At 48.3% G+C, this 72,089-nt stretch overlaps 1 long non-coding RNA gene across 1 annotated transcript; it reads left to right on the forward strand.

Moving 5' to 3' along the window:
- Nucleotides 1–29,631: 29,631 nt before the first annotated feature.
- On the forward strand, nt 29,632–56,686 carry LOC148107204 (uncharacterized). The gene is made up of 6 exons (XR_015722688.1): nt 29,632–29,728; nt 35,942–36,007; nt 37,536–37,585; nt 42,708–42,788; nt 48,195–48,297; nt 52,723–56,686. It is a non-coding gene; the product is annotated as an uncharacterized LOC148107204 (long non-coding RNA).
- Nucleotides 56,687–72,089: the final 15,403 nt, after the last annotated feature.

Here is a 72,089-nt window from a genome sequence, read left to right on the forward strand (position 1 = left end):
CAATGGGGAAACTGAGGCCCTGAAAGCGTCCTTTGTTAAACATGGCTCTGGGATTCAAATGTGGGGGACTTCTGGGCTCCAAAGCCCCTCCTCTTCCCCACAGCACACCCTGCCTTTCTGCTCCCTGATCACAGGTCTTTGAAATACAAACTGGATGGTGCTGGGAGGTTGGAGGGAGGACAGGGTAACAGTGAGGGCTGGGGTCTGGGAGGGACGAGAACACAGGCCCTCAAGTTGCACAAGGGCATATATAGATAAGAAATAAGATTGTTCTAAAAAAGGAACAAATGAATAAATGCAGGTTAAACAGCATCTGCCTGACCCACGTCCCATTTCTTTTCCGGTCAAGCTGATTTCACCCTCCCCGCCCCCACCCTTGGCCTGCCTGCCCGCCCAATGGCCTAGAAAGAGGGAGGAAGGGCAGGAGGCTGGCTAATCTCAGGATCCACCCGGTCTAGGTGACCGGGAGTCTCCTCTTTTCTGAAGACAGAAGCAGTTCCCTCGTGTTCTATGTAAATGAGCTGTTTGTAAATGTGCATCCATAATGGGGGAGCTGTCAGGTCGGGGCTGGGGATTGGCTGGGATGGAGGAGGACAATAGATTCCATGCTCTGGGGTCAGGCCTGGGGGGAGGGGACTGTGGCGCTCCGGAGGCAACGGGGAGAAGGAGCCAGGCACTGGGTGCGCCTGAGCTGGGTACGGAGAGGGGGTGAGGCTGTTCAAGCCAGAGCCTTGCTGAGACCTGGAGCCTCAGGCACAGAGGTGACAGGGAGCAGGGAGCCTGTGGTGACAGCTTGGGGGTGGGGGGGCATGTGTCAGGGTGAGGAGGAGAGAGGCCTGGGGCTCTGGGGCAGCTGGGGTACCCCCTGGGTGCCAGGAAAAGACCTCAGGGCAGCCTGAGAGCAGCTGCATTGGAAATTGGCAGGGAAGACTCTCCCCCATCGAGGGCCGTATGCTACCCGAGGTCCTGCGCCTGGCCCAGGGGCCCTGCGTGGCTGCACGGGCAGGAAGTGGCCTGCTTGGGTCCCACAGGGCATGATAAGGTTCAGCACAGCTCCTGAGTAGAAATGCTTGATAAATGGCAACACTGATAGTTAAGACTTACATTGCAAATAAAAATAAAACCACTCCAGTTAGGCAGAAAGGAGGGATTTAGTATAAGGTCCTGGGGATATCTCTGGACCCCAAGGCCGGAGAGCACAAGCCTCTCTCTATTCTCTGCAGGGCACCTTAAATCCCCTCTCTGCACACCAGCTCCTCCTGCTTGTTTGGCACGTGGTGACAGGTGCCACTCCCCAGCCCTTGCTTTTCTGCCCCTTGCAGAACCCCGCCAACTCTCAAGCCCGATTTCAAATTATCTGGAGAGAAAATCTGGTTCTTTCTGGTCTATCAGTCCTGGTTGGGGAATGGAGATCACACAGCTGTCATTGGCTTACTTATTCATTCATTCAACAAAAGATTTATGGTGTCCCTACCCTGTGCCAAGCTCTGTTACGTGTGCCCGGCCCTCGTGGAGCGGCCTTCTAGTTCAGGGAAGACAGAGGAGAAACAGTCCACCAAATGTATAAGACGTCAGGATGACCCAGGTTGAAGGGTAGGAGCACTGGGGTGAGGTCAGGGAATAAAGTACTCTTTCATGGAAGGTGGCCAGACGCCTCCCAGTCCAAGGGACATGGTTGAGGGGAATGAGGAGACAGGAAGTCAGGTAGGTGAGGGAAGAGCTCTTCAAGCAGAGGAAAGCAGGTACCAAGGAGGGAGGCCGTGGTGGGTTTGAGGACAAGCAGGGAGCTCAGTGCTATTACAGCAAATAAGGCACGTGGGGAGTAGGAGAGGTCAGGTTGGTAGGTTCTGGAGCCACTGGGAGATGAGAAGCTGTGCTGGTTCTGAGCTGAGGAATGGCATCACCTGACTGTGTTTCTCTGGATGTCTCAGACCTCCTGTGTGTGACTCCAGTCCTCTTGGCCCGGCCATCTCTAGTGTCCTTGACTTCTCGTTTTGCCCCTATTGCCACCCCGTGGCCCCCCTTCCAGGTGGGCTGCGCTCCAGCACATCCTCAGGGACCTGGCCGTTCTGCAGCCAGAGACCTCCTCCAGGGCCGCTGGTCCCTCAGAGCATGAAGAGGCCTGGCACAGCTCCCCATATATATGGCGGTGCTCGGGAGACGGTAGGGTGCCAGGAATCCTCTTGGTCCTCCTGACACTTCTGTGTCCTGAGAAAAACCACACCCAGTGGCATAGTTTCTAGCTTCTTCGGGGTCACTGCAGGGTTGGGTAACACAATCCAGCAGTGCAGGAGAGCAGACGTCCCATGGGGCCAACTTTGAGATGGACGGGCCAACTTTGAGAGCCTTCGAAGAAGTTCCCTCTCTCCGCTCTGCCATCGGCGGTCTATCCAGAGAGCACGTGTGGTCCTGCACACAAGAAGATACGCCTGAGAACAGCCATGGCTGCCCTTGTTACAAAACTGGGTTTTGCAGAGCTCACTCCTGCACATCCCTCTGTCGGCTCTCCCTCTCTCCCTGCCTTACTCCCCCCTTCCCTCACTCTTGCTACCCTGGGATTGCACTTGTCATGAGTATGATCATAAAATCTTTTGTAGCTGGCTCTGTTTCCTGGGCCCCAGGGCTCAGGCAGTTTTTTCCAGGGGTGGTCCTAGGAAGCAGACCTTAGAGTGGGGTTTGGCAGTTGGATCGCCTCTCCTTCTGAAGACAGTGGGGACCCACATGCTGGTGGAAGGTGGAGTGGACTCCGCAAATACTAAAGTTGAACCCGTGCTACGGGGAAGGTGAGGCATTGGGGTTATCAAGTGGCTTTGGGGCTTGATTGATCTGAAGGAAATTACAATTATCAGGATTGTGGTGAAGGTGGCTTGAAAGCCTTGCAAAAATACAACAGTGGGCCCTGGGAGGCCAAGCGACAGCGTAAGGTAAGCTTTGAAATCCAGAGTCCCATGGCATCTTTAAAGGAGACTCGTCTCCTGCTGCCACAGGGCTGAAAACCAGACCCAGGATTTGACTGAGCAACTTTGATTGGTTATTAAGAAGGAGAAATGCCGAAGGGATGAAAGCATAGTTTCACAGACGTCCTGTAACAGATAAAGAGTGGGGCTCTGACATATGGGATAAGGATATTCGTGGAGACAAGCCTAAAAGTCTGGAACTTCAAACTGCCCCCAGAAGCAGCAGCCCCCTGCCCACCCGGCCACCTTCTGCCAGTGGAAGGCAGCCTCCTCGCGCCTGGAGACCACGCAGGGACAGCACCCGAAACTCAGTGAGCTGCAGAGGCACGATGGTGTTCAGAAAGGAGGCTGAGATTTTGCTTGAGATTTTGGAGGGGAAACAGTTATTATTAACAAAAGCACTAATATATGACCTTGGGGCTGAAAGACAGCGGTGAGACGGAGAAAGGAGGTAAGGGAAGTGAGAAGAAAGGCTGTTAGAAGGATCCTTTCTATGGAGATTGGAATCACCAAGAATGGTGGTAGGGTCATGCTGGAGAAACAGCGGACTAGAATTTTCACATCTTCAGGGATGGGGGTGGGGATGACTCGGGGTCCACAGGGGGCTGCAACAAGGAGTATCAAAGGGAGATGGTTTGTTGGCATGACTTCAGAGCAGCAGTTTTGGTGGGGACACACAAATAAGGACATTCCAAAAGTGACAACGACGAGCAAGGAGGGGACCTCCCCCACCACCAGGCCTGGTGGTTCAAGAGCTGCTGGAACAGGAAGCCCTCCCTGGAGAGGGCTGCGGGGAGGCTAGGTCCTCGGTGGGAAGCATGGTTTCCACTAGAGTACAAAGGCGACGGAGATCATTCAGGGACCAGCATGAGGACAGAGAAGGTTTTGCTGATGACCAACCCCAGAGAGTCGGGAAGGAGGGAGTCACATCGGGGGAAATACAGAGTCAAATGGAGATGAGACAGCAGGGCTGAGGGGTAACGGGATTTTCATGGTGACTAACGTGAAAAAGGATAAAGGGATAATGTGATCAGTCTGGATAGGTTCCCAGGCAGATGGTGTGGTGAAAGCGGGATGTTGGGGAAGGAAGGGAGGAGGACCGCAAGGAGCATGGGGCTCTAGGATCTCTTCTTTACTCTTGCCAAACACACACTAACCTGGGTGCTGGGGCCCAAGCCCGAGAACAAGAGGGAAGAGGGGACAGATCCTAAAGGAAGTTGGGCGGTTAGGACCTGGTGGGTCCTGGGCTCAAATCCTCACTCTGCCTTAGCTGGGAGATCCTGGACAAGTCCCGGAACCTCTCTGAGCCTGTTTCCTCATCTGTGAAATGGAGAAGTAATACCTCCTTCGTGGGGTCCTTGTGAGGATTCTATGAGATGGGGCAGGAGGAGAGCTGAGCAGGTAGTCTCGGGATGGCGTTTCAAAATGCAGAGAACAAAATCCTAGGATTACAAGGAGAACCAATCGTTTTGAAAACAAGATACCAAAATATTAAAAATTTAATCTGTGAAATGGAAATATAAGAGTTTCCTGATTAATGTATGAAGTAGTAAGATCTAGTCGTGCTCCTAAGACAAATATAAATTCTAGGTAGTATAAATGATATTTCAAGGTAGTTGAAACAACTATCGTATCTGTGATTTTTATCAGTGACTGAGTTCTAGCACTACAAATTCTACCACGGTTTGTGGCCTCCATGCCAGTTAGATGTTGGTGAAAAGAACATGTAATTGTTTCTCCCATTCCCATTCACAAACCCCAGGGATTCATCCATGGACCCCAGTTTAAGAAGTCCTGCAGGTGGCGTAGAATCGCACATAGCTGTCCAGAACCCAAACCATGGGCTAGGCAGGCTGGCTTCCATCTGAGGCTCTGGCACTTCCTGAGTGACCTCCCTAAGCCATAGTCACCTAATCTGGAAAATGCAGAGCTAGCCTGACATTCCTCGCTTGTCCTGTTGGTAGATCCCCTAACGTGGTGCCCAGAACCTGTATGTGCTCAACAGGCAGCTGGACCATTAGCATGAAGATCAGTACTAGGGAGCCAGTCTAGGCTGTGAACCAGGTTCTAGGCAGGTGAGGTCACTCCCCCTCTTCTCTTCACAGTGCGGTGAGGATTTCTCAGTTACTTCATGATTCAGAGAGATGACTTTTTCATTCTGAATTCTGAAACCTGGCATGGGGCCCCTGCCCAAAGAAAGAGAGAGCAGCAGGGAAAAAGCCAGCTCCAAAGGAGGGTCCCTCGGGAACCCACTGGTCAATGGATGGGGCTATGTGAGGAGTGACAAGGCCAGCTCCAAAAGGTGCCCGAGGGGCTGCCATGGGACACACACACAGGCAGACCCCAAGAAGGGCTCTCAGAAAAGTGGAGATGATTGGTGAAGTCTGATGTTAGAATTACAGGTTTATTTTTTCCCCTATTTGAATACTCCTTTCATAACCTTAATGCCCCCCACCCATCCCCTGCAGAATGAAGTCTGTTTTCCTTGGAGTGACATTGAAGGACCATTCTAATCTAGCCCCTGCCTATCCCTTCAGCCCCTCACAATTCTCTGCCCCTGACACACACACACACATTTTCTACTTCTATAAAAGGAAACTGCTAAGATGTCCCAACACATCCCCACTATGACTGCCTGAATAGCCTCTCTCTTCCTTGATCCATCATGACCTTCTCCACCCATCGGGAAGACCTTCTTCCAGGGATCACCCTACCTCCCTCTGAGCTCTCCAGCTGTGCCTCTCCATGGTGCTCACCCCATTCTGCACTATGCTAACCTACATCAGAGTCATATGTCCCAGTTCCTTGGGAGGAGGGTCCCATGGAGTGCCACACCCAGGAGATACTCAGGAGAGGGGGATTGAAGGGGCCACTAAGCCTGAGACCTCTTCAAAGAGCCCTGAACACTGGGTACTTGACTGGCCCTGCAAGGGCAGACACTTCCCCATCCCATGGACCCCATCCATTCACTTTTTCATTCATTCAACAAACGTTTACTGTGTGCTCCCTGCATGCCAGGCAGTGCTCTAAGGAATAAAGCAATGACTAAAAAAGATAAAGGTTTACATTCTAATGAGAAGAGGAAATAAGTAAGCAAAATTAATCTGTAGAATATGATAGGTCAGACGTTATTAAATTCTCTGGAGACAGAAAAATGGAGAAGGGGGAGAGGGTGTGGTCTTAAATGGGGTAGTTAGGGAATGCTTCATTGAAAAGGTGACAAATATTTGAGCAAAGTCATAAAGGAGGTAAAGAGGGCAGTCATTCAGCTACCTGGGGAAGGAGCATTGCAGACAGAAGGAATAAGGTAAGAGTTTCCTATTGCTGCTGTTAAAGAAAAAAAAAGCCACAAACATAGTGGCTCTAAACAATAGAAATTTATTCTCTTATAGTTCTGGAGACCAGAAGTCTGAAATGAGTCTTCCAGAGCTAAAATCAAGGTGTCAAAAGACTGGTTCTTTCTGGCAGTTTCAGGGGAGAATCTACTCGTTTTCTCTTCCAGCTTCTGAGAGCTGCCAGCATGTCTTGGCCTTCCTTGGCTCGTGGCCATATCATTGCAGGCTCTGCTTCCATCACCATGTGCTTTCTCCTCTCCTCCAGTGAAATCTCCCTCTTCCTCGCTCTTTTTTTTTTTTAAGATTTTATATATTTGAGAAAGAGAGCAAGAGCAGGGGGAGGGGCAGAGGGAGAGAGAGAAGTAGGCTTCCCACTGAGCAGGGAGCCTGACGTGGGGCTTGATCCCAGGACCCCAGGATCATGACCTGAGCCAAAAGCAGACACTCAATCTACAGAGGTATCCAGGAACCCCCCTCTATCTCCCTCTTATAAGAACACACGTGATAACATTGGATCCACCTGGGATAATCCAAGATAATCTCTCTGTTTCAACATTCTTAATCATATCTGCAAAGTCCCTTGTGCCATATAAGGTGACATTCACGGTTCCAGAAATTAAGACGTGGATATCTTTTAAGGGACCATTATTCAGCCTATCACAAACAGCAAGTGCAAAGGCCCTGAGGCAGAAACAGGTGTGGCTGGAAGGGAGAGAATTCAGGGGAAGGCAGTGGGTAATGAGGTCAGAGGTGTGGCCCAGGGCAGAATCATCAGAGCCTCTATATGTGTCAGAACCAACACTGCTGCTGTGCTGCTAACCCCTCCAAAATCTCAGGGGTTCACCAGAGTAAGGATGTCTCTCTTCTCGAATCCCAGCCTGATGTGGGCTCAACTCATCTTTCTAGTGACTCTAGATCCTCCAGGACTCAGAATGCTCAGAATGAGGGCTTCCACATCCAGCTGGCAATGGGAAGAGAGAAACCGTGGAGATCTTTCTAGAAATTTGAGCCCCCAGGACTAGCACAGGTGGACATCACTTCTTTCCATTCTCCAGTGGCCAGCACGAGTCATACAGCCCCACCTTTTCACACAGACAATAAGAAACAAGACCTTCTTTGGGCCCAGGAGGAAAAAGAAAGGTTTGGTAAACACACCGCCTTTCCTTTGCCAGAGTACTCTCTGGCATTGTAAGAATTTTGACTTTTACTTGAGGGATAGAAAATGTTGAGTGGCATGACCTAACAGAAATATTTTTTAAAGATTTATTTTTTTTAAGATTTTATTTATTTATTCGACAGAGATAGAGACAGCCAGCAAGAGAGGGAACACAAGCAGGGGGAGTGGGAGAGGAAGAAGCAGGCTCATAGCGGAGGAGCCTGATGTGGGGCTCGATCCCATAACGCCGGGATCACGCCCTCAGCTGAAGGCAGACGCTTAACCGCTGTGCCACCCAGGCGCCCCTTAAAGATTTATTTATTTATTTTAGAGGCAGGGAGGGGCAGAGGGAGAGGGAGAGAGAAGCCCAAGTAGACTCCTTGCTGAGCGGGGAGCCCGACGTGGGGCTCGATCTCACGACCCTAAGATCAGACCGGAGCTGAAACCAAGAGTCGGACGCTCAACCGACTGCACCACCCGGGAGCCCCTAATGGAAAAGGTTTGTTAAAAACACACTCGTGGAGATGTTCCATATCCTGATCGTAGTGGTGGTGAACTTTAAATTTGTCAAAACTTATTGGATTGTATGCTTCAGATTCGTGAGTTTTATTGTATGTAAATTTTGCCTCAGTCGAGCTGAGTTCTAAGAAAAGGATCGTATGGACTAGTATTCTGAGAATAAACTACGGTGGAAGACGCAAGAAGGCCATCAGGAGAACCAGCTGGCAGTTTACTGCAGTCATCCTGGCCCAGGGAAGGAGCTGTGGAATGACAAGAAGTTGGGTCGGGGGAGTGGTTTTCAGGTAGGAACAACAAGATTTGCTGCCACAACACAGCGAAGGGGAGGAAGGAGCAAACTTTAGACTTGGGCTGCTCAGGGCCACACGGTGGCTCCACTGCCTACTGGTGATCTTGGACAAGTTACTTCACATCTCTGAGCCTTAGTTTCCTCCTCTGCAGAATGGGAATAATAACCCTAGAAATGACAACAGAGGCTTATTGGGCTAAAATGAGGTAATGTACGAAGAATCCCAAGCACAGGGCCAGGCATAAAGGAGCGCTGGATACATTTCAATAGAGACAGAAGCCACCCCTGGATTAGGGGCTCGCCAGGTAATAATAAATGCTTCACAGTCCTTATCTGGTAGTGTGATGGCCAAAGGGCTGGTCCCCATGTTTGTCTGGCCCTTGGCTGGGGCCAGAGTTCCCAGAGCAGACCCCACAAGGGCCTGTCACAGAGGAACCTCCAGAGAGACTCAGACCCCCTGATGAGGGCATAATTCACATCAGCCACCCAGCAATGAGAGTCAGAGCACTTCCTTATGGGAAAAGTGAAATTTTACCAAAACTCTAAAAAAAAATTTAACAAATACTGTAGGAGACAGTAGAAACGTATCAGTTCAATTGCCAGGACAAGGCCCTCCTTGTTTCTCAGCAATCCCTAGATTCTCCAGAAATGGCCACAGGAGAAGCAGCAGTTAGCCTTTCTCAGCACCTGCCTTGTTCCAAGCCCTAAACAAGGCCTTCACCCTCAAGCAGCCTCACGTGAGCCCGGTGTGATGAATGTCATGATTCCCATCGTCTGGCGAGGCAGCCAAAGTGCAGAGAGGGTAGGTGACTTGCCTAAGATGGCAAAGCTACTAGGCTCGAAGGGTGAGAGTTGCCGTTCTATGAGGACTAGTAACCTACCGCAGGTGACGTAGTAATAGGCAGGTGGCCCAGTGGTTGGGAGCACAGCTCGGAAGCCGCATTGCCTGTGGTTAGAGCCAGCTCCAGCTCTGAGCAGCTGCATGAACCTGGATGAGCTCCTTGACCCTCCCTGTGCCTCAGGAGCCTCATGTGTAAAATGGGAGTAATAATAATAATAGTAAAAGATTGTTGGGGCGCCTGGGTGGCGCAGTTGTTAAGCGTCTGCCTTCGGCTCAGGGCGTGATCCCAGCGTTGTGGGATCGAGCCCCACATCAGGCTCCTCCGCTGGGAGCCTGCTTCTTCCTCTCCCACTCCCCCTGCTTGTGTCCCCTCTCTCGCTGGCTGTCTCTATGTCAAATAAATAAATAAAATCTTTAAAAAAAAAAAAAAGATTGTTGTGAGCAGTGAAGGAATGCATATCTACAAAGAGCTTGAAAAGATGCCCAGCACGTAGTAAGAATCAAGTAGGCGTGAACCCAGTATTATTGACTAGGGCCAGCCCTGGTGCCTGTGATCAGCCCAGCACAGTAACGAAAGGAACCAGAAGAGAATCACGAGGTTTCTAATTAGAAGAACCGAAAGCTGGGGTTGGTAAATGGTGACCTGCGCTGGCCCTCCACCTGTTTCAGTAAATAAAGTTTTATTGGAACACAGCCACACTCATTCCTTTCCGTACTGTCTTTGGCTGTTTCTTTCTGCTCCACTACGGGACAGGTGAGTCACTGGGACAGAAACTACATGGCCTGCAAAGCCTAAAGTAATGATCCTTCACAGAAAAAGTTTGCTGACCCACTGGGAAGATAGCTGGTCTAATTCCTTATCCTCTGAACGGGGACTTCTCCTCCTCCTGAGGCAGCCCAGACCTTTTTCAGATAACCCGAATGCTTGGAAGCTTCTGCCTTAAGCGGATATAGTCGGATATCCCTACAACTTAAAATCATAAAGCATTACAAGGTCCAGCCTCTCACAGGGAGAGCAGAAGGCTTGCCCAAAGTACCCAGTACCGGGCAGTAGAGCCAGGATTTCAACTCACTTCTTTGCGTGTTTTGTCTCTCCCGTTAGACTAGAGATTCCTCACATCCGAGCTGAGTCTGGAAACCAGTTCTGAGTCACTAAAAACAAGTGAAATTAAGTTCGATGCACTCTGTTTCCCCAGACAGAGAGGTATGCAATGTATTGGCAGAAAACTCTTGCCCTACAAACCATTTTACGTTTACAGTTTCAGTGTCGTAGGAGTAAGGCTTTTATTGGTAAAACTAACCTCTCAAGAATGACTCGTTTAAAAAAAGTGAATAAAAGACATTTTCTAAAAAGGGAGAGAGGACAGATAAATAGTGTGGTTAAGAGCTGGGGCTGAAGGGTCAGACAGACCTGGCTCTCAATCCTGGCTCCACCCACACAATAAACACAAGCCTGTGGATAATTCTCTTCCGTAAGCCTTTGTGTTGTCATCTGTAAATGGGGACCACAGAGGGCACATCTCACAGGATTGAGCCGAAGGTAGACAACACAAGGCCGGTCAAGCCTTTAGCGCCGTCCGGACGCTATGCGTCTGCTCAGTTAGTATTTGCAATTAGGATGACTGACAATGTTCTCTCCCGCTCTCTCTCACCTTCTTTCCTTCTGCTCTCCTTCCCTTCCCCAAGTTGGCATAAAAATTATTTTCCGTTTCCTCGCCTCCAATTAGATATTGATTAGAGTATCTGATTGAGAATGAGCACTTAATAAAAGTAAATAAGTTCTGACATTTTATTTTTACTCTTGAATAAAAATGCTCACCATCCTCCTGAAAATGAGCCGTCACATTTTATTTAACAGCAGAAAAGATTTGTACATTTGGCCCTGCAGGAGCTGAGGAATCTATTTTCATTATAACAAACATTGATTTTGCATTAAAAAGTCTCATTATTTGAGATAATGACTGCTGGGCTCCTTAGTTATTCTTTTGGTTCCTAAATCATTAAAAGTCTAACATTTAAAGAGCAAGTGGGACTACAGCGGCTCCCAAATTATCACCGGTGAGTTGTTCCCTCTGTGCCCGAGTCACGGACAAGATTCAAGACCAGCGGAGATGCGGGCGCGCACGGGGCCAATCCAGTTCCTTCCCTGGTGGTTCCACAGTACCAGGTTCCAAATCCGACGGGGCTCCTTTAAAACCTGTTTACAAAAAGAGAAAAGAGGTAAAAAAAGAAACCCTCTGGTCTCCATGTTCATGTTCAATCGGTTCTTTGAACAAGTCTTTATGCTAAAGGAGCTGGAGAGAAGGAAGGGTGGCTGTCCCCAGGATGGGAGCTGGACGGCACGAGGGTGGCCCCAGGGAGGTCAGAGGTGCCTCAGAAGCCCACCTTCCACCAGCAGCAGGATACATTATCGACTCCAGTAGCAGTCCCTAGTGGATGGTTTTCCCATGGTTATACGCTCTGATTCTGGGCATTTCTGCTTCCTGAGACCCGGCCGGACAACTGATTGGCAAGCCACGTGTGTCACAACTGAGTTTTGCAGAATTTCAACCACATGCACCGATTTGGATAATGTATTCTTTCAGAAGCCGGGGCTGAGATTTAAACAAAGCATAATCCTGCCTGCATATCAATTTCCCCGGGACTGTGAGGAGGGAAAGGAAAAAACCCAGAGCGCGATGCTTTCGATGCTTTCGGCAGCAGGTTTTCCATCTGGGGCTTAGCGGTGGGGACGGCCGAGCAGCATTCACAGTCTCCAGGTTCATTAACAGGAGCACTAGGAAGGAAGGGGGGAAGGGTGGGGGCGAATCATAAAATATGAAAGGACTTCCCTGGAAATTGGCATCAAGGTGATTTATTCAATCCAGACCCAAGCTCAACTATTTGAAAATAATTGAATAGTTGATACCCACTGCCACTTGCAAGTGATAGGAACATGGGCTGGGGCTGGGATGAGGAGACGTACTGGGCAGAATTTGAGAGGTCCCAGACCTCAGCCCTGCCCAGCCTTCTGGAAGAGGAGGAAGAACCCTCCCTGGATCCCGCCCTTAACCACCAGTCACTTCTTCTGGGATGTTCCTTCTCATTCCATTCCCTCTCGTTGCATTCCCGTCCCCCCAGATGCAGCTTTCTGTGGAGTCATGGCCGCTGCATGTAAACCACTTGATATTCTGCCAGTGGTATTTGCGTTGTGCTGTAAACATTTTCTCTTTGGAGAAATTATTGGGTTTTTACAAATCATATAAGCAATACAGGCTCGTGGTAAGAAATGAGAACGATTCAGGAATACATGATGTAAAACAGAACATTTTCCCCCGTGCACAGACCCCCATCATCCTCTAAGATTGACACTATTAACCATTTACAGCGTGTCCTTCTGGATATCTTTCTGTATCTACAAACACACACGCATCCACATATATGGACACTTTAAAACTTCTTTACTGTATATGTATATATATCCTGTCCTGCAACTCTTGCTCTTAACAATGTTGTGTACGTATTTCCACGTCAGTACGTACAGAGACCCGCTTCTATCTTTCTCACAACTGTATACATCCCGTCACCTATTGTACTCATCCCTCCATTGCCAGGCACTTGGGGTATTTCCAGTGTTGACTGCGAGCTGTGCGGCAGGGCCATCATCCACCCATCTCGTACATCTGTGCACACGTTTCTGCAGAACCGAGCCGCAGAAGCTAGGGTGCAGGATCTTAGCATGTGACCTAGAACGTTCTCCATATTGTTCCAGGCATCTCCATGATCCCTTTTCATCTCTGCACAACCACCTTTTGAATCCAACTTAGCCGACCCACACAGCAGGAAAGAAAACATCTGCTTCAAGCTATCCTGCCTGCAACTGCCTTCACACAAGAAAGGAAAAGAACTTGGTGGAAGTAAAGCCAAGACAGAGTCAAATTGTGCTTGGAATCTGGAGTTGCACAAAGGGTCTGGGGGTATGGGGATCTCATGGAGGAGAGGAACGCCAGAGCGATGGCAGCGGACTTAGCGTCCTGTCGCTTACGGAGTGCGGTTTGTACTGTGCTGTGGTCAGTGTTATGCCGGCCGAGGTTTAACAACAAACGATTTGTTTTCTGATTTCCTGGGCGTAAATATTCCTATGTTGGCATGAGCTGGATCCAGGGTACCCCGAAGCGCCCCACAATTATCCTGTAAACCGATGATAAAAGTCTGCTCCCCCAACAGCCTCGGGCCAGTGGAGCTCTCAGGAGCAGAGGCAAGCGGGCAGAGTCCCTCTTGCAGTGAAGCCATCACGTGAAGAGGGGACCGCAGGGTCCGCTGGTGGGTCAGGAAACCAGCCGCAATAGACTGAAAGCAAGGACGTTAAGCAGCCCCTGGGGAATCCACGAACTACTTCAGAGCCTTCTCCATGGGAAGGGGTTTGACTTACCTTTTTTAGATGTGAAGGAATGACGCCAGAAGGCTGGAGGGTGTGGGGACTGCTGGTGCCTCACCCGGGTCCCTACTTGACGCTTCGGCAAACACCGCGTGAATATCTTCAGCATGCGTTCGGGGCTGTGCTCACTGCTCCTCACTCCTGGTCCACCATCCCCCTCCTCTCCTCCCCTACACGCCCTCTATTCCACTGCACCACACTCTTCCCCCAGCCCCACACACGCTGCACCCTGGACCCTTCCCCTCCACCTAGGCTCATCACAGCCGTATCCAGTCCTCAAGGGCTGATTCACACGCTTCCTTCACCAGGGAGCCTTCGCAGGTGGGATGTATCCCCTCCTTCCTCAGAGCCCTACGACTTCTGTGTAAGCGGCTCTGATAGCACGAACCGCCTGTCTCTCCACAGGCTGGAGGGCTCCCAGGAGGAAGACACCCGGACTTGACCATCTCCCAGTCCTCAGCACAGCGCAGGGACTCCCACAGAGATGGCACTGAGTCACCGCCTAAGAAGTCCACCAGACACTCTGAGCCCTGCCCCAGCCTCTGACATGGGATGGTCACCTGGAGAAACTAGGGCAGAGAGCCCTGGCACCTTGCTCTGGTTCCCAGCGAAGCGAGAGCTGAGGTCTGCTGACTGTGAGCCCGGCCACACGTATACTCATTTCCACGGTCAGAGCCGAGGGGTGTCTGCAAGCTGATCCGTGCACGTGCTCCCATCTGGTGCCTCAGAGTCCCGGGATCTGCAGACTGGTTTCAAAGGGACCTCAGGTCCACGTACACAAGGAGAGAGGAGGAATTCTGTGCCTCTTTGTCTATTTTCTTGTGTGCTTTTTGTTTATGTGTGTGCATACGTGTGTGTGTGTGTGTGTGTGTGTGTGTGTGTGTGTGTGTGTTAAAAGAAGAAACATTAAAGAGTCCATCCTCCAACAGATGAAGAACCTGAAACTCAGAGCAAGACAAGTACATGGTCAAAGTCACAGGGCAAGTACAGGCTTTGTAGTGCAGCGACATAGCAAAGCCGGAACTACACTTCCCAGAATTCCTTTCCCCACATGGTTCTGGGTTAGGAGAGGCCACAAGGGAAATTGGCAGGAGTTCTGGAAGGTAGAAGTGGAGCAGCAGCCATGCTGGCACTCCCATCCACGTGGAATTAGGCAGCACCACAGCTCATGCATTTGCTGTCCACCGGCTGGCTCACCTCGCCGGCCTGAGCCGGCAACCAGACGGGTGTCAACTCCAGACTCCACGGGATTTCCTCCCTCGGGTTCCCAGAACTCTGGGCCTGGTCGTGTGCAGCATCACGGTGAAGTGGGCCGGTTCTTCTGAAAGTCACCCATGGCATCAGCTGGAGGCTTGGAGGCAGGGGACACCAACCAGGTCCCAGTAAGAGACGGATGCAGGTCTCAGCATGTCCTCCTTGTGGGTCCCAAGTCACCCTTCCAGATTTGACTTTGTCCTTGCTCACCTCCTCTTCATGGGCAGCTTCCCTTCCCGACAGCCAGCCCTACTGACCCCAGCCCTGGAGCAGGCACACAGGTACAGACTGATGTCACTGCCCGCCAGCCCCCATGATCACAAGAGGCCTCACTCCCAGCAGAGGGCCCTCAGAGCGCTCATGGTGGGTCCTTTTCTCTGAGGGAGCTCTGTGTGATACAGTGAGCTCGCTGCGCAGCTGAGAGCCTGGGGTGCTGCCCCCTGCTCCTGAGTCCTTGCCAGTCTCAGAAGCCAGAGACACAGCCTGAGCCTGAGGCCCCAGGCCCTCCCCAGTGAGATCACTGCCTCCATTCACACAACTAAGAGACTTAAAGTTGTTTCCCCAGGCTACTGGCCGAGGGAGAGTCCTATGTCTGACCCGTCCCCCAGACCATCAATATTGTCCCTGCCAGGCTCCAGGGACACGTAATCCTCCCTAGTGTCCTCACAGAGCCCTCAGAGGATGGAGGGACAGACATCTTGCCTCAGCCCCACATCCTCCCCCCACACCAGGCCCGGCCCTTTGAAGATTATTTATTTCTCCTGGTCCCCGGACCCATAACCTCCGAGCTGCCTCAGATGCCTCCTGTCCCCAAGGCTCTATTAATCAGACAGTAAAGATGTCACACTACTGGCTTGGGCCATTGCCCAAGCAAGCCCTGGGCCGGCCCTTCCTCCCGCATGCTGAGCTGGGATGTATTACCGCTCACTGTGTCCACGACTCCCACCAGCTGTGTCAGGACAGAATTTCTCCACCCTGTGGCACTGAGCAAGGGACCTCAGGATCAGTCCCCCTGTCCTATCCTCGTCAGTCCCTTCCTTCCTCTACAAGGTCCCAGGTAGCCCAGGGGACTCTCCTTTCTCAGCAGCAAATTTTGAGAAAGAAAGTAACAATGAAGTGATGGAAACATGGACCTGGATTCAAGTTTCTCCACTGCCACTTACTAGCTGTGTGACCTAGGGAAAGTCACATAACTTCTCTGAACCTTAGGTGCCTTGTCCATAAAATTAGGGTATTAACCTCATGGAAATGCTGTGAGGATTAAATAAGGTATTGTTGGTAAAGCATGTAGTCTGGACTAGCACGGAAGTCATTATTGTTACTATTATTGCTATTGTCTGTAGCCTTACAGCCACTAAAACTGTATGTTCCATAAGGATGGGAACTGTGTCTGACTTGTTCTCTCCACCGCCTAGAAGTGCAGAGTCCGTACGAGCATTCAACCCCGATGGGCTGAACCAATGAAGAAATAAATGTTTCTAGGTTCGGCGCAGTGTTCTGTCATGGATAAAGTACTTCGGCTATGGAACGTCTGGAGATTATGGTAGGTAAGGCTCTGTTAGAACCATTTTCATCAAGGTTAGCCATCTGCGTCCTCTTGGAAGTTTTTCTTTGACCACCTGCTGACTGCTGACCCACAGGCAGACTGCTTCGGAATCTTCCCATGGGTTAGGGACTTCCGCACCGGCCAGGGCACAGACCCAAGCAACAGCTCCAGGTGCTGCTCCCACAGTTAGGGCACTTCGGACCCACAGCACAGCTCTCCGTCACAGCAGAATGCAAACAGGGTCCGGTCCAATTAAAAGGCAGATCCTATTAATAGCCTCCACGTAACAGATGAGGAAACTGAAGCACAGAAGGAAGTGACTTGCCCAAAGTCTCATGGCTAGAAAGTGCTGAAAATAGAATTCAAACTCACCTAATGCCTCTCGTGTACTCTGCAGGGGAGATACTAATATCTGAGACTGAGGCTCCGAGGGGGTTAGTCACTCGCCCAAAGCCACGTAGCTAGTCTAGCGAACTTACACCTTCTGTGGGCATTAGGTCCTAAAACTGGTGCGTAGGCAAAGGCAGCAGAGTTCAAACTGCCCTTGAGATCTCGTAAATAGTCCCCATACCCTTCGTTGCGTGTATTCCAGTACAGTAATTGTCACACAAACACACTCAAGTCTGCGAGCTGATGAGCTAGACTAAAGGAAGGACCAGAAGGAAAGTTTGTGTGAAGGCGTCGGGACATCAGAGCATTAAACTGTTGAACCGGTTAGATACACCCGCTCGCCGAAGGTCGCCATTCAGCGGCACAGCCGAGATCGCAGCCCGGTCCTTGGAGGGCAGAAGCCCAGCTCTGCAAGGTGTGGTCTCCCACGTGGCGGGTGAGAGGCTCCTCCTCCAAGTGCCGGAGGCCGTGCAGGAGTCTGGATGGATGGCGAGTTCCCCACATCCGGTAACCCCCTCCCTGCCAGGCGTGCGCCCGCTGCTCTGGATGCGGGCAGGGAGGCGGCCGGGCGCTAATTTACACTTGTTTAACTACAGCTACCGCCCTCCTGCCATGTGTCTATCCGCCATTTATTGCGCTTTCCAAAGCCCTGCCCGGCACTCAGGGGCATTTCCTGCCTGCGCTAATGGAGGAGAATAGAAGCATTATATGTGAATAATGGATTATGATGATACAATTTGGGTCTCTTAGCTCTCACCGAGCCTAGGCTGGCCTTGCATTATTGATAACTTACACACACCTTCCCGAGCGTGTATATGTAAATATTTAATAGGGAAAGCAAGTTAACCCATTGGTTTCAGCCGTTTCCAGAGCTTTGGAATTAAAGGCTGTGAGGGCAACTGGGGGACCCCCGGCAGGAGGAGATGACGAGTCAGGTGCCTTTTGGAAAAGCCAGAAAGTTTCTGGGATGTTTGTTTGGTCACAAGAAGTCTATGGCCTCAAGCAAGGTTCGCCTTTCTACGGACCGAGGTAGAAGGGTAGGCCTGCCTCACTGTAGGAGGCTCCCCTGGGGTCAGGAAGAGCAGAGCACGGCAGGAATGTTGCGGGGGACATGCTCAGATCACGGGAATGCAGCGGTGGGAGTCTGCCCACCCAACAAATAGGTCCGTGGCTTCCCCTTTTACGAGGCTGATTTCCTGTTCTTCACATGGCTTCACACTACATTTCCTGTTGGAAGACAACGCTTCAGAGCTTGCGGGGGCTTCAGCCTGGGCTTTACGTCCGCCGGCTGGATAGAGAGCTACTTAATCTTTCCGCGCTCCGCTTGTCACCTCTGTAAAATGGGGAAATAATGGACTCCTCTCAAAGGTACTCATTGGTCGCTGTAAGAACTCAATGAGACAACATATCTGAAGCGGCTCATACCGCGTCCAGCCCAATACTGGCTGTGGGCTCGATACTGCCCTGTGGTTCTAGAGAAGCGATCTGAAGATACACGTGTTCTCACATGGGTCTCAGAATAAATGCCATTGTGGACGTTAATTGGGCAGTGTTTCTTAGTGGTATGGAAAATGGTTGTGCCTCTCAGACTTTGTTTGAAAGGAACGTTTCCAGCTGCTGTGTGGAGCATAGAGCACAGGGGACAAGTTCCAGAGCATGGACCCCTATTAGGACCTTGTTGGAAACATTCAGGCAAGACAAGATGGCGCCTTGCCCTAGGGTAGGAGCAGAGGAGGTGAAGAGAGATGGTCGTTGGCTTCTCACAGAGGCAGCAGGTGAGTTGACCAGATTTCCTGATGGTTTAGGCATTTGATGTGAAGGAAAGCACAGGATCAAGATGACTCAAGTTACCGCCATTGACTGAAAGGTTGGCGTTGCCATTAACTGAGGTGGGAAGACGGTGGGAAAAGCGGGTTTGCGGAAGGAAGGTCAAGAGTTCTGTTTGGGATGTGTCATCAGACACACGAGATTTCAGATATCTATTAGACATTCAAGGGGAGAGTTCGAATGGGCAACTGGATAGAGGAGTCAGGATTTTATGTGGGAGGTCCAGGCTAGACTGACAAATGCGAGGGTCATCAGCATGCAGATGGACAAGACCGCAGGGGAGAGGGGGTGGGGGAAAAAAGGCACACCAAGGCCTGACCTCAGGGTGCTGCAGTGAGTAGAAGCAGGGGAGGAAGGAGAGCCAACAAAGGAGGCAGAGGAGAAGCAGCCTGTGGGGTAGGAGGAAAATTCGTGTGTGGAAGAGTCAGTGCATCGGAGTTGTCATAAGCAATTGTAAAATAGCCACCATTAACTGAGCACTTACTCTGTGTTAGACACGCGCCTGTAGTTTCCCCCTTGATCCTGAGATTTAGGGATTCTCATCCCCCGTTTTACACATAGAGAAACTGAGGATGGGAAAGTTGAAGCTGAACTTAAACTTAGTGATTGCACAGCAGCAAAAGCCCCAAGCTTTGGCTTGCAACTAGCATTTATTGACCATTGACTAAGACCTGGGTGCCTTTATGGACATTATTTTATTTAATATTCTTAACACCCTTGTGCTGCACAGTAGAGGTCATTTCCACCCATTTTACAGGTGGGAAGACTTCAGCTTAGAGTCACTCATTCAGTGACCTACCCAAAACTACCCACAGAAGAAATGGCTGGCAGGAATTTGGATCCTGGTTTCCTGCCTTCCTTTAGACACTTAGGATCCCCCCGCCAAGTCTGCATTTGGGAATTGGAATTGGGTTGAGGGGTTCACTGTGGCTTCTCAGTTTAAAGTCCTAGGCTTCTTCCAGGGACCAGATGTCGGGCTGGTGCCACAGGGCCCTCTGCTGAGTCCTGGGCTGGGAGCAGGGAGGGAGGGGTCTTCATTACCAGAGCACGGTCTGGGTGCTCCCAGGGAGTCCCCCGCCTCCCCGCCTGCCCAGCATCTGCCCTCTGCCAGCCCCTGCCTGGCTGCCAGCTGTGCCAGCTGTGGCTCTTCTCCACCGAGAGCCTCATTTATTAATTACCGTGGACGCCAAGGGGGCAACTTCTCAGGCCCAGCCTCAGAGCAGATCTTGGCACATTTTTCAGACTTTGTTTAATAATTTATCATCTTTTAATCATAAAAATAATTAGCACAAGAGTGATAATCTGTGCTCTGCCGAGAGCAGACTGGAGGAGGAGTTTTCAGACCATGCCAGAGCCCAGAGAGCGGAGCTTTGGCAGAGGGGAGAGGGAAAGGCTGGATCAGAGCCCGCCGTCCACTCCAGAGCTGGCCTCTGAGAATCACAGTGCCAAAGATTCCACCTGGCTTTGGGAGGACCTCGGGGACCCACATTACTTTCCTGAGGATCTGAGGCTCCTGGCCCAGTCTGGCCTGACTTACTGGCTAACCTACTGGGAAGTGTTCTCCCCTCTCTGGTCTTACCTAATTTTTCCATCTGTAAAATGGCAATTAGATCAGCTGATCCCTCTTGTTCAAGCGCTACAATCCAACAAGTCAACAAATACAGAAGCAGTTCAGAGAGTGCGCTAGAGAGTCCGCGGTCCCCCAGACACAAGCGTGCTCCCCCTCCTCTGTATCTCCGAGCTGCTCACAGAGCCCTGGGGAGCAAGCATGAGCTGTGTGGCCTGGAACAAGTCCCTTCCCCTCTCTGAGTTTACCCATTTGAAAAGTGGTAGTGATCGTTCACATCCCGCTGGTCTCCCAGAGAAGATCCAAGCGGGGGCGGGACAGGATTACCCCCCAGAAACATCGCCCCCATTCTGCCCTGGATTTAGTTGCCACTCCCTGTCCAGACCGCTGGTCCTGGTGGCTGTCCTCCACCAGGATACCTTCATCCTTTGTGCCTGAGACCCCGGATCGTGAATGAAGAAACCAAGTGTTCTGCCCACTCCGGGGACCCATCTGAGGGTTGTTCGGCCTGTCAGGCGGACACATCCATCTGCCAGGTGATAGCAGGGTGGCAACTCTGGGAAAGACCACGGCCATTCAAGAAGGCAGCTCTGCCTCTTCTTGTGGGGCTCTGCACACGCTGCCTCAGTGTCTTCATTTGTCCGGTGGGGGGAACTGTCTGAGTTTGAGGCCCCCTGAAACAGATCCTGAGACAGGAATTCAAGAGCAAGTCATGTATTTGGGAAGAGATCCAGAAGCTCGAGCAGGGAGTCCAGAGATGACACAGAGAAGGGGAGGCCACCATCAAAGATCAGTCAGTAAGCAGGTGACCCCTGTGGGCCACCAGGGCTCGGTCCTGCTGGAGACACCTGGGGGGTCAGCTCACTACAGCCCATGGGCCAAGCCCACCTGCTGTTTTTGTTAAGAGACTCACAGTAGAAGCCATACAGCCAGGCCCATTCATTGAGATGTTGTCCGTGGCTGCTTTGTTGCCACGACAGGATTGAAAAATTGCCACAGAGACCATGTGGCCCTCAAAACCTAAAATATTTACTCTCTGGTCCTTTGCAGAAAAGGTTTGCCAGCCCCTGGTCCAGGACATAGTACAGAACTCACCTTGTAGTTGCTTCCTTGAAGGAGAGGAAGCTGGGTTCTTTATTCACAAACACCAGTCCCTTGTGACTGCTCCTGGGGGCCCTGAAAGCTCCCCCAGAACCCCCACCCTCCACACACAGTTCTGGGGCAGCACATTCCTGCAGCCAGAGGGCCCCTCAGGCATAGTGCAGGCTGAAGGGTGATAGGCAGGGTACCTAGAGCATCTGCCCTGACATCTCACTAAGCCGTGACCAGGACTAGGTGAGAAGACAACTTGGCATACCAGGAAGAGGGAGTATCCCCCAATATTAGGCAACTTTGAGCATCACTACCAGCCCCTAACTAAAGTCATTCCCGGCTCATTCCAAAATGAACAGTCTCTTCCTGCTCACTGGGCCTCTGCCCGCCTCTCTTTCTGGGGCACTGCTAATTTCTGAGTCCAGGGTCATGCTGGTTCCTCCACAAGCCCAGTTCTAGCTGTCTGGTCAAAACTGCACCAGCACTGAGCTCTCCCCAGCTCTGGCTCAGAAACCCCTGACTTTCCTGCTTCTTCCCCAAGGCCACCTGTGCCTCCTGCCTCTACAGACCCTGTAAGGCCATGCACTTGGACTCTATCCTCAGGTCTGGGTTTGGGGCCAGTCCTGGGTAGGGGGAGGGGATCGGGGAACTGCCCTCTGTCTCCATCCAGCAACTCTCCTCTCCCCTAGTCAGTTCGGCCACCCCTAGACTCCCCATCGCTCTTGGTCCTTGCTGCTCTTGCTCTCCTGTGCCCTCCAGAGGTTATCAGTTCCAGCTGGACCCCATCCTTCCCGGGGAGTATTCTGGGCAGTTGACTCTGGGCTCCTTTCTGAGAAGGACATAAGCAAGTGAGGGCAGTTGGAATGATCAGAGCTCAGTGGGGGGCTAGGATCAGGGCTTAGTCTGGGTTCTGGTTCAGGATTCAGTATGAGGCTGGAGTCAAGGAAAAGCCCAGGGTCAGAGTCATGGCAGTATAGGGCCAAGGTCGGGGGTAGTCTAACCATAGAGTCCAGCATACGCACCTGATTTATCTAACAACCCAGCCCAGGCCTCAGCACCTGCCCCCTGACTCAGCACCCTGGCCACCTCTAGAGGCCTGCAGCCCTTCCCTCCCCACTAGGGCGCCTGCATTCCTGTTCGCGTGTACGCCCTCCTGCCCAGGCGGCGAGGATCCCCGGGTCCATCTGTCTGCTGAGCTGTCGTGGGAACCGAGCTCAGCAAATGGGCCCGAGCTTGTCTCCCTCCGGAGCCTGCCTCCAGACTGTTGGCGTTCACGGCTCTGCCTCGCAGCCTCCGAGCTGGGCTCGCGCTGCCGAGTCCAAACGCCGTCCACTGCTCAGTTCCAGCCAGCCACCAAGCACTCCCCAGATGGGCAGGGACCGCACCATGCCTGCCTGCCTCCTGCCTCAGGCACTGCTCGCTCCCTGCCAGGGGCCCAGGGGAGGTGCCCACTCCCCAGACGCACAGTCCTAGGGGACAGGTAGGGGCAGGGAAGGGCAGGGAACTCACCATCTCCAGGTCCAGGACCCTGAGCATCATCTAACCAGTGATCTCCTCCAGCTCTGACCCTGGCCCTAGTGAGACCTGGACTTTTCTCCAACCAGGTGCCCATTTTCCTCCATCCTCTGACCATGGATCTGCCCAGAGGACTTGGGGGACCCCAGCAGGTCACGGTCGATATGCTCCCCCAGGGCATCTAAGCAGTTCCAGGCAACATGGAGTTTCAAAATTAGTAGACCTGAGTTGGAAGCTCAGCGGTGCCACCTCAAGATGTGGGAACTTAAAGAAGTTAGTCTGTGCCTCAGTTTCCTTGTTTATAAATGGGCATAATAACCCCTAGCTTATAGGCTATATGAGGGTTAATAAATTAAAAGGTCTAAAGCCCTTGGCATAGCAAAGGAGCTTGTGGGGACATCCGCCATACGTGCCCACTCAGGCCCCTGGCCCTCTTCTAGCCAGAGCACCCCTTCCTATGCTGAGCCGGCCCTTGTCCACAGCACATGGGTCTGGTGGGGCACCCCTTCCCGAAACCTGGCCCGCATGGCCTGAGAGTGGGCACAAGCTGTCTCACAGATAAACGCAGAACAGAGAGAGACCGAGAGAATGAGTGAATGGCAATCCTACAGACATCGTAGAACCTCTGAAATCCCTGGGCCAGACCCTGCCCTGAACCCCCCAGTCACTGTGCCAACAAATCCCTTTCAGCTGAAGCTGCTGGACTTGGGCTTCTGTCCCTAGATACAAGGTTCAGAAATAGAGAGTAAGCGCATGTCACGGTCAAGACCCTCGACCTGAAGTCAGACTACTGGGGTTCAAATCCCAGCTCTGTTGCTTCGTAGTGATATCACCTCAGGCAAGTTACCCTACCCCACGGTGCGTCAGTGTCTTCATCTGTAAAATGGGGATGATACTGGTACCCACCTCAGAGCTGTTGTGACGATTCAGTTAGTGCATTTGTGTAAAACACAGAACAATTCATGGTACATATTAAGCACTGTAAGTATTTACTAGTATATTATTAACTCCCTGCCCTGCCCCTCTCTTCTCCAATCTGGAGGACAGACTCAAATACTCAAAAAATATTGAGTCCCTACTATGTGTTCTACCCTGCGATGCACTGGTGAGTGCAACTGATGTGGGCTCCGTCCTCCAGGGACTCACATCCAGTGAGGGTGGGTGGCCAAGGGGCTGCTGCTCCAAGCCCACCAATGCACCCTCAGCACCCGCTGTGAAATGAGCTGCCCTTCCAGGAAGCCTGTCAGGGCGGTCAGGGCGGTCAGCCAGAGTTTGGATCAGGGCTCCCAACGCTGGTTTGGTCCATGGAATCATCTGATGCTGGACAACTCTCTCCAGCTACTGGAGCTTTTGAAGCCTGCTGGCCAGGCTCTAAGAACCCACTCGTCGCCCCCAAACCTGACATCCCCAGCTCTCATCCGGGACCCCAGAGAACACATGTCTGTGAACACGTCAAGGAGGTAATGCAAAGATCTAGGGGAGAGGGGGTGTAGGCTGCAGGGATGAGTGGTAGAAGAATCTTGAGTGAACCCCAAAGACAGAAATTGACTTTGTGGCCAAGATAAAATCAGAAAGAGAAGAGGAAAGAGGGAAATGAGGTAAGAATCTTAAGTGCCTGTAATCAAATACCCCAACCTAGGCTGTGTCAGAGGAGGGTACCTTGCCTCTGATGGGGACATTGCTGGGTGGACAGAAGACAGGAGCTTTCTGGAGAGCCAGATGTCCCAGCCTAAGCCATTCAGGAAGCAGATGGCCTCAGTCCAGGGGACGGGGAGAGATTGGTCTGGCAGGTTGAGGATGCCCTGGAAGTGTCAGGGTCTACGCATCACCACCAACCGAGGACGGGCACCAGTCCCAACTCGTGGTTAATTCAACTTTGCGATATGATTTTGTGGCGATAACAGTTACTAATGGCTAACATTCGTAGTGTAGGGAGAGGCCACATGGCATGATGCTGAAGGGTGAGGGCTCTGTGCTCCGACAGCCTGGGTTGACCTCAGTTTAGTGGTGGGTTCCATTTTGAATAAAGCACTTCCCCTGTGTGCCTCAGTTTCCTCAACTGTAAAAGGAAAAGGATGAAGTAATAGCACACACCTCCTAGACCACAGAGAATTACCTGAGTTATTACACGAAAGTCCTAGGACAGCACCTGTCCCATAGGCAGTGCTCGGTGAAGGTGTATTACTGATTCTTGAGCACTTACTATTAGCAGCAGCTGCACTCAGCACTTCATTTGCACCCTCTACCTTAATCCTCACAATAATCTAGGAGGCAGGGGCTTTTCTGGTCTCATTTTACTAATGAGAAGACTGAGGCACAGAGCAAGAGATTTTGCCTGAATTCCCATGGCTCTTAAGGGGTTGAGCAAGAATTCCAGCCCAAGACTGTTTGATTCCACAGTTGAAACTCTCACTCAGGCGGTCAAAAGCACTAATGGGACCACACAGAGAACAAGGAATCAGGCTGGATGGGTACAGGGGGGCAGCAGGGCAGGGAGTACTGGTGAAGTGCAGCCCTCATGGCCCATCTAGAGGGAGCAGCCAACTCAGCTCCCCTCAGGGACTCAAAGGCTAGAGTGGCAGCTTTGCCCCAAGTCCCCTAGCGACAAGCCTGGAGCCAACCATTCTCAGAGAGACCAGAGAAGCCAATCTTCCACAATCAGGACCTATGGCCATGGTCAGAGTGTGAGCCCCTGAGCCATTAGTCTTCCTGACTCCCATCAACCTCATAATGCTGCTCTTCCTGGCCCCTGCTCTTCTCCCCCACCCAGCCTCCAGACTCCAGCCTGGTGCTGACAGTCCAGAGAACCTTCTCTAGGCATCCTCCACCTCCTGCCTGAAAGGAAACCAGGATGTCTTTTGACGACACCACTTCCTTTGTGGCTCTCTCAAGAGGTTGCTGTTCGTACTCTCACACCCTAAGGACAGAAGGGGGGCTCGAGTGTCCATCCTGCTCTCCACTGCTGTTCGAGGCCACTGCTCCTCTTCTTGTATTTAAAAAACATGTCCCTTGGAGGGCCATGTCATGCAGCTCTACCACCTTCTCCCTTTGTCTTATTTTGACGGATGTATTGCTGTTGACATCCTGACCAGCCTCCACCATCACCGAAGCTTTGATACCTGGCTCAAGTCATTCCACTCTAAGCTGTGACTTTATCTTGGGTGAATTCAACACCCACAGGAAATACCCACACAACACCCAGTCTTGCTCAGGTCCTTGACCTTCTCATTTCCAATGACATTTCCTCCCACCTTCCCCCGGCATTCATTCCCATGCCTTACCACAAGCCTTGCCATTACCCCAACTGTTCCCCCACCAGCACCGCTAACTCAAGCATCCCATTCTCTGACTAGATCCTCCTCTCTCCTTTGCCAGCTTTCATTATGGTCCTTCTCTAGCTTCATCCAGACCTCTGGTCCACTGACCTCTTTACCTTTCTTCCAATCTCTCAGCCCTCTCTTTCTTCACTTCCCCCTTTATCCTGCAGGGATGTCATAGATTCCATCACTTTACTAACTCTCCCCAATACCCCAAACTCTCTTCCCCACTGTCCTTTCTCTACCTGTCAATCAAAATGCCAATTTCAGATGACCTCAAACCACTGCTCTCTGTCTGCCCCACACACAAACCTACAAAGGCTCAATCACCAGCTTTCTGCAACTCTTCAGCTTTTCTCCATCAGCTTCCTCTTCTGCTATGCATGACTATCTCAAACTTTCCCCAATCTCCTCAAACCTCTCAGATGCTTCACTCCTCCCCCCTCCCCTCCCCCTTTACAGAGAAAATAAAGACCTTCCCAAAGGAATTCCACCAACAAACCTACCTACATCAGTCGCCATTCTCTCCAAACCTGCGCTAGAGGGGTCCTTCCTCCTCGCTCTCCCTGTGTTCCAGAACCCATTCTCTCCCACCTTCTCAGGAGCCTGCCTTATCCATTATTCCTTCTCTCTCTTCTGTATCCATCACTTCTCTTAAGAAGATGTTCCCCCACAACATTTAAATTTTAAATCTCCCCATCTTAACATAAATCCTCTATTGACTACACATCCCCCTCTAGTTACAGGACTCTCTCTCTCTCCTCTTCTTCACAGACACTGCTTAAAAGAGTGTTCTTTAAGTAATTCCTTGGTATAAGTTAATGGTTAGGAATATGGCACTGGAGCCTGACTGCTTGGGTTGGAATTCCAGCTCCATTCCTTACCAGCTATGTGACCTCAAGCAAATTACTTCACCTCTCTGACCCCAATTTCCTCATCTATAACATAGGAATAAATGTATGTGCTTCAAAGTGGTGTTGAGGATTAAATGTGTTAATACAGGTAAAGCGCTTAGTAGAGAGCCTGCCCATAGGAGGTATTCACTTCCAGTCCACCACCGTTCACTGTTGGTATCTGCTGTTTCTTCACCTCCTGCTCATTCCTCCACCTGCTAATCTGACCTCTCTGCTTCTTTACTCCACCCCAACAGCTTTGTCAAAGAAACAAATGATCTCCTTGTCCCTAAATCCAAAGGGCACCTTCTAGTCTTCACCTTCCTTGACCTCTCAATAAGCTGGCATTCTTTCCTACTTGAAACATTCTTTTTCTTCTACCTCCAGAGGATTCCTTTCCCATTTCCTTTGAAGTTTCCTTGTCCTGTCCCAGACACAGGCTTGGGTGACATTGCCATGGGTCACTCATTACCCCCATGAACCGGTATCTCCCTGGTTTATATCTCTGATCCAAGGCTCTTCCCCAACCTTCCAGTCCATGTCTTACTTCACAGTTCTGCTCAGATTTCTCAACCACCCTGAAATCGAATATATAACCAAAATGAACTCACGGTCCTCCACTCACCCCATTCCACCAAACAAAACTGGCTCTCTTTCAAACATCACCACCATCAAACCAGCTTTGCAAGCCAGAAACCTGGCAGCCATCCTTCTCCTTCTTTCTTCTTCATCCCCACCAATCATTCTCCGAGTGCATATCACCTCCTAAACACCCCTCACCACCTCCACTGCCTTCTCTCTAATCCAAGCAACGCTCACTTCTTTTCAATACTTGCTTATCAACCGGTCTCCACACTGGGCCCCTCTACCAATTCCAATTTCCATACGGTACAGACAGTGATCTTTGCAAAAGACAAACCTTATTCGTCTCCACCTCTGGGGCCTCTGGGCCCTGATAGCTTCCATGTTGACTTCTTCTTGGGCTCCAGGTAGTGACAAAATGGCTGCCACAGCTCCAAGCTGCACATTCTCTGCCTGTTAGTCCAGTTGCCTCTTATCCAGAATTCTTGCGAAGTCCCACAGCATCTCAATAGCTCTAATCTGACCCGGTGCCTATCCTGAAACCCAACACTACGCCAGTCAGGGGGATACAGTGTCATGAGTGGCTTAGTGTGGGTTATGTATCCACTTTTGGAGTTGAGGAATAGACCCCCAAATAAACCACATGTGATTAAAAACATTGGGGAGGGGTGGATCTCCAAAGGGCTGTTTCTACAGGCAGAACCAAGGGCTGCAGTACACCCAAAAACAGACGGTGTCCACTGTAGTCACCGGTACAAACATCAATCGTGGTATATCAGCATTTCCCAGAGTGTGCTCAGTTGAATATTAACTTCTCAAAGTCCTCTGGGATAAGGGCTAGGGGAGGAAAGATATTCATGGGTAAATAAGTTTGGGAAAAATTGAATTCTATCCCCGCGGCCTTTAGAGATGCACAGTGCATGTTAGCATATTAAGGGCACTGAAATCTCCCACAGCCAAGAAACTACCCTGGCTTTCTTTACCCAGCATTTCCTAAATATATTTGGGCGCACACCTCTTTCCCCCACATTATACTATAAAATTAACTTCGGAAAACCTCGCTGCATTGAGTTCTTTTGTCTGTTTTTAGAGCATTTCTCTCTTCCCTCACTTTCAGCTGTGATTTCCTGCTGCTTCTGGGGCTTCTGCCTCTAGAAGCCACTCTCCACCTGTTCATTCTGTCTCTGAATCCCCTACAGGCGGAACAAACAATGGCAGGCACCATCAAAACTATTTGTAAAGTAAGAGAAAGGAGCTCGAGGCGAGGTTCTGGTGCAGTAGCCTTCCTGTGATACAGTGTGTTGATCCTGCCGCATTTTGTCTTTGTGATTCTATTTTAGCCCTTGATCCTTGACTATGTTCCAGGGAAAGTGGACTGTCTCAGAGCTGAGTTCTAGAAACAAGACGGCTGTTCTGCGCTGACCGTTCTTTGTAACACAGCGGCGGGACCGGAAACAGGAGAATGTTGCAAGGCAAGAAGGCAACCTGAACACCTATCACGTAACACCCAGGAGGCAGCCAGAACAGCCCCAGGATACCCAGGCAGGCTGAACTCAAAATGCATTGAAAATGCATTTCATTAGGAAGCCCTCCATCAGGTTCAGGAGAGATTGAACTGGGAAAGGAACAGAGCAGCCAACAGGAGGAACAATTGTAAAGCAGAGTCCAAGAGAGATCCTGGAGCTCTTCGTGTGTGCGTGTGTGCGCGTGTGTGCGCGTGCGCGTGCGTGTGTGTGCGTGCGTGTGCGTGCACGTGCGTGTGTGTGTGCGTGCGCGTGACTACACATGCATGCATGTATATGCATAGATGAAAGGTGCCTTTGGAGGAGCATATGGACACATATGGGGAGGTCTGTGCGTGCGTAAGAGAAAGGCAGGAAGAGACTTGGCCCCATCCGACCGGAGGAAGGGCACTCAGATAAACCCAAGGCAGAGAGCTGCGGCCATGACGTCTCCCGAATCCTCAATCAGGACTTCTCTGTGGTCTGATATGTGGGTTTCCCCCCAGTCTGTCTTGTGATCCTATTCGTGATCTGATACATAATCGGACGCACGGACTGGCCTGTGGTCTGACTTGTGGTCTGCCAGCGAGGTCTGTCGCGGCTCCACCACGAGATCGAATGTCCAAAATCGGGGCCAGGCGCAGGACACACGGGTGACCGGGCTGGGAGACACAGCCCTTCCGCAGTCTGTCCAGGCCCCCTTTCGGGAGAGAGGCATCAACGGCCCCGGTGAGTTATGACTTTTATTATGCAGAAAACAGGCACATTAACTTCAGGGCCTTTGAAAAATGTGGTCCTGTGATCAGAGGCTGTGTCTGTCCTGATGCACGGTGGCACGGGGCCAGAGAAGTGCAGGCATGAAATAAACATTTGGAAAGACAACTGCATTTGCAGATCTAAGAATTGAGTTATATTCATTTCTGACAGCTTCCTGAATCACAGCCCACGTCTCCGCCCGGCAAAACGGGGACCTGGCCCTTTAACTAGACTCCATTTCACATAATTAAAGACTCACAAAATTAAATGGCCTGCATGGAAAGTGGCTTTCAGTGGACTAAATGCCGGGAGCAATCTCCTCGCCAGAGTGGAAAAGTGACACTAGCTTGCAGATCGATATCATCTCTGTTATTAATATCAAAAGCACATTACTTTGTTTTTGCCTGGCTCCCCTCCAAGCCTCCGGCCCTGCCGCGGAGCAGCCATTTGCTCGGGCCATAATTTACTTTGGTGAGTTTTTAAGGTATTGTTTTGTCAGGACCAATCACCGTGACGTTATAAATGGCTGGGAGGACTTGCACTCCCCCTCGGTGGCATATGCAGCGAAATTAATTTTTAAAAGTTTCACGTCAATTACTCCTGTCCTTGAGTTATGCAAGGGGACAAAGGAGCAGAGACGTAAGGACGTGAGTGATCTCAGGCAGATGAGGTAACGACACACAGAAGCCGGGGCTGCAGACCAGAGCAGACATTACACTATCTTTAATTGATGCATTGAGTTAAACAATGCTAAAGCCAAATAAATATTGACCACTTAGCAAAAGAACCATTGATTTTTATGATGGACAACAATGCCATGCTCCACTTTGCCAGCCGCGGGTCTCGAGCTGGGGTCCCGTCGGTTCCCGAACGGCCGCTTGGCCGGACGAGACTGAGGGATGCCATCGCCCTGTGGTGGGACTTTGGGTATAAATGTTGTCGCTGTTTCTTGCTGCATCTGGCTTGAGTGCCCTCGCTCTGGTCTAACCAGGTGCTCCTTCTGGCGCTTGCTCGAAGGAGACCCCAGGCGGGGCCTTGCGCCCTGTGCTCCTGTGCGGGGTGCCGGGACAGAGGCACCAGGCAGGCTCCCCCCATGAGCGCCACACGCTTCCTGTCCTCCTCCTGCACTGCCCAGCAGGCTGTCCCTGAACCCAAAGAAGTAACTCACCTATAAGAGATTTTCAGGGCAGTAAAAAGGTTCTATATGATATTAGACTGGTGGATATATACACGTTTGTCCAAACCCGCAGAACGTGCACCCCCGAGACTGAACCCTACAGTAAACTACGGACCTTCGGTGACAATGAGGTGTCGGTGTGGGTTCATCAGCTGTAGCAAATGTGCCGTCTCCTGGGAATGTTGACAGTGAGGGAGGCTGTGCATGGGTGCGGTGGGGTGTGTAGGAAATCTCTGTGCCTTCCTCTTAATTTTGTTGTGAACCTTAAATTGCTCACCCCCCCCCCAAAATTAGGTCTCATAAAAAAGAAGACATGTCTCACCTTCAGCCCTAAGCACAAAAAGCCTCTCTTCTTGTCTTACTCTGCCTGCAAATCAGGGCGGGGAGGGAGACACAGGAAGATCTAGGTCTGGAGAAAGAGAGGGGATCTCCAACTTATGGAGAACCCGGGAGGCGCCTGGCACTATACCACTTGGTATGCAGGTGCTAGGTTCGCTGCCTCTCCCAGAGCCTTGAAAGCTGGGCATTGCAGGGTCAGACTTGAAGGTGGACATTCACTTTCAGGAGCAGGCATCCCAAACCTGTGGGCCTTGGGATTCGAACTCTTACAGCCTCACAGACCTCAGCTTGTGTGTGTCTCTATGCCAAAGCTTCTACCCTTCTCCCGTTAGGACGCAGGCTCCATGAGGGTGGGGACTTGTCTATCCTCCCTTGCTGTTTTCCCAGGGCTGGCCCAGGGTTTGCTCACCGTGGGCGCCTCGGGACTACTTGTGGACTGAATGAATGTCACAAGAGAGGCAGTTAAGGGGCAAAGTTCGACATCATCATTAGAGAGGGACGGGTCCCCATTTGGCACGCAGTCACACAGAGCCGCCTGCCAGGATGCCTTCATCCTGGAGGAGTGAAGCGAGACAGGTCAGGTAGCGCTGGGCTCAAGCTTCGTATGCCCTTCAGCTCCCTGCACCGGGGTTAAGAACGACAGAGTCAGGTCTGGCTGGAAACCTCCCATCACACTGGGCTCTGAGATGTCTAAGCCAAGCAGTCACAGGATTTCACCAGAGGTGGGACAGGTCCTTTTTCTTGTTTCTCTACACTCAGATGTCAGAGGCCACGGTGGGATGAAGGTGGCCGTCAGATAGGGCCCCTGGGCTTTGGAGAGCACCTTGCAAGTATCATGATCCCCATTTCACATCGAAGGAAACTGAGGCTCAAAAAAGCTCCATACCTTGTTCAGGGACTTGGCATCTCCACCCAATACTCAAGTGACGACTGCACGTTTCAGTTTTCAAACTGTTTCCCCATATCTCAAAGCGGGGCGTTGCAACGATCGAGTATGCGGAGCTTGGGACACAGGTTTCAGCACTGCCCCGGAGGTCGCCAAGTCTTGTGCACACGGCCCAGTCTAGGCCGTGCCCACGCGGCTGCCCTCCACGGGCACTTCCTGGAGGGGGCTGGTGTGCTGGCAGCTCCGCACCCAGGGTGCGCTAGGGGTAAGCGAGGTGCCCCTTCCGGGGAAATCCACAGACCCCAGTGCGGGCTCTCCGTGTGGAGGCAGGAAGGGCAGCTGGGTGTGGTGGAGGGAGCTCTGGCCCCGGGGGTGCTGAAGGCTCATCCCTTCACCCACCAACAAGCATTTGATGCCTTCACTGTGGCAAGTGGGGACGGTGCTAGGATTCCATCAGCAAATGAGGCTCCCGTGTCCTTAAACCCATCCAGCTCATGGCTGGTGGAGAATGAGACACTGCATTGTTTCCAAGTTCTTTAGCTTTTATTTACATAAATCTCAAACAAGGGAGACAGCTTTTAAATACATTCCTAGCTTAGCAAGAAAATGCAGAGTCCCTCTATACCGGTAGGTGAATTAGAACGAAAATCAGGGAGCCTATGCAGTATTCAGTGACAAACACAGGTTTACAACCAAATATTTATGGGAAGTATTCGAACAAATGCGTTCTTTCAAACACAAGTATTTACAAGAAATATTTGAACAAATGTATTCTCTAACCAACATTCGTAGTCTCAAGGTAACAAGGGAACAGTCCTTGAGAGAGAGTTATTCACATTTGACTAGAGCAGACTATTACTGCTTTTAGTAAATACTTAGAAACTTAACCTCCAGATGCCAGAAGTCCTAGTAAGTATAGATTTAAAGTCAATGTATGGTAGACAGTGTACAACCACACTTCTAATCCTATTATCTATTTAAACAAAGGGTGCTTGCTCATTTTGAGCCTTTGTCAATGACTTGGGTGCTCACAGAGCTCTTACCCACCAGAAAGCATTTGTCAGGCACCCACCCTGGGTCGGGCTGTGCGTGGAGCCCCGGGTCTCAGCGCTACGACAGCCACAGTCCCTGTGCTTGAGGAGCTCCTGGTCCAGTGGAGCCAGGGACGTGGAAACAGGCATGAGGGTGTGTGCTCATGGAAGGAATTGGGGAAGAGCAGTGACAACATGAACTTACAGCCTGCACGGGAAGTGGAAGGAGTCACAGGGACGGTGTCTGGGAGCTAAGTCCCAAAGAGGGAATCAGGGTACTCGAGGAAGTACAGGGAAAGGCATTCTTGGCAGAAGGATTTGTAGGTGCAAAGGTCTAGAGTTCGGACAGTGTGCAGTCTATCTGTACAGGAGTTAGGTGTGGGTTAACATTTGTGGCTGTCTAGATAATCCACTTTCTGCTCTCAGCACAGAGGGGAGACAGAGCCTCTACAAACGTAAGCCGGATGATGTTTCTCCCCTGATCCAGCCCTCCACGGGCTTCCCATTGCACTTAGGATAAAATCTGAAGTCTGACCATGGCTTACAAGCTTCTGCATGATCTGACCCCAGTCCATCTCTCCCCCAGGTTGCCTGTCACCCTGGCCCTCACTCTCTGAACTCCAGGCCCATTTCTGTTCCTTGAGTTGGTATGGTTCATTCCTACCTCTGGGCCTTTTCACATCTGACTCCCTGCATGTGGGATGTTCTTCCTCCAGACCTTCCTACATTTGGCTTCTTCTCACTCAGACCTTGGTTCAAAAGTTCCTACATGCTACCCAAAGAAGCATGCATGCCCGTGCGCATGCAACACACTCACACACATACACACATCCCAGCCCCATGCCCTTGCTCACTTCCTATCACATCAACTTGCCTTACTGATATCAAGGCACATGTCACTATCTTGGATCATCACGTTCATCCACTTGTTCATGGTAACCCCGAGGACAATCCCTGGTCTTCTCTCTTCACTGTTTGGTTTCCAGCCCCTAGAACAGTACCTGGAACATATTAGGCACTCATAACATTTGTTGAATGAATGAATGAATGAATGAATGAATGAATGAATGAATGAATATCCTGGAGGAGTCTTGTGCTCCAGATCTTGGAACATTTGAGAGATAAGGAAGGCAGAAGAGGAGGCTCCTTCACCCCGAGGCCCATGCTGTGGGAAACAAGGGAGAAAATCCCGTAAGAAGGAGGGAGGGACAGCGGCAAGTCTGAGAGCACTGGACCAAACCCAAGCGGGCCTGATTCATCCATCACGGACCAGCAGGCAGTTCCCCACTTTCCTGGTGCTTGAAGGAAGTAAGTGAGCATGACCCTGAGAGACAGAATGTGGGTGAAGGTGATGGAGACCTTGGGGAGCAGCCGGTGCACAGTCTACCTGCTGCTCCCCGACCTTGAACTCTTGAGTCTCTGCAACTCAGGGAGGTGAAACCAGGACTGCACTGCATCTGACACCAGAGAAAATTCAGGACTGCCTCTGGCCAGACTGAAATGTTCATGTCCTTCAACCGGCCTTGCCCTTTCTTGCCTCCATGCTATTCCCTCTTCCTGGAATATGATTCCGCATGGTTTATCTGGCAAATCCTTACTCATCCTCCAAATGTCAGCTTAGAAATCACCTCCTCCAGGAAGCCCTGACTGACACTCCTCTGCCCCATCACCCTGGATTTGGAGATCTTCCTCATTAGAGCAATTGTCATCCTGTCTTGTAACTGCCCACCTCCAGGGTCACACACACTCGGGCTTAAGTTTCAGCTCAGCCAATTACTGCTCAATTTCTCTGTGCCTCAGTTTCCACGTTTATAAAATGGGAGAAATAATAGATATTTTGCAAGTATGTTGGGAGGATCACTTGGCATGATTTCTGTAGCCAGTGAATGATAGGTATTTAATAAATATTAGATATGATAATAGTGAAGAAGAAAAATTTCTGAATCTATCCCAAATACCTAATGGGTTGTGGTAATAATAATAATAATAATAATAATAATCAAAACATCCACAGGACTTGGAATCCAAAACCCTGGCTCTGCCACCATCCGTATGATGTGAGTAGGTGTCAAACTCCCTCTCTGCTTCCAATTCCTCCTGTGCAAGATAGAATTCCTAATACCTTCCTCATGGGATCGTTGTAAGGATTGGACTTCTTCAATCATTTCTCAACTATGTAAAGAGCACCTATTACATGCCTGGCGCTGGGCTCCGTACTAGGATTAGACATAAGGTGAACAGAGCCTGACCCTTGTATTCATGGGGCACTGGGGCCATTAGACTGGCAATGACAATGTTAGAGCCTATGCATGCTTATGTTCCCCGGTATTTATTGAGCACCTACTATGTACAAACTGGAAGCAAAACTATCAGGTAAGGCTCCTGCCCTAATAGTATTAAAAATAATAGCTAATATTCATTGAGCATTTAGTGCATGACCCGAGGTTTCAGCTCTTTCAGTTTTCTAAAGCACGGAAATAACTCACAGCCTCCTCCTGGGACGGCAGGGAGGATGATATGAATTAGTGCACGTGAAGCTCAGAGCAGAGGTCCTGGCATCTCGTAAGTGGTCAGTAAATGGAAGCCACGATTCTATTTATTAGCTCACTAGGTAGCAGCCTTAGGTTTAGAGCTTTACATGTTTTATCTCATTTAATCATTTAATCTGGGGTGATAAGTACTAACACACTACACATGAAATCGCCTATAAACTTAAAAGCCTTTACACCTCTGCGTATTCGTTACCATTTCAGGGGGGCCGGCAGAGGATGGCAGGATGGGACGGGGTGGCCAGCTGGAAACGCTGGGGCCGCTGGAAGGTGAGCCTGGAGTGAGGGCGGGGAGGGAGGTGATGGAGAGCGGGATGAGTGAGGCCTGAGCCTCAGAGAGGGGGGCACGGGGTGGGGGTGGCAGGCTCTCTCCTGCACGCCAGGCCGCCAGGGTGTTTCTGCTGCTGCAGAAGGCCGGATTCAAAGAGGGCAATTTAAAAACATGTAAAAGGCATAAAGCGGGTGCAGCTGTGCACAGCTGCCGCTGAACGCTCCATGGCTGCCTTGCCGTGGACTCTAAATGACAATAAACCTTCCGCCCCTTATAAATTAAGCAGACTCTCAAAAAAACCATATCTCCTCCTGCAACTTTTTATGGCTGTTTGGCAACTTTAATCATTTTGCAAAATGCAATTCCTGGCCATAAATTCTCTCCCAAGTACAGATTTAGGGAGATCTAGAGGCCTGCGGCGGGTTGATAGGTAAGTTTTAATCTGACAAGGCCAAAAAGTCTATTCGATTTATAGGGAGGCAGCAGATACCCTGTAATTACACCAGGCCCGACCTCCGGGGAATCTCGAATGCGAGGGGTTGGGGGGGGAAGAACGAGCAGGAAGCTGTGGGGGGGGCAGCGGCAAGGGCAGCTGGAGCCCCCTCCATGTGCCAGCCCCTGGCCCCGACCCATGGGTCACAGGCCATGGTGATTTCCCGCAACGGTGCCAAGACCTTGGGTTCCAAGTCACTGAAGCCCCTGATTGATGCGTGTGCATGCATACACACATGCACATCCACACATATGCCCTGTGCCTGTGGCCGGGGCTCGTGCCTGTCAAGAGAAGCTGAGTTCTTTGAAAGGAGCTCGTATATCCCGGAACAGGGTAGAGAGTGATCGAGAAGGCACTGGATTTCATTTGTTTATGCATTCAACGAATATCTAGTCCACAGTTGTGCTGGGGGTCAGGTGCTGGAAGAGAGGCTGGGGACAGGACCATGGACAGTGCGCTGGCTGTACCTGGCCCAGGGACCTGACAAGAGAGCTTGAATCAAAGGGGGCTGTCCTGTGCCCCCACACAGGCTACTTCAGCCCAGACGAAGGACAGCCTTTCCTGAGCGGGCTGCCCAGGGATAATGCCTGTGCCTCTCACACAGGGGCTGGCCTCCCTGCAGCCCAGCTTTGATCGGGGCGAGCTCTTAGTCGAACAGGACCCCAAGGAGCACACTGGCAAGGCTGAACGTGCCACCCAAGGTGCTATTTGGCCAGCACCGGGTTTTAAACATTCTTGAATTTGAAATGAGTTTTTTCTGGTCGCAGGGCTGCCACTCCTTTTTATCTTACACCCAGAGAATACATCTACAGTAGCTCCTAGACCCTCAGGGCTTATGACTTGAGACCGCTGAAAGTGGGCTAAGGGTGGTGATGGAGAAGAAAGGGAGACGCAGGAGCACCCAGACCCCCTGTGGAAGTGTGGTGGGCAGGAGACTGGCCCCAAAGAGAACCGTGTCTGTCTTAGCCTGTTTGGGTTGCTGTAACAAAACATCATAGATGGAGGGGCTTAAACAACAGACGTTTATTTCTCAGGTCTGGAAGCTACAAGTCCAAGATCGAGGTGCCAGCAGATTTGGAATCTGGTGAGGAGAGCCTGCGTCCTAGTTCATAGATGGCCATCTTCTTGGTGTACCTTCACATGGTGGTTGGGACCAGGGAGCTCTCTGGGGTCTCTTTTGTAAGGGCACTAATCCCATTCATGAGGGCCCCACCCTCATGACCTCATCTAATCCTAATTACCTCCCAAAGGTCCTGCCTCCTAACACCATCACACTGTGGGGGTAGGGTCGCAAAAGGTGATTCTAGGAAGGACATCAACATTCCGTGCACAACAAGGTCCTAAAGCTTGAAATTCTGAATATGTTATGTTATGTGGCAAATGGGAAGTCAAGTTCGCAGATAGAATTAAGGGTGCTAATCAGCTGACTCTAAAGTAGGGAGATTATCCTGGATTATTTTGGTGGGCCCAGTATCATCAAGAGGCAGAAGGGTCCAATCAAAGGGTCCAATCAAAGGTCCAATGCAATGTGAGAAAGACTCCACTGGCCATTGCTGTCTTTGATGGTGGAGGAAGGGGCCACGAGCCAAGGAGTACAGGTAGCTTCTAGAACCTGGGACAGGCAAGACAAAACAAAGCAAAAAACACAAAAACACAAAAAAACAGATTCTCCCCCAGACCCTTTAGAAAGAAACACAGCCCTGCCAACACATTGATTTTAGCCCAGTGAGACCCACCTGGGACTTCTAACCCCTAGGGCTGTGAAAAAATAAATCCATGTATTACCACTAAGTTTATGGTAATTTTTTACAGCAGCCATAGGAAACAAGTGATTTTTAAGCTGAGGCCTAAGAGATCAATAGATTTGGGGTGTTTCTGGTGAAGGAAACACACACAGCATGTCATTCCTCCATCTCCCCGTCTTGCTCTCCAGTGCTCTGGGGTTGGGCCTCATTATCTTGGGTACGTGAGGTGTTTGTGCATGTGGCCTCCACCTGGGGGAAGGATGCAAGCAGAGGCTGCCAAGGAAGGACAAGCCATAGACAAGTCAGTCTTTGTGGGTAACAATTTTTAGGTCTGGTACGAGGACCTGTGCTGGACATCTTCTGTGGATTATCTGCCCAAGCAATGCTGTGCAACAGGTCTCATAGTGGCTGAGAGCATGGGGTTCACACGCAAACTCTATCTGCTGCTGACTGTATGTTTGTTAATTAACCTCTGTGCTGCCATTTCTTCGTCAGTACAGTGGTGGTAATGACAGGACACCATGGGGTTGTCGAAGATTAAACGAGATAGTCCATGCAAAGGACTTCCAACAGTGTCTGGCGCTAAGTAGATTCAGGCTGCCATTGTCGGTCATGGCAAGCCGACTCTATGGTGATCCCCACCTCCTGGTGTTCACGCCACATGCGACCCCCTCCCGTGAGTGTGGGCTGTACCTGTGACTTGATTCTAATCAATAGAATATGGCCTAGGTGACGCGATCTCACTCCCATGATCTGCCCTACATGATAATATCCAGCCGTGCTCAAACCCCCAACCCACAGAAATGATAAGAGATGCGTGTTGTTTAAAGCCACTAAATTTGTGATAATGTTAGGATTTGTGCAGAAATAGACATCAGTTAAATACTCTTATTTTCCCATTTGTAAGGGGAGGACCTCGGAGAAGGTAAAGACCTTTCTCAAGGTCACAAATCAGTAGAGGCACAGCCAGAACTCAAGCCCAGGACCACCTAAATCCAGAACCCTTGCCCTCGATTGCCATGCCAGGCTGCCTCCCTCTCTCCATAGTAGTGGCTCACCCAGCACAGGCTCCTTCATCTATTTCCTGCCTTTCCTGTTCTTCCTTCTCTTCTCCATCCTCCTTTCTCCCTCACCTTCTCCTCTTTCTCCTCCCTTCCCCACCAGAGGATAGTTGCCCTGTAACAGTCCCTGACTTCCCAAACCCCTCCCTGCAGAGAGCCCTCGGGCACATCCTAGCAGAAACAAGAGGTCAATCTAGAGCAGCCTCAGCATTCCTAGCCAGGACCTAGATGCCCACACCACTCTCCCTTGACCCCAGCAGAGAGCCTGAGCTCTTCTTCCGAAGAGCCAGAGGCAGAACTGCCCAAAGCAGGGCTCTGAGGCTCAGGGACAGCCCACCACACATGCTCCCAGCACATGCCTGAAGCTCTGGGTGCAGGACAGGCCAGAACCCCTCTGCTCCAGCCCATCTGCAGGTCCCCGGCCCCACCTCCTGTCACAGAAAAGAAAGAGGGACTTCTTTAAAGATGGAGCAGAATAAAATATAGATAAGCATTAGTCAAATGAAATTAATGCTTTCAATATTGTTTTAGGCTTGCTCATATGCATCAAGCGTTTATGAAATTGCAGTTTATCACGTGGGGATATTGCAGTTATATATTAGCTGACTGTCTGGTGGCCACTCCAACAGCTCTCTCTGGACCCCGGGTCGCCCTTCACAGGCAAAGTCAGCCTTGCTGACATCCATCTCCTTCCTCCGCCGACGCATCCCCAGATGCTGATAAAAGGCCTTGCCCCCAACAACATATGAATATTTAAATGACAGTTAATTATTCAGCATATAATGATATTATTAGCATCCACTTCATTGCTGGCTGTGGGCCCAGCTCTAAGCCTTGTCCCACACTAACAGGAGTCAGGGAAAAGCCAAAACCAAGGCAAGCCCCATGTCTGCTGCATCCACAGGGGCCTGTTATCATTTGGGGGAGATGTCAATTCGCAAAAATGATCATCACGGTCTCCCCCACCTGCTCCATGTCAAGTCATGTGCTGGACCTAGGGAGGAGGTCTCTGCTCACAAAGTGCTTACAGCCTGTAGGAATTTATAGTCACCCTGCCATGCACTTGACACAAGCATCAGTGGATTTGTAGAACTACCTTATGGAGCCAGAACCAGTATTATGCCCCTTTTCTTATAAATGGGAAATCCAAAGCTAAGATTGTTAAGGTGGCATGAGTGAGGTCTCTCAGCCAGCGACAGAGCCAGGGTGCAAGGCTGGACAGCCTACTCCAGGGCCCTCACTCTGCCAGCCAGCAGCCAAGCTCTGCCCCCAGACAACAGAAAAGACATCTGACAGAGACACAGGCAAAAGGCTCGGAGATCAGGAAGTGAGGTTGAATTCAGGTGAAGATAACATGGAAAAAGCTTCTAGAAAAAAGGTGGCATTGGAGCTGGACCTTGAAGAATGAATAGGCCTGAGGCTGGGGGTGAGGGAGTGGTTGTGGAGAAGGCATCCCAGAGGGATCAGCACATGCAAAGGCCTAGAAACTAGTGAGATTCTGGAATATGCACAAGTCAAGATTTGCACGGGGTATGTAATGGGAAGGCAATGGGAGAGCAGATGGCGGAAGGCAAGGAACGCAAGGTAGGGGTCTGAGCTTTATTCTGAGAACACTGGGGATCACACAAGGTGATAGTGGACTATAAAAATGGACATAAAATGTCCCTTCCTATAAAGAGGTGGAATCTGTCTCTCCACCCCAGCTTCCAGTTACATCTGGGCTCAGCCACATGACTTGCTTTGGAGAGCAGGACGTTAGCAAAGGTGAGGCAAGCAGAGCTTTGCAAAATGCTCACGTATTGGGGCTCACCCTCCTGCTGTTCTTGGAACCCAGAGAGCACCATGGAAACAAACCTGAGAGGCTGCGTGGAGAAGAAATGAGATATCCCAGCAGAGCCCACCCCAAATTACTGACAGCCTGCCAACAAGCTGACATGATCCTAAATCATACAGCCACCAGCAGCCACCAGCCAACTGCCAGCAGATCCATGAAAGAGCCCAGATCAGTGAGCCAGCCCAGACCAGGACAACCACCCAGCTGACCAAGAAAATCACCAGCTAAATAAAACGGTGGTTGTTTTAAGCCACTATGTGTTGGGGTGGTTTGTTAGGCAGCAACAGCTAACTGATACAAGGGTTTCAACAGGGATGAACTAACCAGAAGTTGTTCTACAAAGATAATTGTAGTTACAATGTGGAGGGCAGGTTAGAGTGGTGAAACAGGAAGCTGGAGCCCCTCGAGGAACCTGATGTCAGAGTCCGAGTGAGAAGATGGTCTTATCAAGGCAATGAGGATGGATAGAATGAGAGTTGTCCCAGGGTCACCCAGGGAGACACGATGATGTCAGGGAACCCTTCTTTGAGGCCACTCCCTACAGACACAGATACACGCACATACACCTGACACACTTGGCTACCTTGAGGGGGTCCCACACCCAGAGAGAGGCCCCACACCCAAACTCCTGCCTATGTTTTCTCTCTGCCTACCTCCACCTCTGTCATCCCACCCCCTCACCCCTGTACTTACTGTCCTGCTCCAGATCCTTATCCACCCCAAGACAGGATTACGTACATGATGGAGGCAACAGGGTGGAAGCTGCAAAGAGCACCTCCAATCTCCAGTCTCAACTGGACTCCATTCCTAGCTGTACCTCCAACTATCTGTCTGACCTGAGGCAAACTTTTGCTCCTCTTTGGGCCTTGGTTTCCCCAAATGCCTTCTGCTTAAACTCTAAGTTTGTGACCTGGTACTTCAGATTCCCAGGATTAGGAGGTCCCCTCAGGCTTCACTGCCACCTTATTCCATTTGTGCTTGAATTCTTAGGAGAGGCAAAATATGTGCCCCCTTACCCACCCTGCCCCACTGACCAAAGGCATCTTCCTCAAAGGCCCATTCCAGCATCCAGCCCCTCAGAGTTACTGTTCAGGGCCTTCTGGAGATATGAGCTCACTGAGCACACTCAATACAATTAAATCTGGGCAGCAGGCTAGATCTGAGCAGAATCTTGAAGGTGGGGGATCCAGGGAGAGGGGGCAGCATGGTTGGGCAGAAAGAGCTCAGGACTTTCTGGGGATAAGAATATCTATGTGTGACATTAACTCTGCCATTCAATTGAATTTGTGACCGTAGGCAAGCCACTTAACCTCCCAGAACTACCTCCTTCATGAAGTGGGCTTCATCGCATAGATGGAAATACCTAGATCCATATCGGGCACTCAAAAGTTACTTAGCAAATGTATGTTTCTTTCCCCACCACTGCCACCTCTGAGCCTCAGTTCTTCAACAATAAAATAAGGATGTCGTTCTCCTCTCCTCAAAATTGTTTTGGAAGTCCAGATAATTCTGCAAAGTACTTGGCATATAATATGCAACCATTAAAGCTTATTTCATTCTTTTAAGGTGAACTTCAAGAAAAGCCCGAAGAAACTAGGATGCATTGCTTGTGTGTGACAGCATGAAGTGTACCTGTGACATATTCTTGTGAGCAATGTTTAATTTGAATCTTATTAAGCATCTAGGACTAACTTTCAGTTTACAGGATAAACTAGGGAAGGAAGAACAAGTTAAGTGACACCAGGAGGAAACAATCAGATAAATTTAGCATCTAGAATCTTCTACAAGAAAACTGGCCTCCATTCTTCAAAAAGTTAATGTGATAAGAAAAAGAAAAAAAAACTAAGAGTCAGACTATTGTAAATTTTGAAAGATAAATGTAAAACATATACTTTGATTGGATTCTAGTTCAAAAATTTTTTGAAAACAGCTATAAAAACATTTTAGGACAATGGGGAAATATGAATATGAATGAGAAATTGCCTGATGTTCTGGAATTACTGTTAATTTTCTCATGTGCTATAATGGCACTGTGAATATGAAGAAGAATATCCTTATTCTTAGGAGAAGCATGAGAAGTATTTAAGTATGAGGTGTCATGATGTCTAAAACTTATTATCAAATAGTATACCAAAAAGAGAGACATGTAGCAAATATGGCAAAACTTTAACAGATGCTGAATCTAGATGGAGCATATATGGGTAATAATTGATCTGTTCTTTAAACTTGTCTGTAAGTTTGGAAACTTCCAAAATAAAATGTTGGAGGTGGGGGGTGGGGGGAATCAGACAGTGGATCCAGAACTGGGCAAGCAAACTCAGCCAGCTGCAGAGGCCCTCCTGGCACTGTGTGGCCAGGCCATCAGAGGACAAGGTCTGAGTCACTGTTGGAAATGATCCTTCCGGCTCTGGCTCAAGCTGGGGAGGGCAGGAGGGCAAGGGGTTGGGGGACCAGCTGCAGCCCTACATCCCCCACCACCACCCATCTTGGAAAGGTCAGCTTTCCAGGCATCAAGGAGGGCCCTGTCCCTGGGGAGGCTGAAGCAAGGAGCATTCTGTAAAGTTCAATGCTCCCTGCCTGGGAGGTGACCATGGTCACCAGCCCCTTGGGACAAACATGCTTTTGTTTTTGTCACTTTGAGCTTTTGGTCCCTGGTGAAAGAGTTACTATTGGTTCCCATTTCCAAATGCTCCTGCAGCAACTTCTCCCCACCTCCTTATCTCTGCTGGAGGATCGGGGAGCAGCTATCTGGGCCAAGGGATATTTGTGGGATTCAGAGGGATGTTTGGGGATCACAGGGGTTTCTAGACTGCATGGGCTGGGCCAGGCAAAACAGAGCTAACAACTTGGGGACGCTCAACAAGGCAGCGTTCAGAAGACAGAACTGAAGAGTAGTTTAGGCCCCCAGAGAGAGGACAGATGGGGCCTGGATAAGCTCTGAGGAGGGCAGGGATTGTCATGCACTTTCACCCATCCACATGGCTGCTGGAGGCTCCCATACAGCCTGGATCCCTGAGGTTAATATTAGCCAGATCTCAGAATCCAAGGGAGGGAGTTGGGGGACCCACTAAGTCTCGGGTAAGTTCTAGCACCCTTGTCAACCTGAGTCCAGACACGATAAAGGGACGAGACCAGTGCAGCTAAGAGCACATGGCAGCTGAATATTTATTGAGCCCTTCCCAAGTGCCAAGCACTATGCTAAGCATAGTTCATGCATTAACCCATTCAGTTCTACTGGAAGTCCTACTTATGCTTTTGAACTATAATCAGAGGATGTGGACCATCCTTCTCCTTTGGCTGGGTATGGACAAATAAACATGAAGGAAATACTAAATAAAACAGAGATAGTGTCTAGCTCATGAAGCATGGTGAACCAGGACTTGACCCAAGTGGATGGTCACTTGTGTTCCTCTGAAAACAGCACCAGCTCCAACCTAGCACATGGACAAATGGACCATCAAAAATTCAAGTACAGGCCATAGGGAAGGTTTTCCAGAGTGGGTCTGATTGGACGTGTTTCACTGAAAAGGGGAATCTGGGGTCAAATAGGCTTAGGGAACTCCACAGACTACGTTCCCACTGTTGGAGATTCACAAAGGAACTTAGAACCGTGTAGGCTCTAGAAAGACCTAGAATAAAAAGCCTCCCATCCTGTTCAACCCAGTGCTTCCCAAAACTATTCACCCTCCAATCCCTTTTTCTTACATAACACTTATTAAAGCTCCAGCCATATGTATTGGAACACCTTCAGAAAATTCTGCTACGGAGTCATCATTGTAGCATGTGGAAGCTACAGATCTAGCTTGTGGAGCACCCTACTGACTGATAGCCCTCCCAACACATGGGACAGACTAAAATTCAGTAAGATGCAGACATGAACTCACCCCAATCCCTGGAAAGGGCAGATATAGGGGGAAAGAGTCCTTCTGACTTTGATCCTGAGTTGGGGCTAGGGGAGAAGAAGAAGGGTGGGCCAGGGAATTAGTCAGTCCTGAGACCGTTCTCCCCTTTTTAAATCAGATCACAACCCAAATGGAACAACAAAAATGATTGTATGAGCCAGAGTCTAACCAGGAAAACAGAAACCACCTTAAGAATTTATAGGAGGAGCACCTGGGTGGTTGGGCACCCACTCTTGATTTTGGCTCAGCTCTTGATCTCAGGGTCATGGGGTGGGATGATCATTGGGCTCCACACTCAGGGGGGAGCCTGCATGTCCCCCTCCCTCAGCTCCTCCCCATGCTCACTCTCTCTCTCTCAAATAAATAAATAAACACAATCTAAAAAAAACCAAATTTATAGGAATTTAATGCTGGGAATTGGTTTACATGGGTGATAGAGAAGCTGAAACCCAACCAGGTGGAAGGGAGGTGATGAAAGTTTAGCAGGAAGCCCCTGTTGCCTCTGGATTAGAGAGACTAAGGGAGGAGGAGTGGTGTCACTGGAGCCCAGGGGCCAGGGCCACCAGCAGGACCGGAACCACAGAATGCGGAAGAGTTCAAGCCATGGAGAAGTGGCCTCTGCCAGAGAAACCACCAAAGCAGAAAGGGAAGGAGACAGGCATCCTGGATTCTCCACCATCCGATCTTCTTTTTTTTTTTTTTTTTTTAAGATTTTATTTATTTATTTGACAGAGAGAGAGACAGCCAGCAAGAGACGGAACACAAACAGGGGGAGTGGGAGAGGAAGAAGCAGGCTCCCAGCAGAGGAGCCTGATGTGGGGCTCCATCCCAGAACGCCAGGGTCACGCCCTGAGCCGAAGGCAGACACCTAATGACTGAGCCACCCAGGCGCCCCTACCATCCAATCTTTTGCCAGTGCCTTTTACTGGTCCAATCCAGAGGCGCCTGCAAATAAACGCAGGCTGCAGGGGTCAGTTTCCCAGCACACAGAGCACAGACAGGCTTAGGATCCCACGACCCCACAATCAATATTCCACATGGAATCTTTTTTTTTTTAAGATTTTATTTATTTGACAGAGAGAGACAGCCAGCAAGAGAGGGAACACAAGCAGGGGGAGTGGGAGAGGAAGAAGCAGGCTCCCAGCAGAGGAGCCTGATGTGGGGCTCGATCCCAGGACCCTGGGATCATGACCTGAGCCAAAGGCAGACACCTATGACTGAGCCACCCAGGTGCCCCATGGACTCTTGAGCCTCGTTTGTTCATCCCAAAGGCCTCCACAAAAGAGGGAGTTTGGGGGATCCTCCAACCCCACCCTGACTGCCCCAGGTGCAGACAGGTCACTCCTCTGAGCACAGGCCAAAACACTGAAGGTAGACCTGCATGGGAGTCATCACACCACTTGGCAAGCCTTCCCTGCCTCTGCAATCCAGAGCTTTGAGCTCAGTGGAAGTTGTCAGTTGGATTTAAAACCCAGCAAGTTCCAGGCAGAGGGCACCTGAAACCTGACCACAATCAACGTCTCCATCTCAGCTAGCCAGCACCAGCCAAGGCCATGGCAGTCTTCTTCAGTATGAAATAGAGTCTCGAATGTTCACCAAAATAATCTGAGCAGCAAAATGCTAAAAAAAAGGCCGAGGTGGCTGATATAAGTCGGATTTCCCAGAAAACAGACTCTGGGATGGGGAGTCTGTAAGGAATCCAGCACCTGTTGAGAGTGAGGGAAGCAGAACTGAGCACAGGCAGAATTTGACCCGTGACACGGCCTCCACAAAGTGTTCAGCTGATCCCCCCACATCCCATAGAAATGGGCAGGAGAGCATGAGAGAGCCCACCTGAGCATGAGTCAAGGATTTTCCTGTTCTCCCACGATGTCAGTGATACCTGGAAATTCATCTTGTTATGTGAAGAAATGAGGTGTCCTGAGACCGGGATTTATAAGCCAGTAATTTACTGGAAGGGTTCTGCCCAAAATGGGGGATGTGGGTTTTCCCCTCTGCTAGCCAGAAACCCTGCTTTTAAATGGTAATTAGCTCTTTATCAAAGATGCTCCTGGTTTGTTAAAATAAAGTCATGTCAGTGGCATCCAGGAAACTGCTGCTCTTTTCCTTTGGAGGTGAGAGGACAGGCACCCAGCCGCCTAGAAGCTGGAGCAAGCATTTTGATAGAAATTGGCATAATGACTGGGTCAGAATTTATCACTGTTCCAGCCCTGATCAGTCAAGAGACTGATCCCGCCAACCTCCCCTCTTGACTTGTAGCAAAACTGGTCAGGCTTGACCCAGCACGATGGTTGTATATGAAGGAAAGGAATCAGACCATGGCCTTAAGAACATGCAGTTCTTTCCATAAGGATATATTTTTCAGGCCACACGATATCTGGAAATGACATTGTCCTTTGAAGACCTGAACTGGTTATGATTCTGCAAGCCACACCCTCTGTCCCTGCAGCAAGGTCAGGCCAGCCACAATTCAACCATGAGAAAGGCATTTGTATATAGACTAGACCCCCAGGTAAACAGAGATGCCCTCTGCCCAGGTAAACAGACCGCCAACCACACGGAGGAGGAAAAACACCTCGTTAGAAATACAGTTGACGTCAGTGCTATATTTGAAATGTGAACTTTACAGACCAAGCCTGGGAATTCTCTGCTGTTAGCATTTAAAAGAAGTGACCCTCCTGGTGCCAAGGTGTGAGACTTGATTGTCCGCCAACACAGACAAAAGACACAACAGAAGGAAAGCACCAGGCCTTATTCAACCATCTAATTACTGAGAATCTGCCAGTGCACTGAGCACTCAAAATGCAATAGGGAGCAAAGAGACATGGCCCTTTTCTCCTGGAGCGCACAGCCGGGGTAACATAGACTGGAAAACTAACATCGCAAATAGGGGTAGAACAGCAACTGTAGTAAGTGCTATGGGAAGACACACCAGTGACTGAGAGCTAGTAACAGCAGCCTGGCCCAGCCTGGGGAGTCAGAGACCAGGACAGACACACTGCCATTAGCTAAGGGCTCCCCCACATATTTTCCTATTATATGCATCATATATGTTTCTATATGTATTTATACACACACACACACACACACACACACACAACGCATAGATGCTTGAGTATATATAGTAACCTGTGTGTCGCTCTCATTCCAGAGCAGACTATGCTGGTCTCAATTAATCCTATGGTTGACTCTCTACATCACAACCCCCTTCAGACATTGTTTCCCATCATTGGTGTCCAGAGTGAGCAGAGCAGGTAAGAGCCCTCGTCCAGAACAGGACTTTAGCCAGGGAGCATCCTGTCCAGACACACCATGTTATACCTGTTTTGGGGACTGTGTATGAATTTGGACAGGGATGTGCCTACAGGCCTGTAAGGGAAGCCATGAAGGCATGTAAGGATCTCTGTATGCCTCACTCTGTGTGTGTGTGTGTGTGTGTGTGTGTGTGTGTGTGTGTGTGTGTGTGTGAATGCTCTGCGTTCTGCCAGGGAGGGGGTGGAGGGGAGCACCTCATTTTCCTGGGTCGGCAGTTTCATGGCTCAGTGCCTCTGGGGGTCGGGCGCTCACTGCACGTCCTGGTGTTCCTTACAGCCGTTTTGCCTGCAGCAGTCACACAGTTGAAAAATCTGGGTCCGTGTGGCTGCTCAGAGACTCTGCAAAGGCAAACAAGTAGAATTCGTGGCCATTTTGCAATTCCTGCTCATTAGACATGTCTGGGGCCTTGCGAGTGAGCTCTGAGGATAAATAAGTATAAATATTATATTTGCCTCCAGGTTATCTTTAAAAATGTATTTCCCTCTCCCTCTACCTGCCCCCCAGCCCCCACCAACAACTGTCAGTGCCTTCTGAAAACTCGTGGGTATCACAAGGGCCATAGTGAGAGTCTAGGGTCTTCCTAAGTTGTTTGCTTCCCTGGGTTGGCCCCCGTCACCCAGTTCATAGGATGGCCAAAGGCAGCAGGCCACCCTGTGAGCTTCTTAATGCTCCCCTAGGTGGGGAGGAAAGGTGTGAATGTCCCCTATGTGGTGAGAGTCTGAGCCACCAAGCAGCATCATACACACAGCTTGTCAGAGGTTTCTTCCTCACCAGCGGTGCCTGGCCTATGGTCGGAGTCACAAAGGAATTAGGGGCAGAGCCAAGGCTTATGGGTGCCAACCCTCAACTGGCATGATGCCACCCCCTAGAAGGGACTAAGGCCCCCACGTTGGGGCAGAGGAAGTCCAGGCACCTCCAATTTGCAGGTCATTCAGTTTTAAGAAAGCACAACCTACTCCCATAATTCAAGGAAAGGGGGATTTGAAGGAAGCATATGGGGATTCTATGCTCACCCCCTGAGATCTCCTGAATCAGTAGTGTTTTTGTGGGTGGGATTTGGGAAGTGGTATTTTTAGAAAGCTGTCATGTGATTCTGGTGTTCAGCCAGAGTTGAAAGCCACTGGTGTGAAGTGAGAAGAAAACGGAGGGCAGAGCCCCGCTCGTCAAGCTTTGGATGGCTGAGAGCATCAGAATCTGCACTGTGGCAGAGAGCTGTCTGTGGCTCCCTCCCTCTTCTCCAGCATTACAGCAAAGTGTCCACTCTCTGCCCATGACAGCCTTTCAGTTGTCTAAAGAAAAGAAGGAGCCCCCAGCATGGATCCTCTCCCAGACGAGCTGTTTTAGCCCTGCCTCATGGGACAGCATTTCCAGTTTTCTCAATGACCCCAGCTCCCAGACAGTGTCCTCCAAGCGAGCCCCATGTGCCACTGTTACCTAAAATATGAGACAGAGTGGGATCTGTTCAGGGTCCAGCCAGAATAGCAGGTCAGGGGCTGCTCCAGCCATCTTGGGAGATTGTCCTCCCTCCCTCTCAGGCAAAGAGATCTTCTTGGACTCTGTATAGGGAAGGAGATTGCACCACCCTAACAACAACCCTAAATCCCCCCTCAGCCTTGCACAGCAATAACAGCTGCCATTGGCTTCATACTTCCTGTGTAGCAGATATTCCACTGACTGCTTTACATGCATGATCTTATTTAATCTTTGCTATAACAAAGGTAGGATTATTATCATTTTACAGATGAGGAAACTGAGGCCCAGGGTGGTTGGATAACCATCCTCAGATCACCCTGCTGGCAAGAAGTAAAGACAGACTCTGAATCCAGATCTTTCTCTTGACCACAATTCTACAGGGCCCGTAGAATCTTCCTAAAGCAACAGTCAGCTACCTATGTGGACCCTTCTAAGTGACACTAGGGGGATAGGAGCTTCAAATCTCCACTTGAAGCCCAGGGATTCTCCAGAATCCTGGGAAGAGACAAAGCATCTCTACTTATAGGAACAGGACTGATCTACACCTTTTGCCTAAACCCAGGCTCACGTCATTTGACCATTTGAATATTGCTGGGCTCCCTAGGGTATGACAAGAGACCATGGGCTACACCAAGTCTAAAAACAGAATTTGGGTAGTAAGATAAGAAGAAAGCCAATGAAGGAAGACCCCTAGAAATCACCTGATCCAACCCCCCTCATTATACATGGGGAAACCCAGACTTAGAGAGGAGGCTTTTCAGGGCCACCAAGTCACTCAGAGGAGCAGTGGTGATGGGTTTCATCTCATATACCAGCTTTTAGCAGGTGGCTGGCTTTGAGCATTGTGCCAAGAAGAATTCTGAAGCCATATCAGTGGGAAATAATGTTCTAGTTAACTGGCAGTGACCACCATGGTTTCCAGAAGAAGTTATGGCAGCAAGCATGTCAGATAACACCAGCCCTGTGTTAAAGCCATGATTAAGTCTCAGGTCTCCTGACTGCAAGTGCAATACCCATCAGATGCAAGCATACTAGTTGATTAAGAAACATCATAGAAAATTATGAAATAAGATTCTCAAGATGTCTCAGTGGTTGTCTTAGGCATAACACATTTGATTGCCAAAACTGGAAACATTCTCAAGTTAGCTTAAGTGAAGGAGAATTGGTTGTCAGGATATGACAGGAGATCTCGTAAACCCTCAAGGACAGGAAACAGTGCATCCAGCCCACAAGAGCCCCAGAGGTAGAACAGTAACCTCAGGGACAGAGGCCATTTTCGTTGCTTCTTAAAGATACACATGGCAGAAACTATTGGCTGCCCTATACAATAGCTATGCCCCACCTTCTTCCTTGCCAGCAGAACACAGACTTCGTCCAAAAATCAGGTAGTATTGAGTATAGCCCAAGGAGTGTATCCTGACCTGTCTAAATCAGTCTTTTTTTTTTCATTTATTTTTATTATTGAAGTATAGGTGGCATACGATGTTATATTTTAGTTTCAGGTGTAAAACATAGTGATTCAATAGTCTTATATGTTACTCAATGTTCACCACGATAAGTGTGGTCACTGTCTGTCACATACAAAGTTATTACAATATTATTGACTATATTCCCTATGCTATACTTGTCATTTCTGTTACTTATTTTATTTTTAATTTTTCTATTTTTAATTGAATTACAGTTGATATATAATATTTCATTAGTTTCAGGTATACAGCATAGAGATTCAACAATTATGTACATTGCAAAATGCTCACCACAATGTTAGATTATTGACTAAATTCTGTATGCTGTACTTTTTCATACCCGTGACTTATTTCATAACTACAAGTTTGTACCTCTTAATTCCCTTCACCCACCTCACCCATCCACCTGTTCCCCTCTTCTTCAGCAATCACCAATGTGTTCTCTGGTTTATGAGTCTGTTTCTCTCTTTCATGGTGTTGTTTAAACCAGGCTGGATAATCCTATTCCCCCTTGCCAGTGGTTGGTTTATCCCAGTTCTGGGGAATGACATGGAAGGAAAAGTCTGCAGTGAGCTCCATGAAAGAAAAAGACACAAGGATAAGCTTATCCTTTCCTTCCTGTCTTCCTTCCTATCTCCATGTGAGGTGGTTGCCATGTGACTGGTCCAGATTGGTGAGGTGTTTACTCTTGGTCCAATCATCAGTGACCAGGTTTGGATTAGCTGCTATAGCCACCTTGCCAACACTAGAGGAGACATCAATTGCTAGCCAGCATCAATGGCTAGCCAATGTGTGCACCATCTTGGACACCCAGCCCAGCTGAGTTTTGAAATAATATCAGCCCTAGACATACTCTGATTAGAATATCTTGAGAGACCCCCCCCCAATGAGAATCACCTAGCCAAGTCCAGTCAACCCACAAAATCATGACAGATAATAATAAATTATTTTCAGGCACTAAGTTTTGGGCTGCTTTGTTACATTAGGTAACTAAGACATTTTTAATATAATTATAATATAATTATTATTCTCTCTCTCTATGTACTTCCTTTTAACTCCAACTTGCATGTGAAGGGAGTATGTCCCAAGAGCAAATGAACAAGCTGGCGCATCCATCTTTGACCCCAACTCTACATGACTTTTTGGTTCTAGTGCCCAAATATTACCATCTTGCTGATTTAGTCCCTGTGTCTGTGTCTTGGTTCCAAATGCCTAGGAGAAAGAATCTGATTGGTCAGGTTAACTTACGTGTTCACCCCTCATAAGAATCATTTCTGATCAAGAATAAAGGTCACATGCCGCATAATACTGTTGGGAGTGGGGTGCAGAATTCCCTAAGAAAGGTTGTGGGTATGGAGGAAATAATGGGCATCTCTTGCAAGGTATCTCTCAGCTCACTTCTTCTATGTTGTTTTTTTCCTCAAGCTCCACATGGTGCCAAGATGACTGCAGCAGCTCTGGCCACTACATCCTCTTGAATTCGAGTGCAGTGAGAGAGAACCAGACTCTTCTGATAGCTCCTCCAAAAGTCCTGGGCCAATTTGCAATCAAGGGCAAGACATGCTCTGATTGCGTAGGCCTGGATCATAGACTCCACCTATGGAAACTAAAACTGTTTCCAAAAGAAGGGTGAATGGATATCGGGGCGTGTGTGTGTGTGTGTGTGTGTGTGTGTGTGTGTGTGTGTGTGTGTGTTTGGGGGTTGGAGGGGATAAATAATAACTCTCCACTATACTCACCAAATACTAGATTTGGAGATTCCCAGGAGCCTCAAGGTGATGAGGGGGGTGTTCTGAGCAATGAATGGTGTGTGCTGGTCACTGGAAGGCATAGCCCCTATGTAAACAAGTGTAGGTCACCTCCTTCACTCTTAGTCTTAGGCAGTTTTCACCCGTCTCAGTCTTGTCTTCTCTAGGCTATAAGTTCTGGCTGCTTTTACCCTTCCTCATGGATCTCTGTCACACTGCACCACGATTGGCAGGCTAGCATCCTGCTCCTACATGGGGCAGCCACAAGCAATACTGCCCAGACCCCTCTTCAACACTAATCACAGCAACAATAACTTCTCTAGAAATCCACCCTGTCCTGTCAGAGTCACTGAGGTGGGCCAGAGTGGGGGAGGGCAAATCCCTACTTCCCCAGTACCTACCTTATCCTGGGTACTTCTGGCTACTTCTCTTCCCCTCAAGGTCCCCTTTCTGTTTGACATTTTTATTGACAACTGGTTGTAACTGCCCCCCAATGAGGTCAGTCGGAATACCTAACTTCTTAAGACTGTTAACTATGTTGCACGAAACAAACAGACATCCTCAACCCCAGGATGGCTCTGGCTGGTGTGGGAATTAGCCAGTCTGGAGGGAGTGAGAGAAGTAGGCATCAGAAACCCAGAATCTTGTATTGGCCTCAGAGCCATTCATCAGAGGCTGGTATTTCCTTCAGTGCTGGCCCAGGGCCAGGGGAGTGAGTGGCTCATTTCTGTTGCAATACGGTTTGAGTCCACATGCAAACCAGAGGGCTGTGTCTATAAATAAGATATTATAGTTAAATCAATATTGATTATTAGGAGTTAGTGTTATATTTAAGGCCATAAAACTGAATAAATATTATGGTAAAGTGTTCTAAATCTCATGGGCAAAAACCATTGAGACACAGGCCTTGGACTGATGGAGCCATGACCCCATTCCCCCACTCCCTAAAAGGAACTGTCAAGCAGATGGCTATCCCTGATGGGGGCAAAGGGAAGTCAAAATATGGGACAATGGGGATGTCCTCCAACCCATTTTTCAGGCACATTCTTTATTCAGACCTCGCTACATGTCACTCAGCACACGCTCAGCTGATTCTCATGACCGGTGGTAAAAGGGTAGCTTGTTCACAAAAATGACAATTGTACTCACCAAGTTTTTTTCTAAGAAAAGCATTTTTCTGATTTAAATAGTATTTTATGTTTATTATAGAAACCATAGAAAAGGCAAGATAAGCAAAAAGAAGACATTAAAATCCACCCAGAATGGGATAGGCTGGTGATGGGTATTAAGGAGGGCACGTATTGCATGGTGCACTGGGTGTTATGCGCAACTAATGAATCATGGAACATTACATCAAAAACTAGGGATGTACTGTATGGTGACTAACATAACATATAAAAAATATTATTATAAAAAAATTAATTAATTAATTAAATTTAATTTAAATTTTAAAAAATCCACCCAGAATCCTATTCTCCAGAGATAATCACTGTTAGCATTTTTGGCATATATCCTTCTAGTCATTTTTCTCTGCATGTGTGCATGTGTGTGCACATTTTTTAACAGGGTAGGAATACGCAGGCTATTTTGCAATCCGATCAGATTACATTCTGTTGTGTGTAAGAAAATTTATTTATTTAGCCCCTTATTACTGTATATTTAGATTGTTTCCAATACTAATTAAATTACTTTTCAGTTTTGTTCATTTATAAGTAGAACTAAAAAGTCCTTAACTTGAGAAAATAAGCCTTTATTTTCCTGGTGGACTAAGAGGAATGAAGCCTGAGACAAGAAAAAAGTGCCATGTCCAGCAGAACATAGGAGGTCACTAAGCTCCTGCTCATTGCATGGAGCAGAGGCAGAAGCACTCAGTGACGGGCTGTAGTGGACACTGACATCAGTAAGGCCTCCCCCATCAGTCTCTGCCACACATCGCCTCTCCCAGCAGAACCTGGAGTCCTGCAGAGTCCCTGCACTGCCCCATCACAGAACTGCTCAGCCTGAAGAATTTGGGGCTGTCTTTCTCCGAGTAAGCATGGGTTGGAAATAGTCATTATTGCATACAGTCATGACAGGAGGTAAATGCCCCTGTCCGCTGTCCACTGCTCTTCACCAACTATGCACATAAAGACCATCATACCCTTCACCCATTTGAGGAAGTAGGGGGAGACATGACCTAAAGTCTGCCAGTAGTCACTGTCTCCCAGGACACTTGATCTTGAGCAAGTGCCACATGGATCACAGGGCCCCTTGGAGGTGAATTCCATCAGCGTCAGAAAAACGAATGTCACTGGCAGCCCTTTCCTCTCCCATCTGCTCTTGTCGAGGACCAGTTTCTCAGCTCCCTGCTTCCGGAATCCCAGGCTTCCAGAGCCTCCTCGGTTCCTGCCTTCCCCAGGCCTGGTCTCCCAGCTCCCTGTTGGTTAGTTATGCTGAGATAATTCTGTTGCTTGCACACAAGAATCCTAACTGAAACCTACGTCAGCCCCACTCACTCATCCCTCTAGGGTCAGGTCAGATGTCATCTCCTCACTGAGGCCTTCCCAGATGTCCTAAATGTAATCAATAGTATCTTTCTGCTTCACTGTCACACCCACAGCTTGTAACTCTTACGGCCTGGTATTTACCTATATTATAGGTAATTTTTAACATGACACAGAGCCAGGGTAGTATCTTAAACCACAATCATGGGAGCTTGTCGAATGAATAAATAAACAAACACACATCTCTGTGAGACTAGGAATAACATATTTTGTGTTCAACCATCAACTGATTAACCAATGTTAACAGAGACACTGGCTGTTGTTCAGTATATAGTTCAAATGAAAAGTCACAAGTGTTTCCATCTTCTGCAGCTGTGAACAGTGAGGTCGGTAGGGAAAACATGAACATTAAATTGTAGGTATTTCCCAGTGCTTTTTTACTTGCATTCAGCATTAGTTGGTGCACCTGGCTATTATTAGACCGAAGTATGCCTCAGGTCCCTCTGTGATTCTATATCAAGCACCATGAACTGGCCACCCGCGGGCCAAATGCCTCCCAAAAGCCTCCAAAAGCTGTCTGCAGCTTTTGTTTGGTCCACACTGGTATTTTTTTAATTGATTAGTTGCCAACATTTAAAAATCACATTACACCAAAAAAAATCCAGATTTCTGACTTTTCTTGAAAACACAGAGGATCTGGCAATACCGGTTTCCATTCCCTACACGTCAACCATCTGCTGGAGCCAAGCCTGGCTACCCACCCCCAACCTTGATTCAAGCCATTTATGGAATATAAACCCTCTGCAGTCCCTACAAAGCCCACTTCACTCATCACCTGCCTGGCCCCTGAAGACATTACTACTCTTGGTCTCTGTTCACCGTGGCTGGTCATTACAAATGAAAAGAGGGCTGGAGAGGGGTATTACAGAAGGGCAATGTCCTCCTGCTGAGTAGAAGTTTCAAAAGTATCATAGTCAGGCACAGAAAAAGGCATACGTTGGGGCGCCTGGGTGGCACAGCAGTTAAGCATCTGCCTTCGGCTCAGGGCGTGATCCCGGCGTTGTGGGATCGAGCTCCACGTCAGGCTCCACCGCTATGAGCCTGCTTCTTCCTCTCCCACTCCCCCTGCTTGTGTTCCCTCTCTCGCTGGCTGTCTCTATCTCTGTCTAATAAATAAATAAAATCTTTAAAAAAAAAAAAGGCATACGTGGATTTTCTCCTTTCTGTCCCCACCTTCCCCATTGGAGGACTCACCTGCTTCTACGAAACTAAAACCAAGGGGTACATTGGTGGCTCAGTCAGTTAAGCATCTGACTCTTGATTTTGGCTCAGGTTATGATCTCAGTGTCGTGAGATTGAGTCCCATGTTGAGCTCCACACTCAGCGTGGAGTCTGCTTGAGATTCTCTCTCTCCAGCTCCCTCTGCCCCCCCCCCGCCGTGTGTTCCCCCACCCCCGTCTCTCACTCTCTCTCAAATAAATAAATAAAATATTTTAAAAATAAAAATAAAAAATAAAACCAAGCTCCTCCTTTCTCTGTTAGCCTCCAGAGGCACAAGTCTGTCCTTCCCAATAGGCCAGGGAGGGGAATTCTGACACCCAGTCTTCGAAATCCAAATAGAACAGTTCAGGCCAGGCCTTCCCATTCTGCCACATAGTGATGTAAACCACAGCCCAGTGGGCACTGCTGAACTCCTCAGCCTTCAAGGTCATGTAAGGAATACCTCCTACCACGTGCCTGGATAAGACAGGGCAAGAGGGCTGAAGGCTGATGGCTCTCCAGCCTGGGTGCTCTCAGCACAAAGCACGGTTGAGGGGGCAGTGGGAGGGTGGGAATAAGACTGGCTGGGTCCAACCCCTCTTCATGACTCAGTCATGATGAGTTCATCCAGTTGGCTCAACCCTAGGCCAGGCTGACTCCACACAAAACAAGCTTGATCCTCAGCTCCTCTCTGAGCTGGCATTGTCAGAGCCAGGAAGGAGAGGGGTAAGCAGTCAGAACTCTGGCATGACCCTGAGTGCAACAGGAAGAGGACCCAGGATGCAACCACAGGCAACTCAAAATCTAACAGAGCAAAGCAGAAGCAGTAAAGGATCCTGAGAAGAAGTGTTTGGAGAGATAGGAGAAGAGCTGGGAGAGTGTTGCTAGGAAGAAACATGTCAAGCAGAAGGGAGTGGTCAACAGTTTCAAAGGTAAGAGAGATCCTCAAGATACAGGGTGGGAATACTGCCCTTGCAATTTGAGGATTATTGGGGCCCTCCTTAGAGTAGTGGTGTGCTGTGGATCACACCATATTAGAGCGGGTTGAGGAGTGAATTAGAGGAAAATATGCAGAGACAATGATGGAGTAGAAATTCCTCCTATCAATCTGGCTTCAGATAGAAGGGCAAAGATACAGTAATAGCCAGGGAGGACAAAGGGTCAAAGAATGACTTTTAATTGAAAGGCACCTGGGTGGCTCAATTGGTTGAGTGTCCAACTCTTGATTTCAGCTCAGATCTTGATCTCAGTGTTATGAGCTCAAGGCCCCCGTTGGGCTCCACGCTGGGCATGGAGCCTACTTTAAAAAAAAAATGACTTTTAATTGGAAAAATCTGGCATAAATGTGGCCCAACCTTTGATTGTATGTGACTCTATAACATGGTTTAAGTTCTTTCCCAAATTCCAGGTACCAAGTTCCTCCACCAACATGGGAGAGTAAAAGGAGCAAATGACTGTAGGAAAGAAGTACTTGAGTGATGTTGTGGATAATATAACCCTCAACCTCTTGGAGGGGTGGGGGGTGGGTGCTGCATGCTGCAGGGCTCTGCTGTAATGGTCTTTGAATTTCCCTCCCTGGCTCTGATAAACAGAAGCTGAGCATAACAATGTAATAGTAATAAAAAGACACAGCAACTGTTATCTGGAATCTACTTCCAGCTTTATCACCAACTCCGTGACTCCTCTTCAGGCCTCAGTTTCCCCATCTGTACTTTATGGACATTGACCTAGACCTTTTCTGAGAATCCACCACCTTTGACACTCTCTCTGAAGTCAGTCTGCCTGGATTTAAACCCCAGCTCTGCCATGTTCTACTTGTATGACTTGGATGAGTTACTTAAATTTTCTGTGCCTTATTTCCTCATTATTAAAACAGGGCTAATAATTAATTGTCCTCCCTCCTGGGGTTGTTGTGAGGATGAAACGAAAATTAACATATATAACATCCTTAGGATAGTGCCCAGGACCTAGAAAAGCACTATACAGGCATTGACTAATGTTACCATTATGGTAGCCACTTGGCCCAGGAGAGACCCCCAGTGATCATGAAGCATTCTGGTCTCATTAAAAAGGGCAGGAGAATTTGCAATGATATGGAAGGAGCTGGAGAGTATAATGCTAAGTGAAATAAGTGAGTCAGAGAAAGACAAATACTGTATGATCTCACTCATAGGTGGAATTTAAGAAACAGAACAAATGAGCAAAGGAAAAAAAGAGAGAGAGAGAAACAAACCAAGTAATAGACGCTTACCTACAGAGAACAAACTGATGATTACGGGGGCAGGGGTGAAACAGGTGATAAGGATTAAGGAGTGCACTTGTGATGAGCACAGGGGAATTAAAATAAAAAACTTAAAAGGGGGACGGGGCAGGAGAAAGGAGAATCTAGAACAGTGGTGGACAAACTTTTTCTCTAAAGGACCAGATGGTAAATATTTCAGGTTTTGTGGGGTATCTGGTCTCTATTGCTACAACTCAGCTCTACTGTTTTGGTAGAAAATAGCCACAGACATGTTAACAAATAGGTATGACTCTTTTCCAATAAAACTTTACTTACAAAAATAGGCAGTGGGCCCAATCTGCAGACCCCCATTCTCAAACAGGGGACCCTGGGAAGAGGGATGGTGAGTTTTCCTCTCTGGTGAGTAAAACTAAGAGTTTTCAGGCCTCCAGACCCAGACCGGAGGTCTGACCACTCCTGGCTACAAACTCACCAAGAAAGTAAAGCTCCCAACTCACAGAACAAGCAAATAATAAACGAGTTTTGAAAATAATTAAAATTGAAAATTGATTGTCTGGGCCAGAGCAGATTTATGCAAAGGGCCCCTGCTCCATGGGGAGTGGAAGGAGGGTTTCTAAGCTCTGTGTTGAACAAGCTAAGCATTTTTTCAGATTATTCCCAGCATAATATGCCAAAGGGAATAGGCTCCATTTATTATTTCCTTAAAAAAATCAATGGGCTGAAACATTCCCTCTAGACCTATAATATTTATTTCAATGTTCTGTCAATAAATATAACAAGGTTAGCTTTCTATCAGTTTAGTTGGAAGAATCATTTGAGGGAAGTTCTATTTGTTAAGCTCGATTACAGAAAGCAATCAATAGGGGAAAATTCCCTGGTCACTATAGGCAAGAAATATAGAGCTCAGAGGAGCCATCCCAGAAAGGAGATTGATGCCACTGCCCCATAATCCCTCCCTCCTTCCCCCAGAAGTAGGAGATGTGGGTGCAACATTGAGTTATGGAGTGTCAGGCTGAAGCAGTCCCCATTTGGCACCGAAAAGGAAACTGAGGCCCAGAGAGAGACAAGGAATTACTCAGAGTCACCAAGTAATATAATCTGAACTAAAATCTAGATATTCTGATCTCAGATTCTCCCAGATCTTGAGTTGTTCAGTTGACTCAGATTGAACACCGGGATAGAGAGACCCATAGAGAAAGAATGTTTTTCTCTTTCATTTGAATTCAGCTTCATTGAATAGAACTTTCCAAAACACAGTAAAGGTAGGAGGTCTCAGAAGGATATTGAAAGGACAGAGGAGAGGTGCCTGGGTGGCACAGTCGATTAAGCGTCTGACACTTGGTTTCAGTTCAGGTCATGATCTCATGGTCGTGGGATCAAGCCGCAGGTAGGGCTCTGCACTCAGTGCGGAGTCTGCTTAAGATTCTCTTTCCCTCTCCTTCTGCCCCTCCCCCCATGCTCATACTCTCTCTCTCTCAAAAAAAAATAAATAAATAAGAAAGGACAGAGGAGAAATATGCCCTCTGTGAGTTGGGGATTCCTAGAGATGTAGAGATTTAGAGGAGATGTTTTTTTTTACCCTCACCTTCCAATGCACACACACACACACACACAGGCACACACATATGCATCCCTGGTTGGGCTGGGCAGTATGTCCTCTCTCCTAGAACTTGAGTCTCACCTTTAGGTATTGCTGCAGGAATGCACTGGATGAACTCACTCAACTGTACTTAAGCCTTCTATGAATTGAGTCATGTGGGACATGGGATTTGGGATCAGAAGACTTGACAAGGTGGTTCACCTGCACCATAGTCTTGGCTAGGTGAAATCATTCACCTCTCCAAAATTCTCTGTCCAATGTGTAAAATGGGAATAACAATGATGACATCTTATTCATCAGGTAGAAGGAGTATAAGGAATATATGATATTGCTGGACAGATTAAAATAATTATGAGTATGATTGATTGTTTATTATTAATAGAATTTACTGAATGCTTTCTGTGCACCACACATTAAGCTAATACATGTTTTATCACATTTAATTTTCACAACTACACTAAAAAGAAGATGAAATGAGTATCTCCATATTACAAGTATGGGAAATAAGGCTTGGAAGTTAAATAACTTTGCCAAAGTCAAGAAGCTAGGAAATGGTGGAGTGATGTGAACCCAAGTTAACCAATTCCAAAGCCTGTCCTGTAACCACTACAATCAGGATTATAGTAGGTCCTGATCCAGAGGAGGAAGTTGCCTTCTTCACCCTTCCCCCATCCCCCCAGTCACCACCTCATTCAGAAAAGCTGGGTCCTGGATACATGTGGGTCTTCGTCTCCCACCTCTAGGTCTCTATGGCCTTGAATATCCAATGAGGCTTCAGTAAGTCAATTGCTTTGTGGACACTGTTCAAAGCCATACCCCTTCAGTAGGAGACCTTGTATTTTAGCTAACTAGTCCCTCATCTAGAGATTAAATTATCCCAAGCAAAAAGTAACAACGACTGTCCTGATTATCACTGAGGTTGGGTGTTGCTGGAGGAATTTGGGGAGAAGAATTTAACTAATGTGGTTGAACAAATATTTATTGAGTTCCTGACATGCCAGGCATTATTTCAGACAACAGAAATACAAATATACCCAACAGACTGCTAACATTACTACTTTGGTGTTTCTCCACATATCTAAAACTAAATTCAATATCCCATCAACCAGTTACCCAAGCCAGAAATCTGGGAATCATCAGACTCTGCCCCACCTCTCACCTGGTCCAGCATACATTTCCTGCCCCTGGTACAAATACGGTCACATTACCTTGCAAACTTGAAGCCCTTAGCTGACTGATAGCAAGAAATCCAGTCTTTTGAAGAGTTATCTTCCACTCTACTTCTTTGTACCACCTCTACCAAGTATTTTTGGGAGTCTTAAGGGCTGCCACCATCTTCCCACAAATCTGTCCTGACTCCTGCTCGTTGCAGTGATAATCAGGTAAATACCACTGCCTTCAGACTCAAGAGCATTGCAGAGCCATTCGAGCAGAACTAGAACTTGGAGCCTTTGCTCTACTAAAGAGAAGAGAACGGTCTCTCTGTGTGAGGTTGAGCTAGAAATGTCCCACCACCCAGTTCTTGAGCATCACATTGCTAATATTCAATGATAAATGTCTTTGACTCACACATACAGCCCTTTGTTCCCAGAAGATAACTGTCAACAAAAGATCTCAGCAGGACTTGTCCTAGAACCACTGATCAGCCTTGGAAGAACAAGGAATACCCAGACAAGCATGTGCATGCACTCAGACTAACAAAGTGATCTGAAATAGATAAGAGAACACTTACTGTCCTATTGATTCTTTTCCCTAAATATCTCAAGTCCATCTACTCATCTCTCCATCTCCACCACCACCATCATATGAGTTCAAACCACCACCATCTCTTTTGGGACTCTCGTAATTGCCTCCTAACTAGATTCCCCAGTCTACTCTGGCTCCTCCACTCCATTCTCCATGCAGCCACCAGAGCCATCTTTGTATAATGCAAATCTGCTCATGTACTACCCCTGCTTAAAACCTTTCAGTGGAGGGGCGCCTGGGTGGCTTAGTCAGTTAAGCAACTGCCTTCAGCTCAGGTCATGATCCTGGAGTCCCAGGATCAAGTCCTGCATCGGGCTCCCTACTCAGCAGGGAATCTGCTTCTCGCTCTGATGCTCCCCCCTCTCATGCTCTCTCATGCTCTCTCATTCTCTCTCACTCTCAAATAAATAAAATCTTAAAAAAAATAAAACCTTCAGTGGATCTCATTGCACTTAGGACAAAATTTAAAATTCTACTGTCTTGGGGTACCTGGGTGGCTCATTTTGTTAAACATCTGCTTTTGGCTCAGGTCATGATCCCAGGGTCCTGGGATCAAGTCCCGCATCAGGCTCCCTGCTAAGCAGGGAGCCTACTTCTCCATCTCCCTCTGCCTGTAACACCCCCTGCTTGTGCTCTCTCTCTCTCTTTCTCTACCTCTGACAATAAATAAATAAAATCTTTTTTTAAAAAATTAATAAAATATAATAAAATCCTACTGTCTAATTCTATTCCCCCAAAAGCAGACCCTAAGACATAGACTTGGGTGCAGGAGATAGTCTCAAGGAGCACAAGTAAAGTAGGGAGTGGGGACAGTTCATAGGAAGTAGAAGTTTTAGACTTACTCCCTGTTGTCTCCATTATGTAGCAGTAACCCTAGCTCCTTTCCTCATATGCTATTTTACCACAGCATAAGGAATCCAACACAACTAGCTAGAAATCTTTGTTCTAGGTTCAGTGAAATCCTTAACATTTTCCCTGGTGGAAGTAATTCACCCCTGGGGACCAGGACCTCTAGTCCCACAGAGCCTTAAGATCGTAGGACAAGAAGCACAAGTTTCCCCAAGTTGGTCCCTGGTAAGAGAGATCAATCCCACCTTCATCCCTTAGTTTTCAAATCCATACTTTCTGGCTATTGCAACATAACACCACTTAATAGCCATTGGTGTAATGTATATGCTGCATCCTGGAAAACAATCCCAAACTTGCAGGGTGCCACTTCTTAAGCTGCCACCTTACTGAGTTTTAAGAGGCCATTACAGCATTCTATCAGGCTGACAGCTTCCTAGTGATATGATATATAATAGGACCAGTGAATCTCAATGTCATGTGTCCATTGTCATACATCCTTTGCTGAAAGGCTGTTCCTTGATCTGAGATGGTGTGGAATCCCATGTCAGTAAATCAAACACTCTGTAAGCCTTTGGATAGTGGTGCTGAAATAGATAGTTCAGGCAGCGAAGACAAACACATATCTATAGTGTCTTTCTTAGTAAGCACAAATTGCTGCCCCTTGAAGGGTACCTGCTTGCCACCAAGTAGGCAGTCATTCTCCACAAGGATCGGTATTATAATGAGAGTTCAGTGTTGGTCTCTGCTGCTGACAGGTCATACATATAGCAGCCACATTAGCTAGATCTGCCTTGGTGAGAGGGAGCCCATGCTATTGGGCATGTGCACAGTCTCCATGCCTACCACAATGCTACTCTTTACATGGGCCCATGATGTATGTGTGGAATGGCTGAGGACAGAGACTGGTTGACACCCAATAGACAAGTCTTCTTGTCCTCCAGTTGTCTGTGCCTTTTCTACACTGGATACTCTCTGGTGAGCATTAATGTGAGATACAAAAATCTGAAAATCTTGTGTCCATTCCTATAGGGCCATCCATACCTCTTATCTCCAGACTTCTATTCTCTTAATATTCAATCTTGCTTCTTCCAGGCCCTTGACCAATTAGCCAAGCAATTCACCTTTGCCCAATAGTCTACGTATATTGTCACCTGAGACTACACGACCCTCCATAAAAAGTTAACAACCAAATATGCTACCTGAAGTTCTACCTAGTTGAAGACTTTTTTCTCAGTACTGTCCTTTAAGGCCACCAACCTATGGAGTTGACTCACCTGTGAACCAACCCAGGATTTTCCCTTCTCCATCAGCTGGTCATGGAAATCCCTTCATAAGGGGATAGATATGAGCTGAGAGGAAGGTGTTGGTTCAACAAGGATGGATGACATAGGAGGCTAAGCCACCTGACCTATACTTACTTGTGCCCTCTTGACCTGTTCAGATCTGACTCAAATGAACCATTTCTTTCATACAATGGATTAATGATGCATCTACCCTACTTTATGACTCAGATTTGGTAATACCTAGCTCATGATGCACAGCTGTGGCCATAGAGTTACTTGATAGTCCATGATCAGGTGCTTTGTCTGTGCTAGGACCCAGTCACACCCCAAGAGTTGGAGCAGTTTTCTTCAACAGAAGGCATAGCCTAGCTCCATAACTTTAATCCAGTGGTCCTCCTAATAGGGCTTGCCAGAATCCACCCAGATATCTCTAACACTATTGTAGTTACCAGGTCACACGGCCCAAGCTGCAGGGCAGTTCACACTGCAGACCGGACTTGTTGTTGAACCCTCTTTTGATCTAGGATCCTTTTAAAACTGGAAACGGCCTAAGCCCCTGAATAAATGGATTAGAATACTATTTCTTAGTGCGGCATGCACTGCCTCAAAACTCCGAAGAGTCCCACCAAGCACTGTGCCTCTTTCTTAGCGGTAGGCTATTCAAGAAGCAACACCTCTAACACATTTGCCAATGTGTCGAGCTGTAAATCTTTTTAGAACTTATCTCCCACCTCCTGACATGCTTGTCTCTTACTAGGGCAGCCTGAGTACTTGCCACTTCCTATTCATTGTGTTTGATGAGAACAATGCCACCAACATAGTGGATCAGCATGGTGGTTTTGGACTATCAAGACAATCAAGGTCCCTTTAGACTATATTACGACAGAAATCAAGAAAATGAACATAGCCTTGGGGCAAGACAGTGACTATATATTGCTGTCCTTCCCATATGAAAACAAACTGCTTCTAATCCTTCTTCTTGATGTGAATTGAAAAGATCAAATGCTGCATATTAAATGCTGAAGGCTGTGTTGATCTGTTCTAGTAAAGATACCATATTTAGCATAGCAGCTACAATTGGGGCCCACTTGTTTTGGTAGTCCACTGTCACCATCCATGACCAATCTGGATTTTTCAGAGGCCATACCAATGAATTGAGTGAGAATCCGATAGGGAAAATCAACCCCAAATCTTTAAGTGTTTCTTACTGACACTAATTTCTACAATGCCACCTATGATATGGAAATTGTATCAGATTTAATATCTTGGCCAAGAAGTGAGAACATTTTTAAAGGCCTCCTCTTGGGCTTCTTATCATAATGGTTAGGGAACCGATGTAAAGGTTTTGGCAACTCCTAAGTATATCTATTCTAATTATATACTTGGAAACCAGGAAATGAGCAGAGTCTATGTGGGTTTAGGAGTCTAAGCTAGGGCTCTCAATATGCCCTAACTCAAAAATGGAGCCATTGTGGCATTTGGGTTCCCAGCTCAGACTCTATATCCCATGGCCCCAAAAGAGTTTCATGTTCTTCCTTTCCCCTAATGTTACTCTAAAGAATAATCATAGGTCCCTTTGGAGGAAGATTGGGGAAATGTTTATTGTATATACTTGAAGTGATTTGCAGTGTCCTTCCTCAAGGGGATTTGGCCTCTTCTTCAATCAATGGAGTCAGTCTGAAAAGTGGCTCTGATCTAAAAAATGGGTAAAGATTAATTATTTTCTATTGCAGAGGCCGCCATAAGCCTTTTACTCATCTGCTCTTGATCTTTTTTTGGTTACACAAGCCAAGCAATATTCTTGTTGGCTGCCAATATAGCTAGTCCCTAGGAACATGACCTATTAGCTATCATCAAGATCCCTTTGGGTCAAAGCCCCTCGCTGCCACTCCAGCCTTCGCAGCTTATTATGATACTGACCCTTTCCTCTGTTAGTTACCTGCTGGCACCTGACCTCTGCAATTCCAAAATTCTATCCTCCTCCTTGTAATCAGGGAGCCCAGTTCCATGGTAGTATCTCTTACCATCACCCCACCACTGAGCCCCTCGGTGATGCTATATGCTCTTAACTAGCACATTCCTTATTGCTTTAGTGAAGGGAGTTTCCTCTATACCCTTTCAGAGAACACGGTCAGTTGGTCTCATAGTCTCATACCACATTTCTAAATCCTCTGACCATTTCCTCAATACTTCACCAGGACATTCCAGCATTTCCACCTAATTTACTGCTGGCAACCATTATGTCCAAGCTTCACAGCAATATTCTGTCAGTATATTAGCACTGGCTCTAATGTCCTTGCCAGACATGAAATTCTAATTCCCAGGAAAGCATTCTTATATTAATAAACACTCCCTGATCTAGATACAGTCCCACTCTCCCCCACCCTATTCCAAAACCTTCAGGATCTACCTCTTTCTGTATTCCCCTGGAACATACTGGTACATAATGACAGTTCATGTAGCTCTTCTTATAAATAAGCTATCTCCTTCTGCCTCAGGATCTGTACTCCCCTGCTCAAGCAATGCTGACAGCTGACCCCAGTTAGTTTTTCTACTTCCATGGTGACCTAGGGAGTCACATATTAAAGATGGGGTAGCCACAAGATGGAAGGAGCCTGGGTCCTTAACTGCCACTTGGTAGAAAGTCATCAGTGATCAGAAACACCTATTTTGGAAGCAAGAAGCAATCTTTTACTCTGTTAAGATACTGAGATGTTAAGGTTTATCTGTTACCCCAGCTGGCTATAACTAATATAATATTAGTTACCTTGACTTATATAACCTTAACTAATATAATGCTCTAGTTACCCCCCATGCCTTAAAACCCATAACAAACTGACACAAGGCTCCTAAGAGAGAAGGAAATTTTTCCTCAAAGCTAAATTCTACTTCAGACCCCTTCGTTTTTTGCTCCAGGATTAACTTCCTCCCAGGATGATTGAAATTGGGAATGTCAGTCCCTTCCAAAAGAAATCTCACCACACACACACACACACACACACACACACACACACAGAGACATGATCAGGCCTAAAGCCCCAACTACATAATTAAACAACAATCTAACATTAATACATTTTCCAAAGTCTGAGCTTTCAGTTTTAATATGGGTCCTCAATGGCCCACAAGTTGGGCTAGGCTATGCTCAGCCCAGTTTCTTTTTATTCTCCCATCATTTCAAAAAGTCTTACCTGTGCTCATCTTATTTAAAAAAAATTTTTTTTTAATCAAAAGGAAAGGAAGGAAAAAGAAAAAAGATGAAAAGAAGAAAGGAGAGGAACGCTAAGAGGACAGTGAAGGATGCTACTGCACTCTCTCCATCCCATAAATTACCTCCCCGGACACTTCAGAAGGCATCTCCTGTTTTGTCATAGTCAGGCCTGACAGGTAGTATTGCAGTTGAGAAAGGACTCAATATCTGGAGTCTGGAGGACAAACTCTGGACCTGAATCAGCTGCTCACTGCCCCTTCTTCTTGTCTACTCACTGGGTATTGGATTTTGCATCTGGAGGTAATTCTTATTTCCCAGGCCACACAAGCCAGAAGTAAAAATTAGATCAAATAATAATCCAAAAGAGACAGAAATGGATGTGCCATCGCCTATTGCTGTCATTGAACCACTATCAGCACTATTCAATCGTTCATACAACAAATATATATTGCATGTGCACGGATACAAGAATAACAAGGAAGTCACAGCCCTTGCTCTAGTGGAAGAAACAAGTTCTCGTCAGATAATCAAATAAATTAGTGTATAATTACAAACTGATGTAAATATTCTGAAGGAAAGCAAACCATTCTATGAGAGCAAATAAAGAATAAGTTGGTTTAAATGCTTCTCTGAGGACGGAACACTTGAACTGACATCTGAAACATGAGTAGGAGCTAACTAGGCAAAAGAGAGAGGGTGGAGGAAGAACATTCCAAGCAGATGGTATAACAGGTGCCCAGGCTCTGCAATGGAGGGACAGGGACATGAAAGGACTGGTGGACATAAAAGAGCAGCATGGAGGGATCATAGAGGCCAAGGGGAAGACAGCCGTGAAATGAGGATGGGAGGCAGGGAACGGCCAGGTCCTGTGGGCCTTAAAACCCATTTAAGAGTTTGGTCTTCCTGGTAAAACCAATGAGAGGCCAGTGAAGGATTTAGACAGGGGGAAGTAACATGACCAAACTGGTACTTGGAAAGGATCGCTTTGGCTGTGGTATAGACAATGGATTGGAAGCAGCAGGAATAGAAACAGAGGTAAGTGAGGAGCCCTTCATAGTAATCCAGGCAGGAGATGATGAAGGCTTAGACCATGGTGTAAAATCAACAGGACCTGGGCAGTGGGTGGATAATGGGCGAAGAGCAGCTGCTGCTGACATCTTGTGCTCTCAGCGTCTCATGAAATTTGCAAGGTTCTTTTGGTTTTGAACAATGGAATCTCATTTTACACAGGGGTGAGATTTTTAAGTCTGTGCATAAGACAAGAATTGCATATAGTCAAAAGTATCATTGAAAAACTCTTAAACCACTCATAAAGTCCAATATCCACGGGTTCATTTACACAGCCATGAAGAGGAATTTTTAGGCATGCTAAAGGTAGAGAGGCATTGAACTAGAATAAAGAAAGCCACAGAAGGAAAGTCCATATGCAAATGTCTGCGCATTCATGTCTCTCTGTGCTTAAGACAACTATTCAAATCCCTAGCAGTGAATGGGGGGGTTTGGTTGGGGATGTGGGTGGGGGAGTAATTAATATATGGGAAGAAAGGGTAGTCATCTTTAAAATGCTCTTACTTCTCTGAATATTTATTTCATTCAGTTTTAATAGCAAGCCTTTATAACTCTAACACATACTAACATACTAGTTTCTTATACTAGGTAGCCTGTGTGTAGGACTCCCACCTCAATCTACTCCAACCTATACTCCTCCTTCCCCGAAGGTGAGTTCTTTCCCAAGAGCCCTGCCCCCATCCCACTCCAGATCTACCTGAATGCTAAGATGAACTCGGCTTGGGTCAAGATAGGACCCTGGTATCAGTCAGGATACAAGGTCAGGCTACTGTGACAAACAACCCCCGAATCTTAGTAGCTTCAAACAACAAAGAATGTTTCTTATTCAAGCCGTTGCATTTCATGGGTTGGTTGGGGCTCTGTTCTATGTCTTCTCACTCAACTAATGAAGCAGACATCATTTCCAACATTTCCAGTCGCCAAGGCAGAGAGAAGGAGCTCTGGAGAGGGCTTAACACAGCAATTAAATGCCCAGACATGGCACGAGTCACTTCCACTTACAACACATTGGCCAGAATTAATAACCAGGCTTCACCCAACCACAAGAGGGCCAAGAAGTACAATTCTTCCATGTGTTCAGCAGGTGCATAGCCAGAAATATTTGACAAACAACACTAATGACTTCCACATGCTCTAAATGTACAATAACAAGAGAGAGGAAATACGAGCTTTAATTATTAAGTCTGTGTTTGGATCTCAGGCCCTGTGCAACCATGTGGCTGAATAAAATGTGCCCCACTCATGCCCCAGGGGGTGGAGTCTATGCCCAGAAATAGATTCCCAAACAGCATTTGAATCATCTATCTTGGAAATTAAAGAGATGTTCCAATAGAGGCAGCTGACAGCCTGGGGCTTGGCTCCACTACCTCTCTACCCCCTCCCCAGGCTCTACAGGGACCAACACAGCATGTCACCAAAAATCTCTGACAGCTCCTGGAAGTGCCTGGGCTTAGGGGCAATGGATATACAGTTGAATCCCTGCCCTTGAGGCGCTCCCAACATAATGACTGTTATGTACTGTGGTAGATAGTTTCCAAATATGGTCATCAACCACTTCCTTTCATTCCCAGACACAAATCACGCTCTTCCCTTCAACAGGTGGAACATGTTTCCCCTCTCCTCGAGTCTGGCAGGCCTTGTGACTTGCTTTGACCAATAGAGTGCAACAGAAGTAAGGTTCTAAACTTTAGAAACCCAAGACTTAAAAGGAATGGCCATTTCCAGTTCTTCCCCCTTGAAACCCAGCCACCACACTAAGAAGGCCAAAGCTAAGCTACTGAATGATTGGAGGCCAGAGGAGAGAGTTCATTTGGACAGTCCAGTCACAGCAGGGCTTCCAGCTGAGTGCAGCCACACAGGTGACCTGACTACACCAGATGGAGCAGAACTGCCAGTTGGGATGGCCAACCCATAAAATCATGAGCAAAAGTCAATCATTCCTTATAAACACTAAAGTTTTGCGGTGGTTTGTTTCATAGCAGCAGATAAGTGAAAAACACGCAATTATCAGATGTATATGCACAGTTCTGGGGACCCCAGAGAAAGAGGATTTTAAGAAGTGTTTTAGATTGGGTTCTTTGGAAACAGACATTGAAATAGAGTTGCATGAGATTTATTGGGTCACGCGGTTCTCCCTGGAGAAATATACCTATAGAAGTGAGGAAACTAGGATCAGACCAGCGATGTGGTTGCATCTGAGGTCTCGGCCAATCCTATGAGATGCCGTAGAGGTGGAAAGAAATTCAGAGTTGTCCCAAATTCAGGCAAAGGGGGCTGGGTCTTGTATCCCCTCCTCAGCCCGCATCCACTGTGGGCTGGCCCTGGCGAGGAGGCATAACCTTAGTCAAGACGTCTCTCTGCAGCTGAAGACAGTCCTTACAGAGGGATGCAGCTGTGAGCCCTCAGAGTCAGTATTCTCAGTAGCTGAGGATAGAGGTGCTAGCCCGGAAGAGGAGAGCTGGGAAGACAACACAGTATCTTCAGTTGAAAGTGGACAGGGAAGTGCCGGGTGAAATGAGGTAGGGGAGCAAGTTGGCAGGCAAAGGAAACAGCAAAAATGAAGGCTCAGATGTGGGAATGTGCATGGTGAGTACAAAGAGAAGAATGAGTAGAATAAGGAGGAAGACATAAAGCAACACCAAGCACCAAAAATGTAGACTTCGCCCAGGGGCAGGTTATGTTGTTGGGTTGCCAGAAGGCGAAGGGGAGTAGACCCTGGAAAGGTGGTTGCGGGTGGCATGGCCATCATGTGATGCAGGGCACCTTGCGAGGTAGGAGCTTCTGCATTGCTTTCAACCGTGGGGAAGACATGGGATACCCTGTTGCCTGGGAGGGCTCAGTGTGACCTGGGATTTCAAGGCATTCAAGTGCATCAACCCAACTGTTAGGGCCCCACTCCTTCCCAGTCAATGTCCCTGACCAATCAAGGCATAGTCAACTTGTGGTGCTGAGAATTCAATTTCCTCTGGAAATCTGCTACCCTTATAATTAATTCCTGGGCCAAACCTTAGTTTTTTTTTTCTGCCCTCCAGCTGCAAAAGGAAGTCTCTTTATCTGATGGCAAGGAAGCCCTCTGGCTTTCACACTGCACCTTAAACTGGTGATTAATCACCCTCAGACTTTAGTTGTCTTTTTCCAATGCACTGATAGCCCCCAGAAACAATTGTCTGATTCCATAGTCTTTATAATTACTACTTCCTCTGAGCCTCTCAGATGCCTGTAATAATACTCCCACCCATATGTTCCCAACCCAGTTCACCACTGGTAAAAAGTTTTAACAATTGGGTTGCTAGAGCATGTCA

The sequence above is a fragment of the Ursus americanus genome, chromosome 33 (genome assembly GCF_024610735.1).
Source record: "Ursus americanus isolate L20-20 chromosome 33, mUrsAme1.1.p, whole genome shotgun sequence".
Lineage (NCBI taxonomy): Eukaryota > Metazoa > Chordata > Mammalia > Carnivora > Ursidae > Ursus > Ursus americanus.